We start from the raw sequence: 71,085 nt of genomic DNA, 5'->3' as shown, positions 1-71,085 counted from the left end.
ACACATTCATGACAGCAAAGTGAATCTGTGTGAACATCAGCTTTAAAGAGACTCAGATCTGCAGGTTTTATGGGACTGTGATAAAATAAAGGAGTAGTGGAGCTTGTTGTGGAAGTGGGGTGGGCACTTAGAGGTTTCCAGTGTATGTGCGTGTGTGTGTGTGTGCGTGTGTGTGTGTGTGTGTGTGTGTGTGTGTGTGTGTGTGTGTGTGTGTGTGTGTGTATGATCACATATTAAACACTTTCGTTTCTTTGACTTGAATAGTTCTGGATAAGTATCTTCATGGTGGTTTCTAGTTTGAACACTGAAAACTGGTCTGACGGGCCAGATTTCAAATGTTAATCTGTGATGGGATCATGCCCAAGTACATTTGCAATGAATTTGTAATGTAATGATGAACAGATAATGGGTAGAATAAGCATTAAAAACTACAGCATGTTTACTGACGCATGCTCCTTTTTTTTTACCCACTAAGCTGGACAGACATTTACGTGTGGGGAGTGGGGATATGTTGAAATAACAAAGCTTATCATATGTTTGTAACATTGGCTCACAGTCTATTATTACATACCAGAATCCCTATCTGGCAAAACTGATTTATTAGGTTGCTAATCAGCTTTATGTGCCTCTGGGTTTTGGGAGGTGATATTACTGTTGATCTGTCCTGAAAAAATTCGCTTCTGTGGTGTTCAGTGTCCGCTCTGAACCTCTGCCACTGCCCGTCACAGCTGAGGAGACATAAGCACTGATGGTACAGTATAGTGACATGAGGTTCCCTAAAGACACACATGACTGATGATTCAATCTGTACAAAAATATTCTCAAAATGTTTTGTTTTTTTTATGTTTTATACAGTGCATTGTCAATCTCTGTATTATTCAAAAGCATTTACTACAATTCTGGTTTATTTCTGGTTGCTATCATAATTAACAGTAGTTTAATGGCTTCTATTGATCACTATGGAGCCAAGACAAAGCAAAACTTGGACACTGTAAAGTATGTGCTAGTTTTGTCTTCGCAGTATCACCATATGCCCATGGAAGGAGCTGCGATGATAGCTTTTATATTAAACAGTAGTTACATTTTCATACAGCAAATAACCCAGCCTTTTGTTTAAATCCCCAACTCACTCTACATTTTTTGTCCCACTTAGTGAAAGGATGTAAGAACAGCAGAGTCTCCATATTTCATCCTTCCAGCTGCTCTGTTTTCTGGTGTGTAATGAGAATTACAGCCTCACAGGGCCACTAGCATGGTGACAGATTTTTGGTCTTGTTGTATTTTTCTTTTCAAACACTGTGAGAGCAAAGGAGATATAGTGAAGCTCCTCCTTGGTTCTCCTCCATCAACTGTGACCGTTAATGACACATACTGTAACTCTTAAAATTGCTCACTAGGGAAACTAAATACCAGACAAGACTGAAAACATTCTTTAATACCACAGGTGGGCGATTCAGTCTATGAAAACACAACGTGGAGGAACATTAACTCTTTGAAGCTGGAGCGCCTCCTTTCACAATGCCCTTGTGAGCTATGCTATATTCTTGCCAGGTGATTCAGAAGACTGGATCCTCTCTCTAGACTGTGTGTGTTGGTGTTTATGTGTGTGAATACAAGTGTATTTTGCTTGTCCATGCACGCACACACCTCCACTAGAGCTGTTAAATCAGCCTAGGGTATATTCAGCCTGCAACCTCACTGACAGCAGACATGGTCTCAGCCGGATGTCTGGGGAAGACACCGCTGCTCTGACATCATTGTCTCTTCCCATAAATACCAAATCCTCCATCACATCCGCTCCTGCACCTGACCCCCGACAGGCACTTAGCAAGGCAGGGCAATGTGCAATCAATACTGAAATTATTCACACAGCATGCAGAGGAAGTGTCTTTTCCAATTCAAAGTGAACTCATTTGTTATTGTAAAGAGGAGGTTACACCTTAGGCCATCCAGGCTGTTTATCTATAACTGCCTGTGAATGCTGCTTGGGTTCAATCCCATCTGCTCAGCATATGGGTTTGAGAAGAAAAGGCTCTTTAGTCTCTACAATGAGCAATTAAGAAAACATGTTTTTTCACCTGATACAATTTGTAATGGAAAACCCATCTACGCCTCGAGAAAACCCCTCATCCACTACTGTTGCCAGCCACCCACCTGGATGATACCACTGTATCCGCCGTACTATGCTCAGAAATGCAGCACACTAAATGAAAACAGACATCAGAGGATTTTTTTTCTCTATTTAAATCATCTTGCACAAGCTTGTTTTTAGGCTTCTGCTCCATTGGCACGACTGAGGGAGAAATAATGTTCATGCAAACTGCTGAATCCCCATAACCTCTCTTGTGTGGATGCCATAGCCTGCAGCTCTCTTGATTATTACTCTTCCAGTCAAAATGCAGGCATTCCAGACAGCAGAGATGACTGTGTTGTAAATAGACAAAACATGCTTCAACAAGCTTCCGACATGGTCTCCTATTTTTTGTGACAGTTTCTTTCTTTTACTTTCTGTCTCTATTTTGACTTTCTTTCTTGGCTTTTCCTCCTCCAACCACAGATATTCTGTGAGAACCGAGAGCTTGGTTCAGAAAAATGAAGTGCAATGAAAATGTCTTTTCATGATCGAGCCAAGGTCTGAGCAGTTAGAGTTTGAAGACTTGCTGCTGCTTTCCCATGAGTTCTTTCTGCATGACCTACGGTTATTTTATGCTAATGGCAGTTAAAGGCTTGGCTCTGTGGTTTGTCTGTCTGTGAGAGTCAGATGGATCCAAACGAAGCTTCAGAAACGGTAAAGGTAACCACAGAGCAGAATGACCCCATACCCAAATAACATACACACTGTGCTTTCTTGGCATGTAGCATAATGTGTATGTCTGTCAGTCTGTGTGTCCGTCCTCTGCATGCGTAAGCTCACATTGTGTTTTTTATGTCTCTGTGTGTGGCGGCATTCGATTGTGTGCACTCACAAGCACACACAAATACAATACGTGCCTGTCTGTGTGCGAGTCTGTTTAGTCTACAGGCAGAGGAAAGGAGCTTGTGGTTTGACAAAGACGAATAGCCGAGTTTGTTCCTCCTCTGTGAACGTGTATCAGCACATGATCTCATCACTTCCATTTTCATGCCATCGGCTGGCTGGCTGTTGGTCAGTGTGCTCCGGGCATGCTCAGGCACTCTTATGCATACTGCATGATAAGTAGGATGATCGAAAAAAAGAGAGACAGTGAGAAAAAGACAGAGTGAGGTCGGCTGCAGTGGGTGATTAGTTAGGCGGTATGCCATTGTCACAGGATAGAGCAAGCTACTTTGTGGTATTAGAGTGTTAACTACATGTGCTACATCAGCGCAAAAATATGCTGAGCAGCAGCAGCCCATTTCTTTTGTGGAGAGAAAATCATTATAATGAAATTATAACACACACTTGTAGGTAACAGGCAACAGCAACCAAAAGCTATGAATGCAAATGGAGTTAACGTATCAGTCAAAACCTCAAAGCTCAAAACTGCCAGTTGCCAGTAATATTAGTTTGAGGCTGAAGTTATTTGCTTTGCATAGCATAAATGGGTCGTGTACCTAATTATTTTGGTGGATTTTCTCTTTTTTAAGTAGAGGCAAAAATGTTTTAAGCATTTTAAAGCTGCAATAATGAACTTATTGGCCACCTGGGGCCAGCAGAAACAAGTTCCGTAATTACTCTCATTTACACTCTGTTTTTGGTCCTCAACTACTCTTGAGGGAAATCCTACGGCCGATAACTTGCTCAGCAGGTAGCCAACTGAAAACAGCTGCCAAAGAACATTTAAAAAACATGCCATAAGAGTTATGAGAGTGAATTAATGTTATGTGAAAAAAAAAAACAATGAGCTGAAATACACTAAAACGGTGGTGAACTGCAGAGTAGGGATGGGCGATGTTAAATTATGGATGATCTAACTTTGGAATACATACAGTAGGTTGTACTTTTCAGGTTGGTCGTACAGATCATGTCATTAGGAGATGCTATATAGAGATATCTAATTTCAATAGTTCAGTAGCTGCTAACCAGTCTACAGTAACTGTCCGACCACCATTGACCTGCTCTGCAGGCTCAGTGAACTTGGCGAATGTACCAGTTTTCCACCTGAGCAAAACAAGAACCACTATCACCAACTGTTGACCAAGAGTTAAAGTCTCTCTGCATGATGAGAGACCAACATGCAGGCAGGGAAACACAAAGCAGGATGAGACATGGCTAACCGGTTAAAAGCAACCACAAGAGTTTCAAATTAAAATACTTCCACTTCAGAAATAGTGCTTTATCCAGACAAATAATCTATATGAACTACGTAAAAATTGTGATTTGTTACGACAGAGTTTTAGCAGTGAGTAGACAAATATTTGAAAGAAGTGTCAAAGTGGCAGAAAAAAATCAAATGACAATTTCCAATCAGGACTTTCACAATAAAATCAGAGTAGAAACAAATTGTGAGTCAAGATTCATAGTAATTTGACCTATTGTTCTTATTAAAAAAAAAATAGATTACAAATACAGATTTGAATCAGGACAATTCACTTGTATCACAAATACTGCAACTACTTAAAAAGGATCTACAGCCTGTCCCTGTTTACAAGCTATTTTGTCTTTACTCCCACAATGTACAGCAGCTCATAAATGGCATTTAACACCACCATATGACCACGTTCCCAGTGGAGGTAAAATCAACTCTTGGCCTACAGTGCATTTGTTATTTGGCTCTGAAGTCATAATGTGTAATTTGTTACTGTCGTTTGAGTCTTATCACAGTTCCTGCAGTCCTGTTACTCCTTGCTCAGGCTCACTAACATTTCCCGCCATATTTCTTTGATTAGGAGCACATCTGAGTCCTATTAAAACTTCCACATGCAGATCCAGGGGCTGCAATGGAGCTGGATGGAAAAGTTATTTTTTTCCCTCCTTCCCTTCCCTTCTTTTCTTTTTTTTCTCAACCATCCACAGGCCAAACTGAGCAGCCAGAGACAGACAGCAGTATCTGTTTCATAGGGAGGATTTAGGGTGCAGGAATTGTAAGTGTCAGAGCAAGTGTTTCCTCATTAACACATTCCTGTTTTAGTGACACACACCACTCACAGTTTTAGCACTTGAAGTTGAGCTTATCATCAAATGAGCCACTAAATGTTTTTTCAATGGTTTAACCAACACCATACATGGCAATTGTTTTGAAAGATTGCTGGATATGTGCTGTCGGCCTTTGGCGACACAGTAAAGCCCCGCGCTAAATGTCAAATCCTGGTAAATATGTTAGAGTGGATGACAGTTCCATTGCACTCGTATTTCACAATTTAATTTTCCAGGAGTTAAATAGGAAAGGAAAAAAAATAAATACAGGGAAATAATCTTTTTGACAGTGCTGGACATGTGCTGACTGTTGCACAACCATAAGGCCATATAAGCAGTTGTGGACAATGGCAAGCTGCAGCCAAGTGGGCCGCTGCCCTGCAAGGACAATAGGAAGTGATATGACTAATCCATGGATTCCAGGGAGGAAATGACACACTGTGGAAAGCCTCAGAGGCCTTGAATCCCACAGAACATCAAGCAATGTGGAGTCCACCCCTGAAGGAGAGGAAGTTATTTCACAAAATGGGCACATCTTCCAATTCCTGCACAACCGTTCCTCTGGCCAACTTGTCACTGACAAGAGTGACAGTACAGTGTATGAGGCGAGAGATGAATTCTGATGGATGGAGAGACATGAAGTTGACACAACAATGGCTCAGCTCCTACCCTGCCTGCACAGTATGTGTATCTCTGCGCCCATCATGGCTCTGGGGATGACACTGTTTGTCTCTTTGCTGGTCGGTCCATCACTTTTATCCAGGCTGAGATATCTTGACAACATTTGAATGGATTGGAACAAAATTTCATGTGTGGTTCACATTTAATCCTACTGGCTTTGGTGATCCTCTGACTTTTCATCTAGTGCAATCATGAGGTTGACATGTGTGGTTTTAAGTGAAATATCTCCAAAGATATTGGAAGTATTGTCTTCAAATTCAAATTTGTCTCAGCCGTTGGTTAGTGACAATACTTCAGATACTAATGATGTTCCCATTAGCATAGGTTTTGTATTTTGCAAAATCCTATCTTTAACGAGCATTGCCACATGCTTGTCTGATGTTAGCAGTTTGCTTGGAGCACAAGGACAGCCACACGGAGCTGCTAGCATGGCTAGCAAATGGAGCCTTCATTATTACCCCACCTGAATTTCATTCCTGAGAATGTGGAAAAGGCTATACTATACATATTATATAAATGTGAAATGTACATAAAATATTATTCATCAGCTGAATGAAAGACACAATAAAAAAATCTGATAATCCTATAGACTGGTGTCTTTGGGGACAACAATGGAGTTGTAATGGAAGATTTGGTAACACTTTACAATAAGGGTCCCTTAATTAACATTAGTTAGTACATTATTAAGCATTAATTAACTGTTTACAGATATATTAACAATCATTATCATGTATTACTTAGGATTAGGAAACACATTATTTAATGTAGCCTATTGGTAAGCGGTTAATTCATGTTTACTACTCAAAGTAAGTTAATAAATTACGGTATTAAGTAATAATAAAAGTTAAACAATGTTAGTTATCATTATGTATGCATTACTCAGCATTAATTAACACATTAGTTTATATATTAATGCTTAATAATGTACTAACTAACGTTAATTAAGGGACCCTTATTGTAAAGTGTTACCGAAGATTTGGATCTCAAGTATTCTCTGCCCATAACACATGTGCTTGCAATACACAAGCCTGAGGTTATTCTGGGTTTGTCCTAATATGATCAGTTTAATACATCTGCACAGAGTCAGAAGTCAGAAACATTTTCATTTCTTTTGGATTGATCAAAGTTTTGAACACCATATGGGATATATTACCATTCATGCCCTGTTTCATATTGGCTACCAACCTCTCTATATCATAGCAGATTCATGGCTCTGACAAACCAGCTATTTCAGGTCATACACCCCTGCCACAACAACCCAAGCATGTTGTAATTTGAGCCAGTCACCAGGATTTAATTGTCCACTTTTTTGCCAGAAAACATAAATCAGTTGTCTGCATCCTCCCAGTGTCAGCTCCCTTCTGCATTGCGAGCATCTGCCAGGTCTGTCCACTCCTGACAATGACTGTACAACGCTGGGTTGGACCATAACCAACCTTGAAATCTGCAGTTGAGGAAGCTCAGGCAACTGGTACTAGGGTGGTAAAAGTGAAGTTCAAAACCTTGACCTTCTCCAATGGGAAATGGGACAGAACATGATGTCAACACAACAAGAGGCAGTAGAAACAAAAAAAACAAACTTATTTAGTTTTGAAATTACATTCCACAAGTTATCGATCCCTTTTGGTCGATTACATTTCATTTTAGTGTGCTCGAAATGAAAACACGATCTGATAACATCTGGGCACATAATCAATAGTAACATATTGCTAATGAATGAATTTGACATAATAATAAAGCTGGGCTGGTTGCTTGTTTTCATAAGTTCCTATTTCCTGCATGTCTGGCTCTTTTCTAGGATTAGCTAAGTGTTTGCAATGTCCAAGTAAAACAAAGATGACGTTGGTAGCTTGAGTTCTGCCCTAAACCACCATCCGATCCATCTGCTGATCTCAGCCTAGATCCTGTCCAGACAATACCCAGCTTCCCCCTGCTGCACCAATCAAAACACATGCCATTATATGTCAGCTGGGTGAGAGGCCTGGAGACGAAAACAAGGAGAAAGGAGAGGGAAGGTGACAGACAGAGAAAGGGAGGAGGAGGTATAGAGACAGAAAAGCCAGAGGAAGCTGTTACTGCTGAAAAGCCAAAGTCATCAAATGAAGAGAGGCGTTTGTGTCGTCTATTTCGACCACCCTCTCCGCCTTTGTTTAGTCTTTTGTAGTATTCCCATGCCCATAACTCTGCTAACTATGTCGCCTCTACTCTCCAGTGATCTCAAAGAAAACCCTTTCAGTGGGATGGAGAGTGGTCCTCAGTCACCATTGCTGTGCAGACCAGTGCTCTGATGAACTGAGGGGATTCGGGCTGCTGGTTGGGGGCGGTGAACTTGGTCCTCTGCTAGTACTCTCTGACAGTCTCTAATCCATTTAGGTTGAATCCTGGCAGAGAATCTGAGGTATGACAAAGCCCAGCTCTGTCTCTGCGATCCAGCCCACTGGGTTTTAAGCTTTTACAGATGTGTGGAGAAAGTGGGCATGGAGCAGGCAAAGGCTGGGTTGGCTGACTAACTGGACGGGTACTGAATCGGCCTTTTTAACAACAGCCTAATGACTCTTTTGTATCTGCTTCCGGTCTACAGAACAAGGTTGGAGCTAACCAACACGTAGAATAAACTCAGCAAACCAGGGCCTTGTGGGTATTACCAAAACTGATAAAGCAGAATTTGTTTTTTTGTTGTGTACAGGGCAGACAGCCAAGCGTCTTATCAGTACTGATGTTGTCTTTAGCTGATTTTTTGTCCTGATGCTCTTTGGAAGTAGGAGGGTCTGACAAGGGATGTAATTTCTTTTGACTCAACTTTCCGTTAAGATCACTCGTGAGCGATTGTCATGCTTTTGCCATCAAGTAAACCACTGGAAACTCTGGAAAAAATGTAACATCTCTCTCCGATCAGACAAGTCGTAGCAGCTGTTGTGCCAAAAATGATATGGAAGACATCAAAGCAGACAGAAGATGCTGACTTTGATGGCAAGCAATACATCTAGATTATGTCATGGCTGCCGAATACGAAAAGATTTATTCAATGTGATGCAGAAACAGATGTCAGCAGTATGTGATGCCATGTGACTGCCCTTTATTTCCTTTCCCAGTCAAGAAAATTAGTTGGGTGGAGGGCTGTCCTGGTGAAAACCACATCCAGCTACTCTCTGAATCAATTTAGATTTGGTCTGATCAAGGCCAACTGCAAACTTTGAGAGACACGGCACATCGGGAACCTATTAAAAGGTGAAGGAATGAAAACAGTATACTCTACTGTACTACGGTACAATCAGAGATACATGAGCTGGAGTAGCAAATAATCATTTTACTACACCCGTGAGCCAAGATACACTCCTACAGAATGGAGAGGTTAGTTGAATGTGAACGGTGTTCAAGGGTGAGATGAGGTGATGGATGCATGCATGACACACCAGACTGACTTGGACAGGAGAGGCACAGGGTGTGTAGTTAAACTGAGATGATAGATTGTGGGTGTGTGCGTGTGTGTGTGTTTGTGTGTGAGGAGAGATGGAGTGCATGAGGATGTGGTAGCTGGCAGAATAAAATAGGTGCGTGTTAGGTATGATAGCAGCACTTTCCATGTGTCACTTCCTGACCATCTCTTTGCCAGCTAGCATGAATAGGAAGGTACTGTGCCTCTTTCTGTTAGCATCCCCCGCAACACCCTTTCCTCCCCCTCCTCTTCCTCCTTTCGTCCACCTCCTCCTCCCTTCTGCTCAGAGCTGTCTAACACAGGCTAGATCAGACTCCATTTCAGGAAAACAGTAACCCACAATAGTCATTCTGCCAAACATTTGGAGCAAAGGTTTGAATGATGTGTGGGTCTTTATTTTCAGACTTTCGACTAGGTCCAGCATGTCTCATGACCCTAATGTTTCATGCAGACCATAAATAGTTGGGGGATTAATGTTGAAGAAGTTGCTTAAAGAGGAGGTGAAGTTTATCAAAAGTTCAGGAGCCAATAAAAAATCCCATCTGGACCACCAAACTGAAATGTTCTTGCTACACATGTTGGGGAAAAGCTTATGCAGTATCTTGCTGAGAGAAAGATGAGATGATCGGCGCTGAGCACTAACTGTCTGTTTGATGTTACACTACAGCTATCTGGTTAGCTTTGATTGGCATGGGCTGGAAACAGCTAGGCTAGCTTTGTCTGAGTTACAAAATCAACCACTTTGAAAACTAAAGTCTTTAACAACAAAAAAAGAACAACAACAACTGTAAAGACTGTAGTTTTATTACTGGAGGTATGCTCCAGACAATTTACTGGTTCTACAATTTGCTACACATTGTTTTTTGTACTGGTTAAACGAAGGAGATATAAATTATTAAGTGTTGAACACCTATAAAGTTGTGGTAGGCTGACTTTGTTACCTTCAGATGGAGCTGGGCTACCTGTGGTATCCCTCATACAAGGAACATCATACATGACAAACTATTTTACCGGACTAAATACGGGCAATGTGAGCAATTGAGTCAATAAAGACTCAACAATGAATGAAACACAACATATTGTCCACAGAATCAAAGAAAGAATAGAAACAATTCTTCTGGGATTTAATCCAAACCATCACTCCATTTGAGTCGGTAACCATCATGTGTGCTTTCCAATGGTAAGTCTTTATTACTGGCTACAACCAGGGTTAACTGACAGTTTGGTTTCTACCATATTTCCCCTCATAAACATTTAGTAACGGAAGGCAACACCACAGAAGTCATTAAAACAAGTGGCGAAAGAGTATGTGACAAATACCTCTTTTTGTAGAAACTGTACACCCATATGTTTTGGGTCGAAAATCATATTCCAAGAAGTTCAGCTCAGTTTATTTGACTGTAAAACTAAAACTCATATTGTCATAATACAAGAAATTGTAGCTGAATATAACACATTATTTCCTTTCCTGCTGGAGATGTACTAATGCCAGGATAGAAAACATTGGCTTGTAAGAAAAAGAGAGACTTCAGGATCTGAAAAAGTCCTCAAGTGCAGCATAAACAATCACACAATTACAAAAATGTATGTCAAAAATGACCTTAAATCTGATCTTTGGCACTGCAGTGTTGTTTGTAATCTCATCAGGTATTGACATAACAGCCATGTAGGTTATGAGAGTTTCCCTGGAGACACAACCAAATATAAACAGCCTGAAATACTGTACGTGCCTGTCAATCTAGCCAGCGGCAGCAATCTGGGCCTATCCAGTTACAGGGCTGAATAAGAAAATTAGAAAACAAATAGCCAGCAGTACCAAGTTCCTGCGCAGGCTGACTCAAGAAAACCGCCTTCTCCTGTTCCAGCCCACAGGTGATCAAGTCTGTGTAATTGCTTGTTAATAAATTCAGCACCACAGTCCCCGAGGTGTCTGGGATGTGGGCCCTGATTGAGGGGACATTTGACCCTCTGCTTGGGTCCTGGAGTTCTCTATCCTCCAAAGGGCTGTTTTAAGCACTAAAATGTTGCGCCTGGGTTTCAGTTTCGTGACCCACTTAAAGGCTATGTGCTGGCAAATGTGCCCGAAAGGTTTTCTCATCTGGCAGCAAAGCTGGTCTGCTCAACTCCTGGCCTGCCAAACTCACAAGCTTAGCAACTCCACTCTTATTTTTTACTCTCCTCTAATTAAGGGGCTGGATTGACCAGGGAGGAGAGAAAAGGGAGGTATGGGCAAATGAAAAGGTAGTCAAACAAATAAAGGGAAGAAGAAGACGGTGAAGAAAAATAGCTGTGAACCAGAGGGAGAAAGTGAGAGTAAAGTGGAGAGACATAGATGATTTTGTATTCTGCGCTGAAGGAAAAGGAATGCTTTGTTTAGATTTGAATGAGGTCATGTTATGATAACCCACAGCATGAAAATATTTAGGAACTCAGTGAAGTGAGGAAAAAAGGCCCTTAATAACAGATCATGTTGGACGATTGCTGGCACAAGTTCCTGCTAACGGTGTTGTGCAAGCCGCTCAAGAAATATGAGGTCAGTGCAGTCCTAAGGCTTACACCCACACTCAAAACCACCTCAGACGCATGTTGTTTTACTCATACCCTCAATTTTAAAGAGTTATCTCTACAGAAATGCAAAATTCTGTAATCTGTTTGAAACTTCACCCTGCAGGTGGTCCCGCTCTCAGCATTCAGGAAAAGTCTTCCAACACTGAACAGAGCGATGTTGATCCAGTGGGGAATGTGTTGCTCTTGCTACGGGGTGAACAAGGTCAAGAACTCAGGGGTCAAGCTCATCCATCCTCTGGCAAAATGGAAAGATGTCAGGGGTGTAGCCTATTACTACTGCAGCATGGGTTACTCTCCTGTAGCTGTAGCTGTGGGTGAGCAACAGTGTGCAGTTTGTACTCTGTCGTGACTTTCCATTTCGTAGCCCTGTTAATACGCTGACGTTGGTGTAGATGGGATGTTACCCACTGAATACCACATTAACACATTTAATGGTTAACAGCTGCTGACATGGAAAGACGACACACATGTAAGTCCCAGTGCGTGAATCTTCCTGCGAGGAGCCCTTACAGTGGAGTCTCAACCTTAATCAGAGGATGACAGGAAAGGAGAGACAGATGCATCAGATTTGTCTCAGACTAAAATATTCCTCTCCTTTGAAGACATACTCTCTTCCCTCAGGACCACTCGCTTCATTCCCGTCGTCTAATTTCATTATTCTTCAACCTTCCTCTACCCTGTGACCAGGCCATTTCTGCTGCACTGCAATTTACTTTGCAGTGACATACATGGACAAGAACATATTTTTATTAAGATGTTGTTGTCAGATGTAGGTTGTAAAAATTGCTTTATGTTATTATCAGACTTAAGTGATTTAAAGAAATGTTGTTGCTTCTACCAGGCCAGCGTTGATTCTGTTCCACATTTTGACTCTGTCCCACACCCGCTCTCCTACCATGTTTTCTCAAAACTAAATTATCAAATTACAAACAACAGATGTGAAAGATTTGTGAGGCCTGTCTTCCAACAGTGAAGGTGGTGGGGTTGGGGGTGGGTTAAGGGGGATCTTAGATAAAGTCATTGTGGCTTGCTGAAGTGAAATTCTCCCCCCGCCGAAGTCAGAGGGCTGTCAACAAGATTATCTTCCCCGCGTAGGCAGGAAATCAAATCTGTGAGCCCCATCAACAGGAAATTAAAGAGAACAACATAGTTTAGACAAAAGCCAACAACTCCAGTCAAACCATATCCTCCCAACAGGAACGTCAACCAGTGACAAGACCTGACACTGCTTAAGGATGTCTTCATAGAGAAACACTCCTTAGGTATGTCCAGTTTGTAGATAAACAGCAGCAAGAGCCCCCAGACACCAGACATCCTTCTGTAAATAATGTTAGGAAATTTGGACTTCAGACACCAGTGACTGTCGTCTCCAGTCCCTTGTCAGGCTTATCAGGCCTCATTTCATGTATATCTGTGTATGCTCTTTTGACACAGCCTCTTACATTATTATATAAGCTCAAAATGGAGGGAGTTTACCTGCCCAGATAACAATCTGTCCCACTGAGGGAAATGAATTCAGTTCAAACAATGTAAGAGCCAGCAGATCCCTATCACAGTGTAGAGGAGCATCTGCAATTCAGAGTACAAAACACACAAAACCTTCAACCTATTCAGTGTAAAGTGAAGTTACTGTAAATCCTGTGTGAATGAAACCTACTGAAAAGCAGCTTAAATTCGAATTGACAAACACCCTCTTTGACGACAGTTATGTTTCCCAAATCACACAAACTGATCTCATCTCAATGTCATACATGATCCTTGTTTTATTGTTTTAGCAGGGATAGCGAAGTACAATCTGTCTTAAATTCCACGGGCATGACGGCAATTCGTAAATTAGGCCTGTGTTGTCTGCCGACAGTCCTGAGGGATCTGGAGTCTGACTGTTTCCACAGCTGAGCCTGAGTATCTATAAAACTCTTTTACAGATGATGATCTCATTAATTTGGTGCATTGACAGGTGCAGCTAGAAATCCACATCACTTAGGACTTCAATCAATCAATCAATCAATCAATCAATCAATCAATCAATCAATCAATCAATCAATCAATCAATCAATCAATCAATCAATCAATCATGCATGAATGAATGACTAACTCAACCAACATCTATGGATCTGCATTAGTGGCGAGATAATTAATTATGCAGGATGTTGAATCTCTAAACTAGCCAGGAGAATAATAATTGTTACAAAAAAAATACCATGTCTGCATGCTGTCGGTAATAAAATTTTGAATTACATGCTTCATAATTTATGGGTTTTGTTGTAGCTACATGACTGTGGTCACTATCCAGAAGATTTTTTTTTTTTTTTTTTTTTTTACGATGTATGTGTTTAGCAAGTTAACTTTAGGAGAAGAAAAGGAGAGATAGAAATGAAAGCAAAAAGGGAGGTTTGGTTTTCATTTGCTTAAACAGCCTCCTACATATGGCATTTAAAACCACAACTGCCATGCAAGGGTGTTAGTAGGGGTTGCTATAGTAACACATCCTTCAAACAAACCAGCAAGAAGCTGCAGAGTAGGCAGCCACCAATACATCCATGGCTGCCACATGTAGCCTACAGTAGCTACGTGAATGGAAATAGCCCTACTTGTGTTTTAAATATGTGGTTCACCGACTCTTTGTTAACATGAATGAACCCACATCACAAGTTATGGTGTTAATGGTAGTTAATGCATATTTTGGTCATTGTTTTCTATTTTGTATTAGTCTCATTAAAGTAGGATTAAAGGGCCTGAAGTGGTGAATGTTTTGCTGATTGCTTACTTCATACGCATCGTATGAAGTCTGGGGGCGGTGTTTAGCTCAGTTGGTATGAAGTCATGATCTTGCAAGTAAAAACACACACTATACTATGTTGATATAAAAGCATCATCTGTATCAAAGCATTTTCTACTTTTCAGGCTTGTAAGTTCCATCTGTGTGGGACTTTTATTGTCCTGAATCATTTTAAGGGACCCTTCACCCTCACCCCTGTGAAACTTGCCACTGATAGAGTCCAAAGCAAATCCAAATCTACAGTTTGACATTTCATGTTCCTGCACTATAAATCCAATGAAGTCCTCATTGATTCTCTACATTGATTTAAGGTAGCCCCTCCTGGGTGAAATACCGTGCTGTTCAGTGATGGGAATTTGTGTGTGTATACTGGATGTGGATATACAGTATTTGTAGTGTGGTGTGGTGGGTCATGTTGGGCTGGGCTTCTGTGGATTTGGCTGCATGCCCTGGGACGTCTGTACAGCGAAAACCAGCCACCTCTGCCTTCAACATCTATCCACACGTTCTCAGTTGACAGCACACTTTCAGCAGGACTTAATGGGGCTTAGCTGCTCAAGAGGCCTCTGGCTATACCGTCCACAGTGAGACAACAATAGTGCTTCTATTACAAGTGTTTCCCTAATTGAAATCCTCTATTTATTGAACATTGTATTATTGCTGGTGTGTGGCTGAATTTCTGTGGGGCAAGTAATTCATTTTTGCAGTTAATGAACCTTGTTTTGGCGGATACTTGTAGACCACAGAGGATTATCCTGTGCCGGGTATCACTGAATTAAGATCTTAGTGTGGCAGGTGCAGAAATGTCTGACTCTTTTCAATAAATGTCAGGGGGAACTCAAGTTACGCTCTGTTTGCTATTATAAGCAAATAAATTAGTGTCATTTATCTTTCAGGGCAACGTGTCCTGTGCCTAGAATTATGTGTCTGTGCACAGATAAGTCTTTTGGAAAGTTCAGGCCAGGGCATGACTCAATATTGGCAGCTTTACTGCCCAAGGTGATCTTGGAACACTATGCACATGGTGTAAATGCTTGTGAAATCTGCTCTTGTTAAAAAAAGTTTTTTGGGGGGAATATGCTCATTCACTTATTAGCTTAGGGCGCTTACTTACTAAATACTAAATGAAAGTGCATGCTGGGCCTGCAGTCTGCATCTCTGTTGGACGGGGGCTCAGGGGAGGTGTCGAGGGTCAGTTACTTTCTCAGAGCGATCATTTCAACCCTGCGTCCAGAGTCAACATTCCACCCTATACCTACAGCTGTCTGCATGCAGACCGGGAGGGAGCGAAAGTGAGAGGAAATGAGAGAGAAATGGAAAGAAAATGACAGAAAGAACACTAGTGGAGTAAGAGTTTTTTTTCTCCACCTCCTGAAAAGCTAAGGTTTCACAGGTTTGGCTTCCCCAGCTTCGGAAGGCCCGAATGACTACTGTTATTCATTGCGGGTAGACATCATCAATTACCTCTAATTAACCAGATGATGGTCTGGTGAGCAGAAAATGAAGGAGGCAATTAATCACTCGGGGCACCTCCAGGCCTACTGTTCAACTTAAAGAAAGGGGGAATGTGAATCAAAAGAGTTCGTGGGTCTTTTGTACTTCTCCTCCTCGTGCCCAGGAGCAGGACACGTCCAAACCATTGTGGTCCATAAGCAGCGGAAAATGGAGACTCCTCTGAGGAGTGTATTGGCAGAATCTATCCACCTGACGAAACTAATGGAGAAAACACCCCTTCATCCTCATGCATGTACAGTACACACTGACAGTTGACCCATGAGAGAGGTAGTGTGTAGAGAGTTATTAGATTGGAGGGAATTTACTGCCTCTGTTGAGGTGCAGCTTTTCTCCTCTCTTCTTGCTTGCTTCTGTCAACTTCTGTGGGTGAGTTGTGGGTGGTTGGGAGATGACGTAATGGTGGAAAAGGTCCTGGGTGCAGTTAAACTTGTAATTCAGTGAGGAATCTTTCATCTGGTCAAGGCTGGCCGGCTCTGTCTTTATAAATAATGAGGTTAGTCTTCAAAAGAGGAAAACAGAGGAGGAGGGAAGGAGAGATGTGACACGAAGAAGTCCTTGAGTAACCTACTTACTTACTGAACGCAGCTGAAAAGCCCTCATATTAATTTCTCATACTCATAACATAGTCACAGGTCAGATTTCTCTGCTGTTTACAGTACTGTATAAGGTTCTGCAAGTAAGTCATTGCTGATGCTGAGCATGAAATAATTTGAGTCTTGATCCAGGAAAATATTATCCTGGCCAGAGGAATCCAGAATTTCACTTCCAGATACGGTTTTTGAGGGATCATTCAAGGTCTTTTCACGAGTCACTTATAAGGTTACTCCATAAATCTCCATATTCCGTATGAAATTTAGTCATCCTCAATCACTGTCTTCTCTGCTCATCTAAATTAAATTACAACCTTGAGTATAAGTTCAGAGTAGCAAATGTTAATCTTTTTTTAATAAAATGTGATATTCCCAGCAAGGCAGCAACACCCCCCTCCCCCCCCCAAAAAAGTAAGTGCATGTAGAGTACACCACTGGAAGTCAGCTACTGCTATCATCAGCTGTGCTTGAAGTGAGAGTCTGGGCTGTTTCACCGGTACAAACCCACCCCATGTGTGCTTTATTACCTCATCTTAAGGAATGATTTATGGCTCTCACACAAACCACTCTTCTGCACTGTTTATATCAGTGGAAGATAAAAGAAAATCATGGCTTTATTACCCAGACAGAGTGGGTCTGTTTACACTGCAGACGAGCCTCATTGGAGAGCTGCAACCGGCCTGCATCACACATATCTGATCTGCCTCTTCAGAGGCAATAAACTGTTGGCCGATGTGTGCAAGCCATCACTGAACAAAACTGATACGTGCTAAATACAAAATGGTGTCTTTCAGAGTACAAATTCCATTTCTGTCTACTCCTATTGTTGACAGACATTTTATCCTCATGACTCATCCTGATAAAAAAAGAAAAGAAAAAGAAAAGAGAAGATCCAGCTTTGCTTGGATTTCTGTTGAGATGGTTGTCTGGAGTCCCTTGTGCTTTAGCAGTCAAACACATTACTATTATCAGATGGACTGTTTCTGCTTGTAAATTTATTCAAGATCTCAATGGAAAGTGCATGCCCCTGTGTGCTCCTAGTATCAACCATCTAAAATCTGTTTGCCTATAGCGCCATCCTGTGGTCAGTATGAATATGACACAAAGCACACCAGCGCACACGTCATATAGTTCACATAACTACAACTCATGGCAAGCAAATCGTAACTCCTTCAAAAGTCATGTCAACTCCAGATAAAAGAAACAAACAAAACAAAACAGCAACAACCAAGCGGTGTGTTCCAGTATCACATTATTTTATTAGCCGGTACAGAAGATTAACTGTGTTGTAAGGCTCTGTTTTTACTAAGTTTACACACTTGAGACCAAACAGAACAGCAGCTTACGATACACACCGACCGAGAGGTCAGTGATGTCTACAAACCAAGAAGATACTTGTTTTTTTGTAATCAGAAAAGAATGATAGTGTCTCAACACATTAAACTGATAACACTTCATGTAATTTACAGAGCGTACTATACATCCTCTCTTTAGTGCCAGAAACAGTTACTGTGAGACTTCAGACAATAGTAAAATTAAAGGCTGGTATCACCTTCGACCCGAGGAAAACCTCTTTGATACGAAAACAGTACAGGATCAGTAACTGGGATGACAATGTCTAACGTGTGTGATATTTACTATAGTTGAAGCATGCGAGTTAATACCATACTATTGTCTGCAGAAAAGGATGTTGACGAGGATACACAAGCTAGAAGCGCAGAGGTGTGTGTGTGCTGCACAGCTGGGCGTTGTTTGGATTGTTCTCAGATATGGTTTCTGATTCTGCTCATGGACTCCACTCATTCCCAACCGTTTACATATCAACACATGACCATTCAATCTCACCTTTGAACATAACCCACTGATGCATTTAATATGAGAAAATGTAATCTTAAATGTGGAGATAGGCTGGGAGAAAACACTGTATGTAACATTGTGAAATATCCTTTCTCATGTTCCAGCAACAGCAAATGTGGTAATTGAATGACCTGTACATATCAGGTTTGGTTTCCTGTAAGTGCTTTTTACTGATAGATGGTACAGTGTCTCAGCTAAGGATGGTAATAATGCAGTGAGATACAGCATATTGTCATGTTTGCCACTGCATTTAGGAACACTGAAATAAAGTCAACATCACAAAGCCAAGTTATGTATCAGTTGGTCTGCAGTTAAACACGTCTTCACATAGTTTTATAAAGTGGGCAGCACAGGGGGCCATCATTCATTCACTGGATTTTTTTTACAATGTATTTAATGGTGCAACTTAAAGCAAAATCTAAACTCTCTGAAAACAGTTGTATGCCAAGAATATCTCTAATCATTCTCACATCAATAAGCAGAATCAGAAATCATTTTAAAATTAAATAAATCCCACACTTGAGAGAAATTACTTCAAAGAACCCAACGCTAGGACTCTGGGACTGTCTGAAAGTAGCTGGAGTACTCATGATCAGGGAGCGAGGGGTCCCAGCCTCAGCTCCACGTGGTGGGTGAGCCAGATGGGCTCAGCAGTGTTGTCGCCTCCCTCCTCGCTCTGCCTGACGGGAGCCGCAAGGTTGCGGAAATCATGTTTGATCTTAACTGAAACAGTGACGTCTGCATCCTCTTCTTTCTGAGGGATCACCTTGATGAAGAAACCAATCTTGTTGGATTTCCGGAAGGCAACAACACTGGAGGGAGGACAGAAATCAGGTAAGGAGTTCCTCCACACTCACCATTGATTTTGTGTGTGTGTGTGTACCGTATATGTGTGTGTGTGTACTTACTCTGGGTCATCCTGGAAGTCCTGAGGTTCAGCCAGTTCATCATATTCAGCAGCAGCATCTTTTCCTGCCAAGACTAGTTCCTTGCTGGGTACTATGACCTGAGCACAAATATGGTTTGAACATTTAGTGATTTTCCAGACTTTGTGAGTAGGGATGCACATTTTGATTTTTTTTCCCCTGACCAATAACCGACGCTCGTTAACTGATTATTAACCGTTAACCGATAAGATTAAGACGCTAGCGGCGCATGGCCAAAAAAAGAAAAAGAAAAAAGATTGCTCCAATTTTTTTCTTTGCCGTTAAATACACACGCGCGCTGCGGCGGCTGATCAGCGCCACATGTCACATCCACTATGCTGTCTCAGCTGATCGTGCTCAGATCTTTCAATGTAGAACTGTTTTATACAAAGTGCAGCCAAACACCAGACTGAAGGAACAGCAGAGCTCCTCTGACAGCTGCAGGAGAGCTGCAGGTGAACAGGCTGGAGAGCAGCGACGTCCTCTTTTTTTTCAGCGCCATAGTAACAGGTGATGCACATCTACAGTATGTCCGTGTAGCTACATTTATTGTCTGACCTTCCTTCAGGGGGCTGATGCACATACTGTCAGTCCTCCTGTGTAACTTTTTGCTGCGAAATATGACTGAAGGCACGTGAAATCTGCACGGGTCGACACACCCCCATGAGTTGATGACCTAAGGAGCTAATAATATAATTGAAAAAAAAAAGAAGATAGTATTAATCGGTCAAAGTTCTTGTTATCGGTTAACGGTTAAACGGTTAATCGGTTAATCACGTGCATCCCTAGTGAGAAGGGGGATTTTTCTGATTATTATCAGCCGATTTTCACTCAAATATGTGATTGGTAGCACCTCGTCACCAATCACCTATGGTTATGGCTGTGTGCTGTATTACATATACCAATGTGCAAAAGAACATGTCAGCCTTTTGAACAATGTGTGGGATTGATACAAAATACTGTACAACATCTGCAAATTAAGCATGCAAAAAAAATACTGTTATCAGACAATCTCACTTACAGGTAATCAATATTGGTATCTGTGGTAGGTAAAGAAAGAAAAAACCTTGATTGGGGCATCCCTAAAACATACAGACTGTTGAAATGAAATGCATAATACATGTGTAGTGGGTGCGTGAACCCAGCCGTGGGTACAGCAGGTCGATGAAGTCAACAGTGCGTGGCTCAATGCAGTTCACTTTGCCCTCCAGGTGTTTGAATATCAGGTCAAGCAGAATGACAGGACTGCACATTTTGGTTGGCCATAACGTGAATGGAAATGGGTCATGAAGATGCTCTGTTTTGGCCAGGAGCATTTCCTTGCCCAGCCTGGCCCATGACTTCATCACTAAAGAGGCCAAGACACACAGCCCGTAGTCACTGAGGTCCTCGCAGCAGCTGCTGGCAACACCGCGTACATTTTTTTCCACAGGAACATGGCACTCTGTGCGTGCGACAGCTGACAGATGGAGGTAAAAAAACCCAACTGTTATGCATATGAGACGATGTGAAGGCTAATTATTCCTTAAGTAACTGATGGAGCTGACCACCCTGTACTCTCTGAAGCTCACTGGTTGGACTGTAGCAATACTGTTCAATATGACAGGCTAATATTTGAGAACAGGCAGGTTGTGAGCAACTGCCACAATCTGTAATTGTGGCAGTTTGTGCCACGTTACTGAAGAGGAAAGAAATTATGCTCTCTCCAGTAGTTCTGGCTCCATTCATTGACATCTGGCCATCCTGTGGGGCAGATGGACTCCCACCTGTGCTGACAGACCTACAGTCATGACAGGTGACTGAAACTAGAGACAAGTACCTTGGCAGTGCTGTTGATGTCATCGGGATCTTCCTCCTCACAAGCAGCCAGTGTGACGTGGGTGATGTTCTCCACTGGGTTGGTCAGAGTCAACAGCACTTGGCTCTCCTAAGTAGAGTAGAAAAGACAAGTTGAACCCTTTCAACTCTGGCTGAATTCACTTTAAAAGGCTATGGCAGTGCTTAAAGCAACACTCGGCTCTTCCTTTGACCGCTGACAAAAGGCAGCCTTTCTACCTCTGCAAATGCCTGGGGACCAGAGGATTCATGGAGGGAGGAATGGGTAGCAGCGTTTTGTCCTGATCAGGGATGTTTTTTAACAAACAGCTTCTTAAGAAGGTTAAATGCTTCCCAGACTGTCTGCAGTACATCAGTCTCTCGGCATCACACTTGCTCATAACATGTATTAATAGATGCAATCTCTCACATCCGATTCACATCCCAGTCTTAGGGACTCTCACCTACATGCACTGCACCACTGGTCTCGCAAATTTGTGTATAAGCACTTTTATAATCTTGTTCTTGGAATAATTTTGATATTGTGAACTGCTTGTGTATTCTTTTAGTGTTGTTTTGTATAGGTACATTGTGTTTAAATGGCCCTTTATACAGCAGTTCACACAGGCATAGGCTCATACTTAATTAATTTTACAGTAGGACAGTAAAAATTGAGACAGTATGACAGTATGTCACAGACTCAGTGAGGTTAATGGTTAAGATTATTAATATAATGAGTAAAACATGTAAAAGAAATGTCCCCTATAGCAGAGCACACACTGACCTTCATGTACCGGAGATTCGGAATGGACATAATTCTCACTTCAGGGATATAACTCCTGTGGACATAGGCAGAGGGCCAATCAATACACCGTAACACTCAAAACATATTCACAGCACTCAGCGTGTACATTCACACTACATTCATCAAAAGCTCAAATAAAAACAGCTTTGTCTTTACTTTAACAAAAAACTCAAGTCAATGTAGAATGAGGCAAATTCATCATAGCAGAGGAAAAGAAAAACAGATAAATTATTAAGTACACTTCATGTACAGTGGAAACTCACATTTACAGGAAAAAGAAATGAAAAACTCTTGACCTTTGAATGTAGGCTATATGCAGTGAGGCAATTTTTGCTAGTGCTGGTTGAAAAGCATCTCTTCCAAATATTGCCAGGCATGTGATGGTTTATTTATCAAAATAAATTAGAGTTCAAGTAAAAACCATTTATAATTACTAAATGTCTTTAATATTAAAATATATGTGAACATTTTCCTGAGCATATGCTAATCTAATTAAACTACATCAGCCTTGAGGCAGGATTAGACTTTTAATTAAATGAAAAAAAGTGTTCAATAACATAATGGAAGCACATAATGTAGACGTGATGACCAATACTCACACAGCCACCAGCTGAATTTTAAACTTGATTGAAGTCGGATTAAACTCTGGCTTGCTCAAGTTGTGCTCACATTTCTGAAAGAGTAAATTAAAAACATTATTATCTAAATGTGATCTACATAAAAGCAAAAACCTTTGACTGATGCAGAGGAGTAAAAACCCTGAAGTGGTACTGACCCTGCAGCGGAGCGAGCGCTTCATCAGAAGGTGTTTGTGTCTCGGGTGGAGTTGAGACGCCCCCGCTGGCTGGAAGTCAGGCTGCAGAAGCCGCTGGCGCAGTGTGGTCACTGAAGGGGCAGGGATACAACTTAACCTCAATTAGAGCGACATAAGTTTGAATTACTGTGTAACAAGCTCTGAACAGAGAACTTACCCTCTGGTAAACTGATGGGCCTGGTGTAACAATCTTCAGGAAGGGGCTCCACTTCATCAAGAGCCTGGGCAGGTTCAATAGTGATCTCCTTCTGGTCCTCACCCTCTTTAAGGCTAGTGGACAGATACACAAATAGTGCTGTCAACAGTGGTTATGTCTTATATAGATGATATTAAAGGTAAACTAAATGCTGACCACACTGCAATGCCGTGAGACTCACATTTTCAACACTAAGATCACAAACATATCCCAATTCATGGTACAGGTTGTTTTAGGCTTAGGGGTTATAACACATTGACTCACTCTCATTAATTTAACCTATATCTTATAGTACATTATGACTCAGCATTTTCAAAAGAGAGATTTGAAACACATCTGAGGTAGGAAATCCACTTTACAGTTTACTAGTGATGATATTCTTTTTTGGTCAAATAAACATTAAAGTTACATGGTTGTGCAGCTGTGAAGAGTCTCTGACCTCTGAGATTTTAGACCTGACCACTCAACATCAACCTCTAAAACCAAAAGACAACAGTATTTACTGTATTGTTTTCATGGTGTTTTTGCCAGATTTACACTCATCTCCTGGATTTGACAGCGAACACCATGCCAATTATCAATTTTCATATGTTGAGGATACCTGAATGCATTCCAGTATAGATTTAAAAATGATCCCTGCTATCAACCATATTACTAAAAGGAGGTGATGAAAACTCTGAGGGGAGAAAAAAAGGGTGATGAACTGTTCACTATGATGGATTACCCATATATTCCAAGCCAAGTTTCAAGGCTCTGCAAATTGATTTTCCTGACACTCTGAAATTAATGAAACAATGGGTGCTGGAAGGTTAGAAGTCAATTTATCTCAGTCACCGATAATATATACACATACACAATGTGTAGTTAATGAGTTGAAACACGCAAACCCAGGGGAGTTATCCTTTAAATTTACAGAAGTTTTACCCAGGAAAAAAAAATAGTTGTGTGTGCGCCGTTTAAGCACTAGTGATTCCCATTATAAGACAAAATAGCACTCACGAAAGGCCTGCCAGGCTTGATATGGGAGCTCCAGGTCTCTGTCTCTGCAGTCTGGTTCCAAGGCCATATTTTTCCTGAGTGAATTTGGGGGGGGAAACTGATCAGACATCAAAATTATGGAGGACTAAAACCATTTATGAAATTACCTAATCTGTAGCTACAGCTATTTGTCTACATGACTACATTTAACACAAAGTCTTGACCTGAAAGGATAACTTCTACACACAAAAATGGAAAGAAACAATACTTCAGACATAACAAAAACAACAACAATATATATCATCTGTCTTGTGGTAACAGACGGTAACAGGAGCCTTTCTGCCCAGGACAGTGAGAAAGAATCAACTATGTGAGATTGAGGGTTTAGGCCTTAATGAGTATGACAAATATTTTGGTCTGGTTACACAATCTTGTATTTCTTTTCACCCTCTAACTAACATGAAGGCTCCCATTGTGTGGATCTTGGTCTCATTTACCCAAAGAAACATTCATGTGATCTGTGGGGTCACTTAGTAACATATTAGACAGGAAATAAAGAGATGACAGTGCTACAGTACAGTGTAAAGATGAGACTACCCAAGGTGTGAAAAATACAACTCACCACCACATGAATAGTGTGTTGCTGGGGGGTAAAAACCAAAATATCAGAGTGCATAAGCAAAGAAAAAAAGAGAGAATTAAGAAACAGGTGAAACCAAAGCAATTTAGCAAACATTAGTGGCATTTGGTGACATGCAACAGCAACAGAATTGCATAGCTTGTGGAAAACAACAGCAGAAATCACAGCTTAGGTGTTTAAATTGTATTGAGATATAAGGGAAACCAGTTTGCATTACTGAATCTTAATAATTGTGAAAGCAGAATGCAATAAGGTGAAAACATGCCAACAAGCTTAAGAACCATGTCCACACCAGGGTGTTTTGACTTTTTTTTGGAAAATAGCAGGGAAAATAAGTATTGAACGCATCAACATTTTTCTCAGAAAATATATTTGTAATAGAGCTATTGACATGACATTTTCACCAGATGTCAGCAATAACCCAAGTCATGAAAGTAAGTGAAATGACACAGGGAATAAGTATTGAACACATGAAGAGGTGCAAAAAGGTATGAAAAGCCAAGAAAGCAACTGGAGTCTGTCAGTATTTAGAAAGTAATCCTGTCCCCTATCAGTGCAAAGTAAGTTGACGCCTATAACAACGTTTCTCATCACCAATGTATCACACAAGAGGCATCTCATGATGGGGGAAAAGCAAAGAGCTTCTCAAGACATTCAGAAACTTATGTTGCAGAACATACTGATGGCATCAGTTACAGAGGTGTCTGAATGCACCGTTTTATCCCTTAGTGCCGTTATCCGGAACTAAGAAGAACAAAATTTTAGCATAAACTGGCCACAAACAGATGCTCCTCACAAGACTTCTGACAGAGTCAAAAGAAAACTAAGAACAGTTGTCCAAGAGCCAAGGAGCCCTGACAGAGAGCTGTAGAGACCTGCAATTAGCAGGTACAGTTATAAAAAATCAAAACAATGAGTAATGCATTTAACCGCCATGGGCTCTATGCATGCTCACCATGCAAGTCTATTGACGTGTTCAATGCTTATTTTCCCTGCTGATACACAAGTAACTTGAAAATGTCCATTTGTTTAATAAACGAACAGCATGTTCACATTAATCCACCAAAGTATAGACATGGTGTGAAAATTGCACTTCAACCAAAATTACCGCAGCTGATACAGCTAATTATTTTATCCTGTTTGAGTTACAGGTGTGCTAATTATATCCTTAATGGTTCACACATTCTCAACGATGGAGAACCCTCAGTTAGGAACATATCTGTATCAAATTTATCTTGAAAGATTGTTGATCTGTGCTTTCCAAAAGTACAGACACCTTTTTATAACAAATAACAGACAGACAACAGACGTTAAGGGTTAGGAAGAAGATATGGATGTTTGAATTGGAGCAGAGTACCGAAAATGCCAGAGGCATGCACTGTCGTCTCCTGGCCAACTTCTTCCTGTCTCTCTCTTGCCTCTCTCTGTGGGCCAGTTGCTGGTAATACTCAATCAGCTTGTTGATCTGTGGGGGGCAAAAATTCAATTCAGAAACTGGCAATCAATTATTAAAGCATTTTTTATAAGATAAGAAACATGACAAGTTGGGCAAGGGTAAGCCAAGAAAGTAACACAATAATCCAAGAGGACATTACTGCAAAGCAATTTGCTTGCAGATTATAACTTAAAGGGACAACGAGGAGTTTTGGAAAAGCGAAGCATTTTCACACTACATTTATGAGCCTCCACCACGCGCACCGTGAAATTCTTTGACCGGCGCAAGACAGACTCATGTTTTCATTCATCAAGAATTAAAGTCAGAGGTTCGAAGACGATAACATACCGTTGTAGTTCCGACCATAAACGGCGATTCGCCGGAGTTATTCTCATGACTCGCCACGAAACCGAAAGTAAAGAAACGCTGGTCGGCTCGACCAGCATTTCCGCCACCACTAATAATAACAAAATAACGATAGAGACAAAACGATATATTTATCGAAAATGGGCCCATTAACAAGTGTGGGTAACGTAGATTCATCCACATTAACGTGAGACTTTTTTATAACCAAATAGAAACTCCTTGTTGTCCCTTTAACTTCTGCAATATGGAAAACTGAACCATGTTGATCAGCTATAATCACAAAATCATTGAAAGACTTGGTACAATTATAGGCATTTGGAGTAATTTGTTTAACAACCACTTGGAAAAGTTGCAAAAATCGAAATGGGACTTGTTTGTGCCACATTTGTGTCCTAAGCAGCCACTTTGTTTGCACAGTTTACTTTTGCTATCTGTGGGTTGCTTATTCTGAGACACATCTATTCAAAAAGAAGCAATGCATGATCAGGAAACATGTGAGCAACTCGAGAGATGACCAGAGGGGAAAACCTACCCGCTGAGTATGAGGGGTCTCTGGTTCCTGCCATCCTCCACTGGCTGTAGTTAAAGTACAACAGACCAAAGCATTAGACTTGAGACAGTCATAGTGAAAGAGTAGCTCCTGGGTTACAACAAAACTTTAACATAATAAAGCATTTTAACACTGATGCCTAAGTTAATAATTCAGACCACATCAGTATGTTAACAAAATATGAGCACGCACCAACTGATTTGTCAGCCATGCCCACATCCCTGGAGGTCCAGCGACAGAAGCCACAGGCCAAATAATAGGCCTTCTTCATGGCCGTCTTGGTAGGATCATCGGGCAGAGGAGATGGGATGTTGGTGGCCCGCGTGGACAGTGTGTGCATGCAACATGGGCAGTCGAAACAGTTTGCACACCTACAGAGGAGCACAAAGAAAGCCAGGGAGGAAAGGAGGATATCATTGACATAAACAAGATATACAATGCCACTTGATAAATACAAAGTGACCAAGATGGGTGCTGAACAGGTAACCAGCCTTCTCAATGTATTAGCACAAAAGTCTCACCTGTTCTTTTTAAGTTTAGCCTCTGCAGACGGCATGTTCTCCAGACAGCTTGGACAATAGTGGGAGTCCACCTGTTCACCAGAAACGGGGGTGCGAGGAAGAAGTCAGCCAAATTCCACCTCATCTTACACTTCATTTTTGACTGGCTTCATAATTGTTAAATTGTCAAAGAGCTTACTACAACATAAACAAAACAAGATGAGGGAGGGGGACTGAATATATATATATTTCCCCACTGTGTTTCATACAAAGCGTTACATGAGAAGGAAAAACTTCAGACTATTAATGTTTAGTTGCTATTGAATAAATATCTGTATCACTCTGGGTGTGGTGTCCATAACTGTGAGCCACGTTAACAGGCGGTTATTGACGATGAAGACATTAGCTGGGGTCGACCAAAGTAAAAACATAATGTTGTACTTCTCGGATAAACCGCTAAGAGTCTTTATATGTGAACTAACCAGGTTGTTTTACGCTAAACTCGAAAGATTGCAAGTGCTAACTAGCGTTTAGCCTGTTCTATGGATAACGCTAACCCCCAACGGAAGTTAGATCGTCGCAGCCAATGAGATGAGCGGACCGCCGTGATTGACAGGCAGCCTATCCAATAGAATGCACAAGAAACTTCCGCTAATCCCGCCTACCTGTCAAAGCTACCAGCTAGCCGGCTAACAACAATGTAGCCGCCGACCAGATGAAGCTAACAGCTAGCTCGTCAACACCGGAGCGCAGTAAAGGAAAACGTTAACGTACCTCGTGAGACACACATTCCAGAGACCGCAGCTCGCTACAGTAGCGACAGAAATAGAGCTGAGATATAGGTGCTCTGATCTTTTTCTCTCCACGGACCAGATAGACAACTCTATCCGGCTGCAGAAGGGACGCCATCTCTGAGCCGTACAGCTGAGTCCGGAGGCCAGCAGCACTGACTGTCTGCCGCTGTTTATGTCACCGCTGGTCGCTATGGCCGCCCGGTGCTCCCTGTCGACCCCCTGTGGTCAACATCAGAACTGCATGGTGACAGTGAGGCGGCACCATAGACTACTATAGAGCCGCTGTCTGAACTAGTGAAAGAAAAACAGTGACAGAAAGACATCAAGGACAGGGGTGATGATGACCATACATTTTGATAGCAGCAGTAGAGCGACGTTTCATGAAGCACCTTTACCACAGCTTATGGCAAAGTAAGTAGATCCACTCTCCTGTGATGTTTTGTAAAGAAGTGGAGAGGGGACTTGAGTTGAAGCAAGCAAGCAACTTTTGAAAGTAATTCAATTTCAATGTGGTCATAATTTAGGCTGTCAATGCATGCAATAAAAAATGACAAAGAAAAAAAAAGATCATTACATTTGCACATAGGTCTTCCTGTATAATAAATATTTTTTTAGCATTGTACAAAAACTGTGAATGTTTTCCATCAAAATGTTAAGTTACCTTGTTAAAAAAAGAAAAGAAAAATAATATGCAAATACTGCCCATTTCAAACCTCAAGGTGTTTCCTAAATTCAAATAAATAGCCTAAATAAAGACATAAATTTACAGTTACACTTGGATCTAAGGTTACTTCTAAATAGATAGGCCTACCCATATTTTATTAAATTTATAATACCCTGAAAATCCTTGTCATAGAGTTCCAGGGCCTGTGACTAAGTGTCTGAAAATTCACATTTTAAACTGAACACAAGTATTAGCTATTACAACAATAAAAGTACTGATTTCCATTTCTGCAGGCTGCAGTGATGCATGTGAACCAGTTTGTGTAACCCAGAGGTTACTACCAGTCAGCTTACCACATGACTTGCATTAGAAGTGAAGTGATATAAAAGTAGCTTCAAATTGAGCTCATAAACAGACACTGTGTTTCTGAAGAAAGTATAGTAGCCTAACTATATGCATATGCTCCACTGTGAAACACATTGACAAAATCCAGATGCTTTAATTTAGATTCACTGGCTTGCACAGCCTAACATAGGCTACTAACACACCCCCTTTTCATTTTTATATTACCTAGGCTATAGCAGAAAAAACGGAACCTTATGAGACAATATAGATCTTGGCACTGTAAAATATAGTCAACGAGGTGGTCTAATAGGAGTGAAAAGAGGCCTGTCAGCCACCCACAGGGCATATGGCCAAGTTCCAGCTCACCATGGCAACAGTGGATCTCAGAGGGGTGAAATGATCCATGAATAAAAATTAAACCAACAGTATTCCTCTTCTTTACGGGGAAGGTGGTGCACAGCATCTTGTAGCTATTCATCCCAGCTCAGCCAAACTCGGCTGAATGCTGTTTATGAATGTTCACAGTAGGTTAAACACCAGGTATGCTCAGAGTGACAGACACACACAGACATAGACTCAATTATTTCATTTTTGGCAGATTGTCTTAATTAGGGAGGGTGAATGAGGGAGAAAATTTTTGTCATAGGCTACCTACATAATAAAATCATTATTAGTCTGCAAAAAAAAAAAGGCAACATCCATTATTGGGAAAAGATCTGGTGCACAATTAAACTTTGTTTATTTCTAATGTGACTGCTGTGACACTAGGAGAAAAGTCGTGATGATGTGGCGACAGCTAGGGTCTATTCTTTCACTCACTCTTTCACTCCCTCACTCATTAACTAACGTGTAGCCTACGTGGTTTACGTCAGCAGAGGGCGTCATCTCAGCCAGCTGTGTTGATCATCACCCCGCCCCCGGCCAGATGACTTTATTTATCCCGAGGGAGAAGCGGTCGGACGGACATCCAGAGAGAGCAGTCGCTGTTGTCGGTGGAGGTCGGCACGATGTGGTCCTTCTTACCGCTCCTGCTGCTGGGTCTGCTGCAGCCCTGGCCAGCCGAGTCCATGTTAACTCAGGTAGTACCTGTTGATACCTACACACACCTACAGACACACACACACACACACTCTTTGAAGCCTACGTGTTGAGATAGATACTGTAGAAGCGACGTGTCATCATCCGACGCACCGTTCACACAGGTGTCATGTTAAACCTAATGAGCTTTCAGGGTGGAGGGTGCAACTAACCTGTGTAGCTATAACTTGACTTAAAACAAAATTATGGTTATATTATAGGCTACTGTAGCCTATAGGTTAACACAGCGGTACATGGCAGCTGTCACAACACCTCCTGCACTAAATCCACGGTTTTCGAGATCGGTTCCTCGTCACAGCTGAAATAATTAGGCAAATTAGCACATAAAAATCCTTACAGCTCTTTTGTTTCCTATGTCCATGTTTCTCCAGTCAACCAAAATGGTCATTAGGCTACACACCTCTTTCATCGCTTAAAGACAATATTGATTGGTGTTTAAACACATCCTCTCACTCCCAAGGATGTGATGAAGCCTATATGTAGCTATAAAATATTGTAGTAGTAGGCTACTGTTATCATTGTATTTTATGACAGTTAGTTACTTTTTTGTTCAAGCACTTCCTCCATGTAGGCTTTTGTTGCCATTGTGTTAAAACTAGGAGTAGGCTAGTTAATCCATGTTTATGTGTTCCTAACACTGCATTATCACCTAGTAGCCTATGTCAACTACTTGTTTTCAGTAGTGGAAAAGTTTTGCCTGTAATGCCTTGAGGTGAACTTGTGCTTCAAGCAATCCTTATAATCATCAGGACCTTGATGTTAGACAGCTTTAGACAATTCTCATAACGCACTCTGAACAAATTAATTGAGACCTGGCATGGTTTGTGAGTGTGAATTTAACTAAGTGCCTTCGGCTCATCAAACACAATGTTCTCCTGCTCTGTTGACACTGGGCTTGTGTCATGCAGTGGGGCAGATGTCAGTGGTTTAACTGCATAACAACAAGTGTATGAGAAGCAAGACAGGGGAAGTGTTGCACCTGTCCCTAAAGTTTAGGGATGCATTTGATGAATAAGTTCCTGATATTTGCATTAGGAACTGGATGGATGACATTAACTGTGTGTGGTTGACCTCAAGAGCCTTAACAGCACATTGCAATTATTTGTCTAAGGAAAAACTGGATAATAAGCTTTCATTGTGTAAGGATGTTATCTCAATTGCCATTTTTTTCCCTCGTATATCAAATATATTTGACTTCTGTATAGCTGTAAACATGCGTTATTTCAGAATAACGTGCCAGTACATTAGATTAACTGTGTAAAATGTCTCAAATTACCCAATCATATGTCTTGTTTTGCCGAAGTAGGCTAATACAGCAAAACCCAAAGACATTCAGTTCATCATGTGAGAAGTAAAAAAAACATGACATTTTCATTCAGGGGATGACTATAATAATCAAATATTATATAGTTGCAGATTAATTTTATTTTAATTATTTGACTAGACAGATTACTGACAGGTCATAATAATTAGGCTACTTCATGAGTTTTTTTTTTCTTTTTACATCTCCTTTGAATTATTTGTCACTTTGACTTATTTGTCATTTGTGACAGTGAATCAAATGGTGAGTGTTATTTGTATTATCCATTATGCATGCCTATTTGTTGACACAAAGCAGCACATGAAACAATAACTTAGGCTGTGAATTTGACATTTTTCCAAATCCTTTTGATAATATCCATCACGCACAGGTGATGTGACACAAGATGTCCCTCATCCCATCACTGTTTGTTAAAGTAGCACTGGTCAAGCTGACTGGTGTAGGCTGACAAAATGACCATCAGGCCATCCAGGAAATATTCTGGTCAAACAAGTGTGTGGCAAATGTTTGTTGAACAGCATTTTTTTTTATTTACCAAAAACTACTCGGATGAAATCAATCATTAAAAGTAGCGGATGACTCAAATGTTACAAACACGTCATAATGTCAAAACAGTTGTTACTATAAGCAGAGATACCATAAATAAATCTAATAAAATTGAATAACAGGCCAATAATCTCCTGGAAAATAAGTTTGTTTGGTTTTTGGAGTTCTTCTTGTACACACATCTTTCTAGAAAACCAGTGATTATTGGCAAAAATACTACACTAAAGACACACGGGGTAACTGTGTAAGCAGATGACCAATTAAAACAAATATAACCTGCTTTGACCTGTGTTTGTTTCCCCAGCGGTGTTACCCATCCAAAGATGACACAATTTACAAATACCAGGCAAAGACCCTGAATGGGAGTCACACCGTGAACTTCAGCGACTACATGGGCAAGAGTGTCCTCGTTGTCAATGTTGCTACATACTGAGGATACACCTTTCAGTATGTGGGTAAGGAATGGCACCACAGGTTTCTAAATTGTCTGAGGAAAATGCTTCTCCATCTTAACACTTCTTACTTCTTTTTCTGTAAACAGAATTGAATGCACTACATGATGAGATGAGAGCACTTGGACTTACTGTTCTTGGTTTCCCCTGCAACCAGTTTGGCAAACAGGAACCAGGGCAAAATAGTGAAATCATGCCAGGCTTAAAGTAAGCAATCTTTCTTTTTCTGTGCCAGTTCTTACCTCCTCTTACGTTTTTACCAAAAAAAAAAAAAAAACTTGTTTCATCAAATACTAGCTCTTTTAGAAACTTAAAAGTGTCTACTATTGGAAGCTGAAAGAATATGTGAAAACAGGAGAGTCACCTTAATGTGATTCACAGGCTTCTCACAAGACAGCACATATTGTAAGGTGTTGTAACATAAGAAGCTCCATAGGTGAATGTAGAGAGGAATGTGTAATATTGCAATAAATCCTCTCTCAATCAACAAAGCTTCATTTAATGAAGGCAAACATCCTTTGGCAATAAGATCAGTTTCTCTTAGTGGCCTCTCACACACAGAATGTATGTCTCAGGTTCCATCAGTCATCTTACATCCATAGCAAAGCCTCTGTAATACTGTAGGTTTGTCCAGCTTGTAGTGAATTTAGGGCAGCTGCCAGGCCATGAAGTGCTCAGAGGCACGTCCAATGATAAGCTGCCCTCTTTCTGGATTCCAGGCATGTCAGACCAGGCAAGGGCTTTGTTCCAAACTTCCTGCTGTTTGAGAAAGGTGATGTGAATGGAAAAGGGGAGCAAGAGGTTTTCACCTTCCTTAAGGTAAGTTATGGTCTGCTAACAAAGGGTGTGATCTAAAAGAGAAAATGTACACTGTTATTAGAGGTAGACTGTTTAATATACCGTGTTTCCCTAATGGTGTGTACAGATGTTTGTTTTCAGTTGTTTTTAAATTAACCTGGGTGTTGTTTGACATACTAATCGGATTACCTTTGAGAAAGAGAATTTAATAGATTACACTAGAGCAGCTTCCGTTTACTCAACAATAAATAAATACGTTCACACCCCATGAACAAGCATACGCCCAGAATGAGACCTTTCCATGTATAAACAGGCATCTGACTATTTTTGAGCCACTGAAAATTACTCACTTGCTGGTGGTACTGTATTTAGACTAGATCATTATCTTCATGTTAAAGAAAGCACAGTCACTTTCTGCCACACAGAGTTCCTGCCCGCCAGTAGGAGACAACTTCGGTGACCCTACCTACAGATTGTTCTGGGAGCCTTTGAGGATCAGCGACATCAAGTGGAACTTTGAGAAGTTCTTGGTGGGTCCTAACGGGAAGGCCGTGATGAGGTGGCACCCAAGCATCAACATTTCTGAGGTCCGAGCTGACATTCGCAAATTCCTGCTCCAACGTTACACACAGGATATTTTTAATTAATTCAGATTAATCAAAGAGAATTGTCAATGCAGAGGATAAGTAGAGTAACGGTAGAAATGTAAAAGGAAGTAATGTTAACAGGTTCTGACACATGAAGATGGCATGTTGAATGAAGGGGAGGCTTGAAAACAGAAACTCTGTGGTGCCTCTTCAGAGTGTGGGACTCGGGCCAGCTCTTCAGTGCATTCAGGCTGTCCTGCAATCCCACAGAGTCATGTCATCTTCTCATCCCAGGACCTGTTAGCAATTACAGCCTCAATATTAATTACTGCCAATAAATCATGGAGAACACCACACTGATGTGCAGACCTTCATTTGTGAGAAGCTGTTGTTGATACTGTGTGTGTTATATCACAGGGAGGCTAACATGACCTAGCAAATTTGTGGTTGTCTGGCCTGGTTGTCCTGCAATCAAAAAATAGACAATATGAAAATGAATGAGCAGGGTAAGATATTAAGACACTTAGAATAGATTTATTAAGCCAGTCAAATACAAAAAGTCTCACATGTGCTTTTGCCTACAGCAAATAAAGAGAAGGGGCTACAAACCAAAATAATAAAAAAAATAAAAATAAAATAAAACTGCCAGTAATTACAGCGTACCTTTCAAAGTGCACTTCTGCTAATGTCTCATTTCAGCTCTGGTCCATCAGGATTAAGTTCACTGTAATGTAATTTGTTTGATAAAATGGAGCCTTTTTCAAATTCATCTGCAAACATTTTAAAGCCCTTCACCTGACCATCTGATATTATTCACTATACAAAGGAAATCTGGATAGGTATTCAGTTGAAGTGGTTTGAGATAAGATACACTCTTTCAAAATGGCAACATAGACAGAATATCTCGAGGCATGGACAGTGTGTCTGCGATCGGGACTCTTCGACTCTCTCGACAGGGAGCAAAGCCATATATGGTGGCAGAGGTTGTCCTCTGAGAAGTGGCTGTACTACGTACATTGGCTCTTGGACCACCAAACACTAGTGAAAATCTTCCCCTTTCTGCCATTGAGGCAGAATTTGAATGTTTGAACTCATTTAGTTATTAGGAAATATCAGGTATTTGACAATGAAGAAGAAAATGGTCATCGCTGCTGCCTAAGAAAGGTTTGAGGTGCTATAACCTAGATGCTGTATGTTGAGGCTAAACTGTGGGCAAAGATACAGGATGCAGCAAGACGAGTATGAATATCAGAATGAGTGATCAAATCAATTGCGGTCAAGTACAAGTGTTGTGTTTAATGAGATTAGGTCCATCATCATGGGGAAAAAAAGGTTGTGTATGTATTGTGCATTGTGTATTGTGTCTGATACAAACATACAATGTCAATAGCTACAATATATTGGGATTACACTAACAACATAGAAAGAACAGCATTACTAAAGACAATGATTTACACTTAGTCAATGCAACTATCAAAACAGCAGGATATAAATAAATTATCAATAATCACAATCATGTATTTGGTATAATACCATCAAAGTTCATTTCCCAAATTTTTTGTATTTCAACAACCACTTTTGAACAGCTACACATATGGGACAGTTCTATAACATTGATGATACTGAAGAAATCTTCATAAATCAATCAACATTCACATTGTTAATTTCTATGAGTCAATGTACCTATATCATTCATTGTTGGAATGAGTATATGTAGTCTTAGTCATATTGGGGAATGGCTTCCTGTAACCCTACGAGTAACAAACTAAGTGTCAAAGTTGTTACATATTTGCAGAGAGACAATCACATAGGTATTTTCTGGAAAAAAGAACAATGTTAATTATTCCAACCTATTTAACAAATGACTTCAGTTCCTGATAAAAAAAATCAAAATAATATTTCATGTATATATTCAGAATAGCGAAGTGTTTCACAAATAGGCTTATAAAACGCAAGTATAAACAACATTACAATAGGATATCTACAGTTCAGTAGGAAAATTATAGATCAAATCACACCTTGTCAACTCAAAAACAAACTGATTTCATGCTACTACCCAGACTCCATTAGGTGGGTACGGTGATGCTTTAGTGCTTTCCAGGGTCAATGTTCTGTCGCTCCCTTTTACCAAATCCTGTGCCTGCAGCTGCGGCTGCTGCAGCAGCTGCGGACTGATCTGCACGTAAAGAAACAAAAAAGACAGTATTTAAATTTACTTAATTATGTAATGATCCAAAAATCAAGAACATTTAATTAGCACCACTTCCGACATGGAGGCTAATCTGAACCTCACTAAGAGAAAAGGGAAACCCAGGGACACCACACTCTTGTTATAGCATTGTAGTTATCCATGTTAGCACCAATGACATGAGGATGAAACCGTCACAGATCACCGAAGATAGCTTAGCCAAGACGTTTGAGTTAGCCAGGAAGATGAGTCAGCACAGCATCGGCTAACTGTCTTTGGTCCCTTACCCATGTGAGATAATGATGATATGTACAGTAGGCTCTGAACCACTGGCTGGCTCATCAATGTATTGCGCAGGGATTCAGTGTTGTCGATAGATGGCCGTCTGTCCAGGGGCTGCCCTGACCTTGTTACGGCAGATGGCTGGAAGTATCCTACTGGAGGAAGCTTTGCTATTTTATCTAGAAATGTAAACGGGTCTTCAGAGCAGGTCAGACATTTAGAAACTAAGTCTACCCAGGAAAATCCCAGATGGCAGACTGACAGCCGGATGTATACCATCAAGACCGTCTCCCTCCCCCACAATATTACTCAGAAGTTTCCAACATTTGTAAATCACCATGAACTAACCGCCATTCTTACCACATTCCCCACAATTTCTCACGTCTAAATTTGTCACTAAGAATAGAGGATGTCTAAACATTACTGAGCCTTCATCTGCCAGTGGCTTTACTGAGCAGCCCACTACTGACAACTCTACCCTTTAACTCTATTTCCTGGGGCCTCATTTATAAAACTGTGCGTAGGATTGTTACTAAAAGTGTATCAAAAAGCCAAAAGCCAAAGTTTGCGTGCGCCAAAAAAATATTCAGATTTATAAACCCTGCGTACGCATGCTTGAAAGCACACTTCCCTTTATAAATCACAGAGTGGCTACAAGTGTGCACAGCTGAATCGGCTTCACGCCCCACCCTGTACACGCTGTTTTTTAACCATAGATGGTCAATGCAAAAAACGCCTCATGAATGTGATCTGCATATAAATGAGCCTGGCGTGCTCTTGTTTTGTCGGTGTTGTGAATTGGCTGCAGGTGTGAAAGTGGCACAGAGCGCACTGTGGCGTGGTTTCGGTGCGCTGCCCTCTCAAATGCTGGACCCGGTTCGGCACATAGTTACAACAATCACAACAGTTCTAGGAAATCTGAAACAAGTTATTAACCAGTCATCATCATGGGCTGAAAAGCTGCCGGTCCCTGAAGACCGTCTCCCTCCTTAATCTCCTCCAGCAGCGCCATGGTGCAGCATTAGCTCCCCGCTGTATTTATACATTTACAGTAATTAGACTGATCATTAAAACTATACAATATGACGGAGAGACGGTGCTGATTAAATATATAGAAGGAATTTTGATTTTGAATTTTCAGTTAGATTCTAAGAAGATGTTTCCAAAATATCAGTCCAATGCAAAATAACGCCATTGAATTAAATCACCGTGGCAATATGGACCTAATGCATGATACGGGTTGAAATTCAATGTGTGACGGGCGATAATAAAAACATAATCGTTCTTCTCACTCTACATTTCTTCTGACTTCAATTCACCACCACACCGTCTGTTGCCAATTCTCCTTTTCCTCCAAACTATGCACACACGCATGGGTCAGAGTTTGCTTAGGGCTGCGCACATTCTCCCGCCAAGTTTGCTTTTTATAGATGACAACCTTTGCGTGGAAAGTGATGTACGCCACGTTTATAAATGAAGTTCTAAATGGGCTTACAGCTTCATATCCGTCTGATCTCTTTAAACCTTATCATCCAGGGCTCTGTGTTCGCAGACTTCAGGCCTGCTGTCTGGTTTCACACAAAAAGATGTCTGCTGGCTGCAGAGCCTTTTCCCTGGAACAACCTCCCTGCAGACATCAGACTGTCTGACTCGCTGACAGCTCCGAATCCAAACCTAACACACATCTTTACCTCTTGACTTTCAGCTAACTCCCTGTTCTTTCCCAACTTTAGGCTATTCTAATTTATATATTCCCCCATTCTCTCTCTCTCTGTCTCTCTCTCTCTCTCTCTCTCCTTTCTGCCTTTCCATTTTGCTGTTTTTTTTTCATGACATAATTTTGTGGACAATAAGGTGAAATATAGTAACACAAGCTTTATCCTTTAGCAATAATGCTGTGTATAAAAATGCAACTTAAAGAGAAAATGTAAGGATCAAATATTGTGCTCGGGTTGCTATACTGTACCTGCGTTTTCTGGTGGTGGTCTTGAACTCTCTCCAACTGCTCTGGCCCCTCTGGGCTGTGGGAATGATGACTGCCAAGGAAAACCCTGATGAAAGAGAAAGCACTTGGTTCAATCCACAACACACTCTGGTTCATTATTAGAAGCAGCCCTAAACTTTGCTGTAACCTAGCAGTTGTGTTGGCTGTAAGCGTGCTTTGGATGTGCTGCAGTTACTGTAGACCTAATTACATCTGCTTGTTCCTCCCGACAGGTAAGGGGAGTGGAGATGAGAGAGAGAAAAAAGAGACTTGTTCTCTCAGTAAGCCAGAGTCACTCCAGAGACAGAGACAGAGGGGCCTTGGAGGTCCCTTACCGGGGTAACAGGTTGGAAGTCTCGCACAGGGGGCGGTGCTGCGGCGGCTGCGGCTGCTGCTGCGCCTGCTGCATTGGGCATCCGGGGAGGGAAGTGTACGGGCCAGCCCTCAAGGCCCTGCGGTCCCACCTGCACAAAGGGACCACAGTAGGGAGGGCTCAGCGGGCCGTTCACTGAGCCTGACGTGGGGTCTGAGGTACGTCTTTCCTGCTGCTGCCCCTACGAGGGATCACAAGTAACACACGTGATCCCCAATCAGTGCACGGCTGCTACTCTCAGCGAGTGCGGTGGCCCCGTCATGGCACGGGCCACTGCTGAACTTCAAACCTACCGCCGCTGCCTCCCACTGAGGAGCATAAATGTTCCACCTGCTGATCCCGAATGCACTGACAAAACATGCTAGCTGGAGTGAGGCTCTTGTCCAGGAGTATTGATTTGTTCACTGTGAACTTTTTACAGTCAACATCTGAGTGACCACATTCTGTCACTAGGTGGTGCTAGTCGGCCACGTTTACTGCTACTCGTATCCTGCTGCCTTTATTTATCCCAAGGGCTTTAAGAGCATCTTTCAGTGAATGCCTTGGCCCTGATTGGATGTGCCTGTGTGGCCCAAAATGACCAAATACGTCACCTATCCAGACTGACAGCACCAGTTCATTCACCATTTCAGTTTCTCTGCAACACTATCAGGCTCAGACCTGAGCTGCAGCCAGTACCTGTTTGTGATGCATCTGCAGTCTCTCCAGTTTACATCTCTCAGTTCGTTCTCGCTGACACTCGTTCTGTGCCTGATGAAGCTGAACAAACAACACCCAAACACACACAAAAAGAGAAAAATACACCCCACATTAGGGCAGTTCAGTTATAAAGCATACCCATTGCAAGACACAAAAACAAAATCTCTATCAATCATGTTACATTCAGGAAAATACACACAAAGAAAACGTTTACCTGATTGGTCAAATTAGTTATCTGACCCTGGAGTCTCTCAACTTGCCGCCTCAAGTCTTCTTTTTCCTCATTCATTCGCTCTCTGTCACTCCTCTCTTTCCTGAAGTCTTCTTCAAAGATTTTCACCTGAAGTACAAAAAAGTGATAAAAAACATACTAAGGAAGCATTTAGGAAACAACAAAAGAGCTGTATATTTATGTGCGTGTGTGATTTGTTGCTTGTCTGACCTGTTCTTTTAGTACAGCAATTTGAGTTAGCAATTCCTGTTTTTTCAGGTTATTGGCTGCGTCTGCAAAGTTACCCTGGCCAGGTGGTTGTTGAGAGGTTGAAGGGGTGTGCAGATTTAAGGCTTCTTCCAAAGCCTGATGTGAAAAGAGGACAATTATTAAACAATCTCCCCGTCCCTCATCGTTCTTTTTTCGCATCTATTCCACACTCACCCGGTTGAGGCGCTGGATCTCCTTCTCCTGGTACTCCCTCTGTTTGCTGAGGAGCAGCACCTGATCCTGCAGGTAGCGAATCTTCTGTTTCTGCTCAGTGGTCTCAGAGTTGAGACACTCCTTTTCCCCCTGAAACACAACCAAAACACTTTCTTAAACTATTCTGCAACCTTTTTGTCTTCCATGTTTTCTTCCATGCATCCTCATATTCTCACCTGTACATTTTCAATTTTGGACTTGGCCAGCAGCAGCTTCTTGTCATAGTCGCGCTGCCTCTGCTCTCGCTCTGCCTCCAGCTCCAGCACAGTTTTCTGGGACTCTGCCAGCCGTTGTCTGAGGTCTGTGATCTTAAGAATAATGTAAACCATTTAGCCGAGGGCAGCATTCACTGATTCCACCACTCTCGGTTGTAAGGTGCAACTCTCAAAAGCACAAAGCAAAAAAAAAGAAAAGAAAAAGTGATTCAGTGATAACAACAATCTGGTGAAGATAAATGTCAACTGGTGCGTATGTTGAGGTACATGCCATGGAAATGTGTGTTGTGAAATTTTAAACCAAGCCACAGCAACAAGGACGTATTTGCAAACATATGCTGTTCTGTTTTTGTATAAAATATGAACGAATCTAGTGACGCAAATGGATATATCTAGGGTTCTGCGGTTAAACCCCAGGCTACATGGTGTCCCCGTCTCAACAAAGTATGAATGTAGGTTTGTTCATGATTGCGGGCGTGCACAAGCGGAGGTGTGTGAGTATGAGAGTGTGAGATTGTGTACATTTGTGTGTCTCTACTGCCCTCTGACTGCACCATAGCAGGAAGTCAGTGGGTACCAGAGAGGTAAGGGGAATTCTTGCTGTGTGACAGGCCTTGTGGTAAGTGTGTTCAGATAGCAAGCTATTGCAAGATTGCACCTTTCCACTGGACAAACACACAGAAATGAAAAAAAAAAAAAAGGCACACAACTCACAGCTGCTTCACTGATGCACAACTTGTGTAATTTTACTGGCTTAAACATCTTCCAATTTTCACAGTGGAAAATAATTATTATCGATATTCCATTGACAGCAGGCATTTTCTGACTGTACAAGGCATCTATTGTATGGCCTAAATTATTGTTGTCTGGAAAAAATGGTGGCACAGAAACTTTAAATCCAATGTAATATTTTTTGTGTGTTGCTTCTGCTAACAGTAGAAACAGTAATTCATGAAACTAACTGACACTGACGCATTTAAAACTAACCTTAAATGGGTTTAGTGAAAGACACAATTTCACTTAGTTAATTTTGAACCTTGACAAATAGGTAAAGCGATCAATTGTGAGCATACACATCATGTACATTTATTTAATGGCTGACTGGTTTGTTTAAATGCTGGATAAAAGGAGCCTTAATGTGTAGAAGAAGTCTGTACCAGGAACACAGGTATAGCATACACTTTTAAAAATATGGTACAGGAAAATGAAACAAGAGTACTAGGTGGGTTGGACCAAACATATGTGATTTCACATAATGGAACAAACTTGTTAACCTTCTTAAAGTGCGCTCTGGCAAATGTTCAAGGGAATTTGGAGAGAATTAGGTATTTGTTCTCCTTCAACAACGTTATACCAGTCAAAGACACTTGTGGGTCTTCCCACACCCTTCATAAAAGCTGTAAAGTCATTACTGTACCTTCTGTTCAAACTGTGACTTCATGGAGTTCCATTGAATGTCCCACTGCTTGTTCACCTCCAGTACCTGTAAGCAGCGCCAGAAAGTGAAACAAATGACACTCAACATATAGGAAACTAAATACACAGAGACTTTCCCCAATGGCAAAAGAGGATGAGCACTAAGTGCAAAAAAGACTCACATCCTTTCTCTGCTTCTCCAAAAGCTTGATCTTCTTTTCATACACCTCAACATCACAAGGTTTAGTGGGGGTTTTCTCTGCAGCCTTTCCACTCTGGTGGCAACAACAAAATATTCCTAAATCCACAACATTCCTCCATTACACACCCACTTGTAATGAGTTTACAAGAAAAGAAGTGTTAAGTCACAAATTATCAAGAAACTGAATGTATTTTTAAAATACAAAAAAAACAAACAAAGATTGATATAAAATATACATTTGCTGTGTAAATTAGCAAAAGTATTATTGATATGGAGCAACATTTTGGTGTGTGTGTGTGTGCATACAGGTAGAAAATGAATACTTTGCTATGTAACTTAAACTACCTTCTGCGGTGTGGTGGCCTCCATCTTAGGTCGGACGGCAGCAGATTCCTCCTTAACCGGCTCCTCTTTGGCCTCTGGGACTTCGGAGTCAGACGGGACTACAGATGCAGCTGCCGGTGCCGTTCCTCCCGTGACGAGCTCCTTAAGTTTCAGGTTCTCCTGTCTGATAAGCAAGAAAATGAAAATGATAGCTTATGGACAATGTCCCTTTATTTCCAGAGGCGGCTAAAGTTTTCAAACAGCTTCAGGATGTACTTTGGGAATAACCTACATTACCCGCTGAGTGTAATGACAACAAATGAAAGCACTGGAGTAACCCCCCACAATCAAAAGCAAAAGCACTTTTACCATCAACAGCCCCAACTACATAAAGATGATAAAGATACGGCCTTTATGCATGACATAGTCAAAAAAATAAGTACGGTAACTGTAAAAGTCTTGCAGTTTAGAAAGACACCCAGAGAAATAATAATAAAATGCAAGTGTCCGAATTTTGTTACTTGCAGGTAATATACTGCAAATCACACCATTTGCTCTTTATGACCTCACTGACAACAAGGTTTCTGCTCTAGCAGAAGCAACACAAAAGCAAGTCAAATAAAAAGAGAAGGTGAAACATTACCTCAGCTGTTCTAAGTCTCGATTCCTGATGTGATGGTCCTCTTCCATTTTCTTTCGAAGCTCATTGTTCTCCTGTCTGAGCTGCTCACAGAGAGTCTATAACACCAAAATACACAATTATCAGCATATCTAACTTTATTCTGTAGAAATCACAACCTCCTTTTTCCTACATACCCACACAGATACTGCCTTTCACACAGTTGTACAGCACAAAAGGAACTTAGACTGGAATGCTGCTCATCTACATACACAGGATTCATGAGGAAATAGTTCCCACTTTTATGACTCAAACTTTCTGACACGTGTTCCTATTTTTATTACCACAAACCATAAACAACTATGAATTTCTTATATGATAAGAGTTAAAAGGAAAAACAATTCTGTAAAAAGGGAAGATATGACCCCCTTTACTTACATTTGTAAAGCTTTTGAAATGTGTGTGATGAATTATTATTGCCTATGTGCTCCCACTGACACCTGTAATTACAAATAAACAGCCTACTTTTTATGGGCTTTAAAATCTATGCAGTATTTTATTTGGTTACCCTGTTTTTATTGTCAAGAACTTTGAACTTAATTTAGAAATATGCAAATCAAATACAACTAGAAAAAGCATTTCCAAGAATGGAAATGGTGTGACTGCTGATAGCAACTGAACGCTGTTGCAGAATTAGCAAATAGTGCAAGCAGTGATCACCATACAAATTTTTTACCAAGGTCGGAATCGAACCCACAACCTCATGGTCATTAGACTTCCACTCTGCCTCTAGGCCACGGTGCACACACAGTTAACACCAAGAAAGCTTGAGAGTCAAGCTTGAATGACTTAGAATGAAAATTTCTGTGAATTTCAGGCTGAGAGCAGCAGTTTCAACATGAAGCAAGTTATCAGAAGTCAACAGAGGACAACTGGGAAAATAATTCACTATAATTGTTGTTGAGGCAAGATTTGAACCAGCAACCTTCAGGTCTCCAGACCAGCAAGCTAACCACTAGGCTACAGACAGAGACAGTATGTGAGGGGTAAAGAAAACCTTTGATAAGAGGATCACTGGCTTCTGCTTTAAAAAAGAAGTAAGGAATCGTGGCAGAAAAAGTTAAATATTTTAAAAAGTATAAATAGTTAAAAAGAGAAAAGTAATGCCGATAAAGTTAAAAAAAAAGCTGCACGTTTTGATATATGAATTGTTGAAATAGCACAACACCTAACACACTAACCATATGGCCACAGAGAACCTGAGTTACAATGAGCTTTATACTATGAGGAATCAAAGACTGTCCAATGACAGCTGAATAATTGGAATCAGAAGTCAAGCAATGATGTGAAATGACTGAGGCAGGAATCGAACCCATGACCATATGATCACTAAACCTTTACTCTGCCACTCAGCTACAGAGAGCACACTGCTTTCAAGACTGTTGTCATTCATTGTAATGTGATGATGTGCTGCAAACTGGTATGAGTAATCAAGGAGATAACAAACACCTGTAACCAATTGAAGGCGGTGGAGGAGAGCAGAATTCAACATAACATAACAAGAGTTCTTCCCTTGGATTCGAACTAGTGACCTTGGGGTTGGGAAGCAGCCACCCTACCCCCTACACTACAGTGGAGTTGTGATGAAGAGAGGTTGAGACTTTGATGAATGTGAGATTTTTCAATGATTCTTAAAATAAAGAGAAATTTGTATAAATAAAGAGTTGAAAAGAGAAAAGTAATGCCAATAAAGTCCAGAAAAAGCTGCACGTTTTGATATATGAATTGTTGAAATAGCACAAAGTATGAAGGACTAGAAGAAGACCGTAAAAAGGCGGAAGAAAATGGCCAAACAGAAGAACAATAGTGTGACTGCTCAGCAGTCACACTAATTAAGTAACTTTATAACATGTCCAAAAAAGAAAAGTATGACATCAAGTTCAACCTAAATAAAAAGTTGTTTTCAAGTGTTGTGCACCTGTATCGTACTGTAGTTCTCTATTATTGTCCACATACAAGTGTTAAGCCCACTGTATAAGCAACAACTCATCACACATACCATTACATTACATACAGAGAACTTTATTCTTCCTCCATGGCCTGCAAGTAAAATCTTTTTTGAGTCAGCAAAGACGAGGGCCATTTCCCTATAAAGTCTTGCTATTAAATTATCATATCTAGTGACTCAGGAAGGTCACACTGTAGATTTTAGAGCACACCAGCTAGTGAATAGTTTCCAGTTAAAACATTTCATTTAAAAAAGAAAAGGGTGGAATTCAGCAAAACAAATCACTGTATGTTTACACATCTTTCCACTTTATGATACAGATTAAAAATGTAAGGCCAGATGGTTGGTTTGGCCCTTTTTATTTTTGTCATTCAGTTGTTTTGTTTCATACCTGTAGGAGGGAGGTCCTCTGTTCATTCTTTTGGACCTTAGAGGAAAGATGGTGAAACTCCACAGCCATACGACCGAGGTGAGCCAACAGCTGGTTGGGGTTGGACTCCTCAGCGAATATGCTGAAGGAGCTCTCTAGTCTCTTCAGCTGGCTGGCCAGCTCGATGTTCTCCTGAGGCAGGAGGGGGGTGACTCCTGCCGCTGACCCAGCCTGGAGATACCCACACAGGTAAACAGTCAGTCAGTGCTTCCTTCCTTGCTGACTCAGAGAGTGATTAACAATTACATAGGCGCTTGCTGTTAAGAGCAGCAGCTAAAAAAGTCAAACCAGTTTGTCCTGCTGGATTAAAATTTAGTTCACTGACAAAAGACCAATGGTAACCCCAAATGCAGAGGTTCTGGTAACTGGGATACCTAAATATATGGAAACTGTGTCAACTTAAGCTACACAATTTCAATTTGTTTGAACAACATGCGTGCCTGACATATTCTGGCATTCTGTCCCATTGACACATCCCCTTGGATATAGTGTGTGAATGAATCAGCTGTGTAATTCTACTTAGTAACAATCCTGGACTTTCCCCAGGCTGAGTCAGGCTGGAGCTACCAGTATTGAGTTTCTTAGTGAGTCACCACATCAAGGATATGTTCCTAATATTGACGGAATAGCCATAAAGCGGAAAGGTTGAATTAAGGTTAAAATAAATCACAGAAAACAATTAGCTTTAGGAGTCAGCGGCAGGAGTATTGATACTCTAAATATGGTAAATTGTTTGTTAAAATAAAATATTCTTCAAAATTTTTTTTAAAAATAACAATAAAGTGAGTTTCTATGACAGCTGGAAAATTATTTATCATACTTTGTGTCACAACAAGTCTGGTGGTACGTACAGTCAAGGCATCTGGAGTCTTGCCCTCAATATTCACAACTTCAAACTCTGATAAGGCCTCCTGTAAAAAGCAAAAGGAAAAGTGAACCATAGTGCGTGCAGTATCAACAATGCAGATATCCATTTGAGAGCTGCCAAATGCCAAGCTCCAGGCTCTTATACAGTATTTTCTCAGTCTAGTGTTATTTACAGTTGTTGCTGCCAAAAACAAAAGCTCTCATGCACAGTTCAAAAATACTTACAGTGGGCTTCTCAGGCTGCAGGGTCTTCCCTAAACAGCTAGCTTGCTCCTCCTTCTGTTCTGCAGTTGAGTGTAAACAGGGTTTAACTGCAATGAGCCATACAAACATCAAGCTTAATCCAAGTATACTACACGGTTACAACACTGTAACCATACAACGTAATAATACACCAATATCAAAATATGAAAGCGGAATTAATCATCAACATCTTAGTCTGTGAGACCTACTTTGAGTCTCAGTCTGAGCGGGCCCTCCCATACACAGACTGGCAGCAAAGCTGGAGGACTTCAGGGCCTCGTTGTCTCTAACAAGTTCTTCCACCCTCTGCCGAAGCCTTGATGCCTCTGATTGAGACTCTTCCAGCAGATCACCTGTAAGTTTCAGAGAGAGCTCGTCTGCGTCCATCACTTCAATTCAGTTTTGCTTGAGCAAACTTTGAACTATCTTTTAACAATTGTTTTTTCAGCACACATCAGCAAGACTAGACCTATCAGAACAAGCAAACATCAAAAACAGTGTGATAAAAGTGCAGTGACAAACTGCCTGCAAGTAGTGCTCCCTTGGTGAGTAACAGAAGGAGCAATTAGGGCGAACACACTGAACCACACTGATGAAGATCATCAGGTTTTTCTACATTCCACGTTATTTTCAGCTCAGCACGAGTATGTTTTGATGAGAAAGTCAGTCATGTGTTCTGTACTATTATGTTACCGTATATAAACATTTCTAAGATGCCTCTGTGGGTGTATAGGGTAAACTAACATTAAACTGTCTATTTGGTGCTGCTTGAAAACGCAGACTGAACATAGCTTTCTCTTATAGATTTTACACAATAACAATGATGAAATGAATGTCTCTGTACAAAACACAATCCTTACGAGTAAAGACACACAATAAATGTGCCAGGCTAAAGAGCAGCTGCCATTAAGGCCTCGGTCCACAACCTTAATGATGACGATGCTGTCTTTAGGAACCCACCTAAGCTCTTAAGTCCCTTCATACGCTCCCTCAGTATGCTGTTCTCCTCCAAAAGCTGCCGATAGCTGCTTCCCCCTCCGGCCTCATCTCTGGCCTTGACCTCACTCCCACCTGGATCATAGATGCGGTACGGGCCTTTCCCTTCCATCGCCGTCTCTTACTTCCTAGACATGGTCCTCTAAACTGTGGGAAGAAGACACAGCATTATGATTATTGACTTGATTTAAAAAACACACATCATTAAGCACTGGAAACTACTCAGAGGAAGATTGAAGACAATGTGAAAAAACAGGCAGCAGCTGACCTTCACGGAAAACTAAAAACTGCTGATTGTCAAGTCTGTTGAAGATAGACGACTTAGTCCCTACAACCCTTCATATAAGGGTGGTGAGAAGGAACTATGGAAACAACTTTTTTCCATTGCAAACTGTCACATTTAAATCCTATAATAAAAATACACTGCCCATAGACGCAATGTGAAAGTACCAGCAACCACCATTCAATTTTGACACGCAAATGTTCATGCAAAGGAAGGCAACAGCTACACAGCAGAATTGGCTGTACGGTATGAAGAAAAATAACCTGAACATTACCTTTTGGTTCTCATAATATAAAAAAAAAAGAAATCCCCATAATTTCCTACAAATGCAAATGGAGTTTGTGATAGCTCTTGCCTGCAGATGAAATGAAGATAGGCTACTCTCAGACACCCAACTGTCTCAGCTTACAGTCTCCAGTAGGACAAGTGTGAACTATCGGTGGAGCCCGGTGGAGAAATTAAACACCAACCGGCAGTTTTTGACTGAGAGACAGGCAAAAAACCAGCACCATCACCACAGTGCTACGTTGCCAGGGATAACATAACGTTATAGCAGCAATGTGCTAACGTTTGTGTAGGCTAAATATGACAACTACACCGTTCATATCCGAAAGAAAGGGGGGAGGAGGAAGAGGACAAAAGCAGCGGAAAGAAAAGTACATGTTACGTGAATGCTGCTAATAGACATCTACCCGACAGACGAGATTCAAATACAGCACAATCTAGCTTAATGATAGCTACCTTGATTGGCTGAAGAAGGCTAATATTAGTTTTCGCTGTTGTCATGCAAATTGCTAGCAACATCCTCGTTAGCTGTCGGCTACGGCTAACACTAGATGACAGTGCGGGACAGGAAGCCGCCAGCTCTTCTTATTTACCCATTACTTTTATCGAAGCAGTAAGTCAACCTGAAACCGGAGTTAAACGATAGACCAAAAGAACAAAAGAGGTGTCTTTTTCGTGCCTAGATACCTTTCAGCTCGCAGTGGCCTCGTCTCTGCTCAGACATCCATTGCGGAAGTGGTCTACTGGTCTATGCTGTAAGCAGGGAAATTCCACATCGCGACATTACCTACTGCGATGTAAACAGCGATGGCTGTGACTGACGCTGCTGCGGACCAATCACAGCGCAGAGCTCAGTCAGCAGGGCAGCAGCGGGAGCCACTGGCCGTAATGTAAACACTGGAGCGAGATTCACACTACAGGCTCCTCATTTTAGCAGAAATTATCAAGCCTGCCTGCTCACATCGTGGACTTTTAAATATGTAAATGGCTGTATGTAAATGCGTCAAGCAGGGGGCTCATATGACAAGGGGTGAGTAATTACTGGTCAGTCCAAAAGAAAAAGAAAAGGGGGGGGGGGGGGGGGAAGCCCGATTTACTGTAGACAGTAGTCTATCTCTTGAGTTGTTATGACTTTGATTCAACTATTTCTCATTATTATGTTGAGACACATCCTCTATTAGTTCTGGGACAAACCCGACCATTTTCTCTGAATTACTTTTTTCCTTCATTGATAAATTTAGAGAAGGGGCTGTTGGGGGTTTCTGTTATTGCATCACATATTTCCTCTGAACTAGCAGGGCAATAAGGCCCAGTTCAAGTTACACTGTGAGTTTTTAAAATCCACACTATAGGTTAATAGTCCAGGCAAAATAGCGTTTTACGACAGACTAATTGTCACAGAAGGTTTTTCACCATACATCATTTCTATGAGGTGTCTAGAACAACATACTAAAAGTCCTAAGAAATCCTAGTTGGGGAAATATGTTTAATTCGCATCATTATTTACTGTATAAAGTCTATGGTGCTGACAACAATACACCCCAATGGGGCTATTTTTTCCCTTTACTCCTATCACAATGAAACTTTACACAATGAAAGTATCCATGAAATGTAAAATTTTTTGTATTACAAGTTTCTTTGAAAATGAATTTGAATATGCAAATGAGCCTTACACTAATCAAATATGCCCAAAATACACCCGAATAGGCTTCTTTTTTTCCTTTACTCCTACCACAATGAAACTTTACACAATGAAAATAGACATTTAAAGTAACATTTTTTGTATTACAAGTTTCTTGGAAAATGAATTTGAATATGCAAATGAGCAATACACTAATGGAATATGCCCCAAATACACCCGAATAGGCTTATTTTCTTCCTTTACTCCTACCACAATCACACTTCACACAATAAAAGTATACATGAAAAGTAACATTTCTGTATTTCAAGTTTCTTGGAAAATTAATTTTAAATATGTAAATGAGCTCAACACTAATTGACTTATGGTCAAGAAGCCATAAAGCCACAAGCAGCAACAGGGGCCAAATAACTAACACATTCATGTCCATTCAATAAGTCACTTGCCACACTTGACTTATGCATACACACATGTCACTTGCCACACTTAAAAGACCTATATTGACCTTAAGAATTAATTGCACAGTCTTGTCTCCAGTTGCTTTCTAAATTCTTTTTTTTATTATTAGCGAACAAGCCTTACCTAACGACTTTCCTCCCAGTTCGCAGAGAGCATCAGAAGAAAGTCAGAATTCATCAAAGTCGTTTCAACGACTGTGTGTGATGTTATATTATATATGACATTTATGATGTTATATATATGTTCAACAACATATGAGCGGGACTAAGAACTAAGTTATTTGGCCCCTGTTTTTGCTGCTTGCAGCTTTATGGCTTCTTGACCATAAGTCAATTAGTGTTGAGCTCATTTACATATTTAAAATTAATTTTCCAAGAAACTTGAAATACAGAAATGTTACTTTTCATGTATACTTTTATTGTGTGAAGGGTGATTGTGGTAGGAGTAAAGGAAGAAAAGAAGCCTATTTGGGTGTATTTTGGGCATATTCCATTAGTGTATTGCTCATTTGCATATTCAAATTCATTTTCCAAGAAACTTGTAATACAAAAAATGTTACTTTTAATGTCTACTTTCATTGTGCAAAGTTTCATTGTGGTAGGAGTAAAGGAAAAAAAGGAAGCCTATTCGGGTGTATTTTGGGCATAAGTGATTAGTGTAAGGCTCATTTGCATATTCAAATAAATTTTCAAAGAAACTTGTAATACAAAAAATGTTACATTTCATGGATACTTTCATCATGTAAAGTTTCATTGTGATAGGAGTAAAGGAAAAAAATAGCCCCATTGGGGTGTATTGTTGTCGGCACCATAGACTTTATACAGTAAATAATGATGCAAATTAAACATATTTCCCCAACTAGGATTTCTTAGGACTTTTAGTATGTTGTTCTAGACACCTCATAGAAATGATAGATGGTGAAAAACCTTCTGTGACAATTAGTTCTATTTTTGGGTCCAAAATGAGCTAAATTGCCTGGACTATAACAGGAAATAGCCTATGTGATGATTGAGTAACCAAAAAACAGTATTTAAATAGTTTTTGTTGGTTAAGTGTCAGAAAATAGTAATCACTGTCCCATTAGACGATTCAATGCTCCTGGCTTACATCTAATAGGCCTACAAAATATTTTTAGTTTTATCCAACAAAAAGCACAAAAACCAATGGTAACCAGTGTAATTACTAATACCACAGAAGACAAAAAAGTATTTTAGAAGGTTTCCATTAAAAATGATTTTAGGTGATTAATAGATTATCAGTTAACAGATTATAGTTTCAAAAAATAATTTTCTGTTGATTGACTGATTCACTAATCATTTCAGATCTCTGGATGTTTTTCTGTTCTTGAATACTGCGAAAGGCACACAAAACATGGTAAGGCATGTTAACAATTCTCATACTGTATCTAACAACCCACTATTAATTTGGATTAAAAAAAAGAGGTGGCCACACTATGATTGATCATATCTATCCATCTTTATATATCACAGACATATTCTGTTCTATCAGCCAGGATCAGTTTATTTAGGATCACTATGTCACATACAGTTCAGTAATAACAGTTTAGTTGAATTAATTAATAGAACTTTTTGATAGACCCCGACTGACCAAACATGACTGATTTAGAGCAATAGTGACATCTTGTGGGAAATAACAAACAGGTAATCTGTGGCTATGTTTTCTTCCTCTGGTAGGTATTTCTTTCTTCAATTAACTGGGTGTTTGACGTTTTTCTGATGTAATTCATCTTGTGACCATGTACCATTAGAATGAACCACTCAAGACTTCTTGATGATACTACTAAATGGATTATCTATCTAGTATATGCATGTTCCTGTAATGAGTACAATTTATTAATTTACACACTCAAACATCTTACATGACTCACAAGGAGGAGCACATCACTGCTTATCAACAGAGGCAAACAAAAATCCACCAAAATGATTTCAGTTTCAGAGCATCAGCCTTGGAGGATTTATCACAAAACATGCTGTGTTAACACAGGAAGCACAATGTTTGTAAATTGTTTCAGACTCTACATTTCGTGATTTACAGTAAACCTGGACTAATTTGAATCACACCTTTGTTTTTCTCTTTATGTAGCTTCCATTGCTACTTCCTGTAATGCAAAAAGAGAGCACAGAGAGGGTAAATGCCAGTAATACTGAATTACTGCGGTACAACTCATGTCAAAACTTCTGTAATAGAGAAACCAGTTTAGTAATACCTTTAAGAATTTAAAAACACAGCACTACTAATTTGTTTCATTGACGTAATCTAATGACTGAATACAAATCTTACTGTAAAAAAAAGTCAACAAGTGAGAAAACAGTTGAGTGGGTAGACAGCTTGTGATGTCTGTACTGGCTGTGTCATGGCTGTGTGTGCTTTAATAACAATAAAACCTGTGACACTGACAGTCCTCATAAATTAAAATGTTGCTTTAATTGATTTACATGTTATGTAATTAGTCACATGCATGAAATAAATCTACATAGCTATAAAAACTTGTACTATTTGGACCATTTCACACTGGTTAAGTTTTCCCCAGAGAGTCGTCAGCGACAGGAAAAAGCAAACGCAAAGCTCATGTGGCTCTCTCTCTCTCTCTCTCTCTCTCTCTCTCTCTCTCTCTCTCTCTCTCTCTCTCTCACACACACACACTCACACACACACACACACACACACACACACACACACACACACACACACACACACACACACACACACACACACACACACACACACACACACACACACACACACACACACACACACACACACTCACACACTCTCACACACACAGGTTGTTTCCTCAGTCCTTTGTCACCAAACACCTTGGCCCTGTTTATTAGTGCACCATGTGTCCATGTCAGACTAAAATAATAATCAGGCTGGTGAGTCTGAGCCTGCCAGCAGAAAAACAAAGGCCAGAGGATACAGGAAATGCCGCTCATCATTTAGTCCTGCTGACCCGCAAACTGAACACTTTGTTTTCTTCCCATTCCTCCTTATTCAGAAATGTTTTAAAGCATTCGTCTCATTGCACCAAGGCAGGAAAGTGAGCATATGACATGTGAGAGAGGATAATCATCAGACTGAAGCCCACAGTGTCACAAGTATGTACCTCATTTTGCTGAGACACAAGGACAGTCCAGTCTCCCATCTCTAGAAGCACAAATCAGCAGCTGATAGTCATTAGCTCTGTGCTACGTACTAAACAAAATGTTCTTTTGTTAGTGACTCTGGCTGTCGTCTTGAGGCCTTAAACCAGGGACATCCTTGCTCTCTAATGCTATGCAAAACATGTGCACTGGTAGCCCATGCAGGCCATTGTATCTTATTCAACAGCAAATGTAAAATCTACGCTTTATGACACACAGAAAGAAAGCAGTGTGCTTCATTGTCAAGTATTTTCTCTCAGTCTTATTTATGATTTATTATAGTGATAGAGTAAACACATTTTTAAACCACAGTTTGTGTTACTTAATCTTCAATTTCTTTTGTCTAAATAAGTTAAAATCTTTTTGTAAACATGTCTGAAGTGTTGACATGTTATAATCAATTACAAAATCAAAATTTAAAATTACATTTCAATAATCATAAAACATAAACAGTAATTTCCCTTTTAAGACGATTTTCCTATGGTTAAATAGTACAGTAGTTGCCTCCTATAGCTAGTAAATACCAAACAATTACAGGCCTAATGGCATTTTCTTCTAGCAGAAGTCAACATCACATTTACCTTCCATGTTATGTTTGAAGCAGAGGACGCAAACACTCACCTCAGTGACAACACAAAAATTATTTTAGCCCGCTGTAAATATTCTGTTACTACTTAAAACAAATAAACAACAACTCACCCACACATTCAGCTTGTATCGGAGAGGCACTTTTTAAGGAAACTGGTGAATAGGGGGGGAAGCAATTTCACTGTGAGACTTGGGGAATTCCCATAACCCAGTAAAATGGCCTGCACTGTACGCCCAGCCTAAACAGAACCTGGCGTGTCCAGCTGTGTGGTGCCTTACTGAGTGACACCACACATGAAAAACACCAAAATGAAAAAAAAGAACAAATGTGATTAATTTTTGCACAGTAACTTGCAGCACGTACATCACACCACTCGCATCAATGCATCAACAAAACCGAACAAACAGAGAAGGCCACAAAAATATATCACATGACGTGACGAGAGCAGCAGTCAACAAAAATGTAAAAATAACCTCTGGTATATAATATCTAATGTAATATAACATAACTTGTTTACACAGTGAAGTACGTGCAGTACAGTGCATGGCATGTTTGCACAATCACATCATGTTGCCACCATCATCGTGCAGGCTGGAGATAAAAACGACTGAAGCAACACCCATAACTCTCTCTGAGGACATAACAGCTTTGAAATATGTAAACTACACTCTGTTTAATTCATGCTGCGCATGCTGTTCTGAACAACACCACGGAGCAAAGTTCCCCCGACCATTAGAGGGGAAATTCAAAGAAGTGTATATTTTGACATCAACTGCATATTAACAATGTGCTATTGAAGTAATCACTTAATCTTTTATAATTATCAGCAAATGGAGCAATTTCAGGTTGGGTGTGCCATTAAAACCAGTGTGTGGCTGACTTGCTGCAGACTCTATTTGTTGCCTAGGATTTTGGCGTGCAGCAGGGGATTTCCTCGCCACATACATCTTTTTTCTTCTTTCCTCTTTTAACTCAAAGATGGCCTGACAACAGCTGCGCTCACACATACGCAATGAACTGAGACCCTGACAAGAACAGACAGCTGTCTTGTACTTTTTCTTCTGCTAACAGATATACGACTGAACTGGCACACAAGCTGAAGTGTAATGTTAATACAGTGAGGTGTGAACAACATGTTTTATCTTTGCTCATTTAAATGCGTAGGTGTAGATGTTTGTTCAGTGAGTGGTAGGTAGACAGGTGGTTAAGGAAGTCATGCTATATCGCTGCAGTGTGTTTGGATATAAAGAAGCAGAATGGTATAGAGGTCTAAAAAGAGCCTACTTACATTCACATGTAAAGAAAGAGAAAAGATATCACTTTTTAATTCAATTTATTTAATTCAGGCATATCTGATATCGTAAAATCACAGTAATAATTGGACGGCCAACAATCTAAAGGCACTGCTTGAGCACTTAACAGAACTAGTCTCAAATGTGCTGTACATGTGAAGCTCCTTCCTTCCTACACAAATGTGGACATCTTAGTGTTGCATATTATGACTCTGTAAAAAAAAAAAAAAAAAAACCCTCATCATCCGGATAGGCAGGATGATCAGACGTGGGAGCAGAAGACTGGCTTGGCAGGCTGGGAGGTCACAGGTCACTTGGTTTGGCTGAGTGGAGTGGCAGCAATTAGGAACACTAACAATAGAGACTGACGTTAACCACTGCAGTTTCACTCTGCGATCGTTCTTTGTCTCGTGGTTTCTTAGTTAAGTCTGTGAACGACGCTGCAGGGACGTGACAGGTTTAATCTTCTCCTCCGCAGAGCATCAGCAGAGTTTTACGGTAGTCTCCTGAGGTGTCACCCTGAACAGTGATGAGAAAGCAGACACAAACACACTCAGTTTGGATCTTGAACTTGTGAAAAATACAGCGCTCATCATGTTTATGTCTGCTGACATTTGATCATCATGGTGCATAATCTGGACAGCAGGGTTTACTTCCCTCTCTTCTAACTTACACAGCAGCACAACCCTGTTCATCTTGCATTAATGCTGAATGAATGTGAGACACAGAAGCAGTACTCTGCTAAATATTTGTGCAAAAGTCAGAAAATGAACTAAAACAACAAGTGGGTTAAAAGTGGAATTACCCTATGCAGCTGAAACTGATGGACTGACAGAGATTTCTATCTTTATAATCATCATCAAAATGATATAGGATTGTCTCTGTTTAAAGGAATACTTCCTCATTTTGAGAATCAGGCTTATTGAAAGTTGCAGTAGATGAGAAGATTGATACCGTTCTCATGTATATCTGGTAAATTGGAAACTATGCACGGCAGCTGGTTAGCTTAGCAAAATGGCTGGATCTAAAGGAAGAGGCAAATAAGTGTATTTTTCCAAAATGTCAATATTTAAATGCATCTTTTCTGAGGTGTCAAAGGTTTTTATGTACATCGGTTGAAGTTGACAACCTTAAAAGATGCTTTTAAAAGTACTGTCTTGCTTAAGAGAACTACACTAATGTACGAAACACTGTAATTGTCCTTTGAATCCACACTTCAGAATAAACATTATATAGCAATCCACAGTGTTGCATAATCTGATAAACTTTCTGGTAAAGTCAATCCAGGGTACCCTACTTGCTTGTGTTGTATTGGTGTCAGGGTGATTTCATTTGTAAATTATTATAGAACAGTTTCTGGGTACTTCCTGTCTCTGTGGCTGTCAGCCAATCACACAGGATATACAGAGGAAGTTGAAGCATACTCGGGAAATTCCTAAACAGCTGTGTAGTGGTCACAGACCCATAGTCCACCGCAGGAAGCTATAGATTACAGTACACCACCAGCCCACCACAGCAGCAGCAGCAGTAGAAGGATGTGCAGAAGCGCATTCACACACAGTGGCAGAAGCCATGTGACAAAAACTCCACAGAGACAAAAACACAATGAGATGAGAGCACCACAAACCAGGCAGGCGTGTTAGTTGAAAGGCTCAGACTTACAATCATAGTTTCTACCTGGATGAATTCATGGAGGGAGGCGTCATGTGTTTCCTTGAACTCTTTACGAATGTTGAAGAGGTCTTTCTCGCTACGTGACACCATGATGCGAATCAGCGCTCTGTCGTCTGTGCCAAGACCCTGTGGGACAGTTTGACAGATAGGCCTACTTTATTTATTCTGGAATTTCTACATCACCAACTATGGCCTTATCACTGACTTCATCTGGGATCCAAGGCCCTGGCCATGTATTACAGGCCCTCGACCACAATGTACAATGGCATAAAGTTATTTAAAGCATGATGAAAAAATACCTTCATGGCTTTGTATAAACGGTCTGCAAAGTAAGAGGGCTGGTTCTTTACACTGCGAACTGCAAAGCAAAGAGAGAGCAAGCAGAGAGTGAGGAGGAGTCACATAACAGACACTGTCAGCAGTCTAAACTGTGATGCACCAAGAACTGAAACTTTAATGTCAAAGTTGATCATTACCTATTGCATAGAATGCATTTTTCACATCTCCCGACATTTCTTTTTTGATAATTTGCTCTATGTCCTTGTTGCTGCATCTGACAAACTCCTGGAAGACTGTGAATTAAAAAAAGAGCATAGTAAGTTCTACAGCTACATTTTTTTTATTCAATTCATAGATAACTGTGATGCTTTGATCTTTATTTACCTTTCCGGAGATGGGGGAAGCTCCTGGTGCACAGAATACTCATAAACTTCATTTCCATGTCATCAGACTCTGCGTTGCATGCATCAGCTAGTTCCTAAAAGAGGTAAGAAGTAACAAGAGGAACAAACATTATAACCCATTCTTCTGTTTAACCATTTGACAATAAAATGTTCCAGAAGTGCCAGACAATAAAGCACCTGAGCATCCTCATTTGCTCTTTCCACATCAGCAGGTCCTTCCTCTCTTGCACCCTGAACCGAGCAAAGAGGGTGAGATGGTAAATCTTTAATAATGCACAACTTTTATCCGTTGTCATCATATTAGTGTATCGTATGTTATTATTAGGTCACTGAGAATAGTTTCTTTTTTCATCAGTAAGTAATTGTGAAAGAAAGAGGTGATTACGATGACCTTTTTGTTCTCTGCAACCAGTGAGTGGGTGTGGAAATTAAACACAGTCTGAGTTCTCATGGTGATAAACATTACCTGCACTAGAGAAACAAGGATGCGGCAAAAGTGGCCTGATGTGTCTGACTGAATTGCTTCCTCCAGAGATTTCTTGTAGCCTGTGAAATGATGTGTTGTCATTGCATGTAGAAGCTTTTTGTAAATGACAAAATGACTTTAAAGCCTTTTGGTGTCACACTCACCCGCTTGATAGGCCTCATTCATGGCAAGGATCTCCTCGTTGCTCCTGGTGACCAGGATCTCGATCAGAGAGTGTTCATCTGTCCCAGCCCCCTGTTTGTTTTCACAGTGAGTTTTCACCACAAAAAATACCAAAGCAGTTTCATAAAAGCAATTAAAAATAAACAACCATATGAACAAGTTGCACTGCTGCAAGGAAAGTGAATGTGATCTGGGCCACTTCATATGTACTGACATAATTCATGTTGTTGTTTTTTTTTTACTTTTTCCTACCCCTGTTTGTATTTTAATGAGAGATGCCCTTGATTCAGTGAGGAAATGTCTAAACTTCAAGAAATGCAGCGAATAGATGTTGATTTGTAAGCAAAATATCAAATCCCTTAGCACTTGGCTCTTGTCTGTTTAGTTAACAGGAGGAGTCAGGTGTCGACATAAGGAAATAAGGACAGAGGGAAATTTGATTCCTTAGTACTTCCTGGGTTAGATGTTTTGGATCAGCCATACCTCCATTGCCTTCCTCATCATTTTGGCATCAAACTCTGCAGGGTTCAACATGAGCGCGATGATCAGCCGCTCTAGGTTCTTTGACAGTTCAGACTTCAGGTCCTTCATCAGATCCTGAAATTAGATCAAACATACCAAGTTGTTACAACAGGAAACACTTTGAAGCAAATAATGAGATTTCTGTTCCTGGGTTTTACAGATGTGCGTGTGCATCGAAATTTTTATTTATTTTTTATTTCCAATTATTCATCTCTCTCACCCTTCCCAGTAGGGATTTAAAGGCCTGTCTGATCTCTTGCCTCTGGGCATTGCTTCTCTGTGCAACAATGTCAATGATGGCATCTTCATCTGTTCCTGTGGTCAAGAAAGACGTAACAGTAGTTGAAAAATGTGATTTGGAAAATTCTTGTGAACAACTGTGCTGTAGTTTTCAGGGTTACCTACCGAACCCCTTCATAGCTTTCCTCAGTGCTTGTGCGTCAGCAGCAGGGTCGAAATCGGATGCAGGGCGGACTGTTGGCCTTAGCTGGATTAATGGACATGACAAAATTAGAAGAATGCAATCCACTATTTACAAATACACACAGACAGACACAACTATTTACTTAAATTACACTGGATCTGATAGCCTACAGCAATATATAAGCAAAGCATGCAAAATGGAGATTTTCACATGAAGGTTTTAGATCAAAACAATTGTGTAACAGCAGACTACGGTTTGTGATAATATTCACTTGACATTTTAGGGGTGTGTGCCCGATTGAGGTCAGAAGCCATGACACCACCAACAAAGAAAAGGTTGGTGGGCTGAAACACAACTCAGTCATTTAAAGCGTTAGTGAGAAGCCTTTTGTTGTCAAAAATGCTGAGATCTTTTTGACATTCACCGGCTCCTGGGATGGAGCGAAGCAAATGATGGCTTTGGGAGCACATTATAACAATAACTATTTGTATTTCAGTGAACAGCGATATGATCCTATCGACTACTGGACAAAGCCTTCACTGTGCATTCATTGCAGCAGTGTTTTTACACAAGTTTGTGGAAGAGGGAGACGTAGACCATTGCGGGGCCAGCGGGTAATTAAGATGCAAGCCGAGGCCAAGTCAAACATGCAATGACACATCTAAAGTGAGAGCAAATAGGGGCCCAAACCTGGACTTTGGTCATGGAACTTAATTCCCACATCTTGTAGGCTATCTGAGCAGCTTCAGGGAAGAACTCTCCAGCTAAGCTGTAATGATCAGTTTGAAACAACACAGCACACTCAGCAAAGCCAAAACCTCAAGCTGTCAATGGTGGGTACATTTCTACGAAGAGGAATTACTTTCAACATCACCAAACTATACTTCTGTCAATTGACATCAAAGTTCTCCTTTTAACATTTTTTTGGTGTCATGCTATTCCAGGAAACAGTAACTGCTGAAGGTGGGGCTCTGGCTCCCTCATCTGGTTGCTACTGTTAACTGCAGTCATACATCTACTCACTCATCATCTCCTCCACACAGATTAAGCAGAGTCCTCTTGTAATCCCCTGACGTGTCATCCTGTTAGGGTTAAACATACACAAAATTATGTTAATCACAAATAATATTTAATTTCAAGAGCAAATTCTCGCATTTGTTTTCTAACCTTAATCATGTTATAAAGTGACTTCTCGTATCTGAGGCGGAAACACTCTCGGATGTCCAACATGTCTATTTCAGAGCGAGAAATCATGATCCTAATCAGGGTGTTGTCAGCTGTTCCCATACCCTGGAAATGGAGAACAGAGGAAGTGTTGAGGGGCAGGAATAAGCAGTCCTGAATCATTTTAAAAACAGAAGAGCAATGGCATATGACTGTGTTGCTGAGGCACATCTGTCTACAAATAGGTCTGACCCAGACAGAATGGCTATTTGTACCGTACTTAGTGTGTTTACCTTCATTGACTTGTAAAGGCGCTTGGCAAAGAACATGGGAACGCTTCTTATGCACTGGACTGTAACACAGTATCGGAGGAGAGTCCTGCATTAATTGTCATCTTGACATTTCCCAAACAAGAGTCATGCAGTAATAGTTGCACTGAAAAAGTGTTGTGTGTTGTGTAGTTCTCACCAACAGCCAACATCAACCTCTCAAAGTCTCCTGACAGCTCGTTCTTGATGCTGTCCTCGATGGTTAACTCGTTCTTCTCGTACGCCTCAAAAACTACCAGACAGACAAGAGGGCAACATGACATGTCATCTTGTTGGTTGCAAATTAATGTTACCAGGAAATAAGGCTCATTTCAGTCATGTGAAAGTACGTAGCTCATGTATTTACAAAAACTGGCCAGCCTGTGTTGAAGCAAATCAATCAAAAGTTACATTTCCTTCCTTCTTCTGCCATTTTTCTTCCTGCCTTTTCCTAAAACAAGCTCTCAAACAGTTTGTGACATTGCTTTTGACCCTGTAGTGTTTATTATCTATTATCTCTTTTACTCACATATTGAAACATATCATTGAACAGCAGGCCCCAGTGAGGCACAGTAGTGGAAGAGTGTTGAACTCATTATTTAACAATGTTATTCTCACAACAACTTTTACTGTGTCATTAACCCCTGGGGGACAAGAGGTCACAGAACATGTTGGATGCCTCACTAGTGTGTTAATTTCCCTGAAAGCTGATCTCACCCATTTGAAGGTGGGTTACACTGCGGTTTCCCAGGATCATAATGAATTTGGCCTCATCTGTCCCCCACTGCTCTTCTCCTGCGGCATACAGGTCCTACACAGAGGCGAGAAAATACAGGATGACATAACCATAGCAAGCAGTGCAGATCTACCCTGAATTAGTGACCATATCTTACACTGCAAGTTAAACTCATGAGTGTTTTTGGCCATGCACTTGTGTTACGTTCAAAAAAAAATTACTACCTCACTCCACTGGACCTTTAAATTATCCAAAGTCACTGCACATGTTGAAAAGTTCAGTGATTGTATTATGTTAAAAGCTCAAGCATGTTGCACTCACTTGTGCATCCTCCTCCACCAAGTCTGCATCCACCACTCCCGTCTCATCTCTGGTCCCCTGAAACCCATGAGAGCACAATCAGTCAGTGGTTAAAGGTGCAGTTGTAAGACAAGTCACTGCATGGCTGACTGGACATTTCACTGGTGATCACATCAACTCCTGGGTGAACTGACCTGAAGTAAAACAACCAGCATCTTCTTAAAGTGACCTGAAGTGTCACTGATTACGTCTTCCTCCATGTCACTGCCGTAGGCTTAATACAATGTGAAATGTCAACAGATGCTTAACAAGTAATTCTCTTTTGTCAAATGATGTTTTCTTTGATGGGGCTCACCATCCTTGTATGCTGCAGCCATGTCATGCATCTGCTGGTTGTTTCTAGATGCAAGGACTTCAATCAGGCACCCCTCGTTTGTCCCTGCTCCCTTAAGGCAGAGCGTGAAGTTAAATACAAAGCAGCTTCTGTTTCATTTGATGTGACTGAAGTATTGCAAAGAATCAGACAAAGCGGTAAATGTCTTACTTTTAATGCATCGTGGATTTCTTTGGCGTCATGTTGGGCTGGAGTCCTCATCAGACTGACGATGAGACGCTCAAATTTGCCTGTCAGCTCATACTTCAGATCATCAATCAGATCCTAATTTAAGAAATATTATTACATGGATTTATATTGTGGACACTTACTTCTAAGAAAATTATGTTTATATTATCTCAAAGGGGATAAAAGTGATGTACTCTTGTACCTTTCCAAAGCTGCACTTGTATGCTGCAATAACCTCCTGCCTCTGTGCATTGCTCCTTGCAGTGACCAGGTCCAAGATTGCCTCTTTGTCGCTGCCTGAGAAACACAAGGCAACATGTTGAACAAGTGCCATGTCATTCACATATCACAATCTGATCTGCAGCTGTATTGTTGTCACTTCTGCCGGGTCACATTCTTTGCTTGATCATTCAACCAACAAGGGGATAGGTTGAAAGACGACCTTTGCGCCTCTGTGGCCAAACATCACGGAGGAGTGAGGCACTGACTCACCAATGCCTTTCATAGCATTGTAAAGGGCCTCAGCATCAGCAGTGGGATCAAAGTCCGGAGCATCTGTTATTGTGCCTCTGAACACCTGCAAGAAGAATAGTAAAAAAAAAAAAAAAAAAAAATTAAGAGGTGAGACTTTTGTAAGAGCATGGAAGAAAAGAAAGAAAAAGTAGCTACACAGTGTAGAATGTTTGGGACTCACAATACAAAGAAATGAAGAACTCATAGATAAAGAATTTATAAAATATATGGTCATTTGTGGTCACTCTGACCTGTGCAGTGCATTGGAAGCAGGATTTCTAATTATGTTTGGGATGTTTTTGGGGAGTGAGTCTAAACACTGGTGATGTATCATGTTGTTTACGGCAGACAACTGGGCTGTGGTTACTGAGGTGTTTTCATACCAACCACAGCTAAAAGTCAGGGCAACAACAACTGTGGCAGAAATACAAAGAAAATGCATTGCTTTGCAAAGTTTGTAGTTCTTAGTAAATGATTAAAAATATAACATGTCTCTAACTGCCATGAAATTTTGCACAAAAATTCCTGGTCCCCTGAGGATGAAGCTTAATTAGTCAAAGACACACTGAACAAGAGAAAAGCTAGCACTAATTGCTAAGTTAGCTTAGCAAGCTCTTCTGATTAGCATGTGAACAACATCTGAATTAGTGAAAGTCACTAAAAACAGCAGAAAGTTCTGGGTGCTAGAACAGGTAGGCTATAGTACAGCAGGTAGTTGTGACGCTGTGAAGATGATGTCCATTCCCACTATTGAAACTAATGAATCTCTATCTGTCTGTTTGTGTCTGTGTCCAACTCCCTCATCAGTCCCTCAGTTTCTTCACAGTGGGTGTATTATTGACAACCTGAGGAAACACTTTGCTGACAGCAAAGTTTTTTGGATGAGACTGTTGAGACTGTAACTCTGATCCTAATTCTCCAGTAAAAAAAAAAAAACAAAAAAAAAAAACACTGTAACCATGTTTTCCGGCGATCATGTCATTAGAGCTCTGATGTCATCAAGAATTCTGATGTCATATTCTAATCCCTGATTATAGATTATGTCATCAAGAGCTATGATGTCATCAAGAACTCTGATGTCACACTACTTTTTGATATGGAACACTCATCAAAAGACTCATATGATGTCATCAGCTGCCTGCCAAGCTGATGACATCATTAAATGGGCAAGATAAAAGCGCAGATCAAAGCACATTGTAGCACACTGTTCTACAACAGAGCACATTGTAGCACAACAGCGTTACACAGCACTTTGTCTTACAACGTAGCGTTACACAGCACTTTGTAGCACATTGTCGCACAACGTAGCGTTACACAGCACTTTGTCCTACAACGTAGCGTTACACAGCACTTTGTCCTACAACATAGCGTTACACAGCACTTTGTAGCACATTGTCGCACAACGTAGCGCTACACAGCACATTGTCGCACAACGTAGTGTTACACAGCACATTGTAGCACAGCGTTACACAGCACTTTGTCGCACAACGTAGCATAACGTACTACACACGCTAAATAATTTTGATAAAATTATTTTAGCAGATTTTATCATGGCTCCACCACAAAACACTGTGACCAAGGCTGACTGGCAAAGAATTCAGTCTTCCATAAGCCAGCCCTGGACCAAACCTCCCACCAGGCAGGAAATGGTCGAGAAAAATCTGTATCGGTTTGCCTTGGCTCAGGAGACACGTGAGAAAGCCCATCTTAGAGAGATGCTTAAAGAAAGAAAACTTCAAAACCAAGCAAAGGAAGAACATCTGAATATGGTTGCTGCAGAAGAGAGAGAATTAAAGAAAAAGGCCATTCAGCAAGCTGTTGACAATGCTAATATGAAAAGGTTTCACCAGGACGGCCGTGTCAGAAAATTGAACCGAGTCATCCTGCTGTCGCAAGTGCAAAAGGACAATGAGGCACTGATGGAACTTATGAAAGACAAGAAGAGAATTGCTGCAGAGTGCAAAAGGCAGTCTGTGGAGGACATGAAGTCCAGACTTACAGAAGCTTTGAGACAAGAGAAAGAGAAAGCCCATCAGAGACGCCTGAACAGCAAGTCCTTTGTTGCTTATAACAGTGAGACGAGCAAGGTGAAGCAACAACTGAGAGAGAAACAGAAGCAGCAAGAGAAGGAAGAGCGAGATGAACTCAGGCACCTTGATGTACTTGATGCTCAGGAGCAAAGAGATCTGGCTGTCAAAATAGGGGAGTCAAAGAAAAGCCACCTGAAATATCGATTGGAGGAAATCGCCAGTAGAAACCTCCACAGACAAAAGGAGGTAGAGACACTCAACACCATGGAGAAGGAATGGAAACGTGTTGAGTCTGAAGATGAACAAAAGCGGCAGCAGAGAAAAGTTTACCATGCCGAAAAGTTCAGAAAGCGCCAGATACCAATACAAACTGCAACCAACAAGCTTGCAGTCACAATGAAGGAGAAAGTTGCCACAGCTCTGAAAGAAGAGGAAACATTTTCAAAGGAGCTGGCTAAGTCTGATGCTAAAATGGAAAAGCAGCAGAGGGAGAAGGGAGAGACAAATGCTGCTGCGCTCAAGTCTATCGCTGCTCACAGAGAGGCAAAGATCGAGGATAAAAAGCTGAAGGAAGAGGAGGAGCAAAAGAGCAACCAGGACTGCCTTCAGGCTCAAAGAAAGTCTGGCAGGTTGTTTGTAGAGAAAGAGAAAGAAGCAGCAGAGAAGATTCGCCAGGACTGCATTAAACATCAGAACTTCAATGCCACCATGATCACTGAAAAACGTGCCCGAGCTGAGCAGCTGAAGATACAGGACCATGAAGCCACGCTGAAAGAAGCTAAACAAGCTGCTGAGGCGGATGAGAAATTCCAGCAGTACTTCCAGAGTGAAGTTCGCACGGCAGAAAAGGATAACCGAAATGTTTCACTTCTTTTAGCTGCAAATACAGGAAAGCATGGAGTGCTTTTACATGGTGAGCAGCACGGCCCTCACTGCAAAAACCCAGTGGAGCGTTTGCCTAGACTTACTACAGACAGAACCCGTCTTATCAAAAGGATGCAGGAGTACAGTGGTCCGCACCTCACAACGGTGGGAATGAAGCCGAGGTTCCTACCACCAATTGCTGGCGGAGGTGTGGAGAGATCCATATCCAGTGCTAAACCTGTAGTACACTCAAATGAGATGTATGGAGTGCTTTTACCTGGTGAGAGGCCCGGCCCTCACTGCAAAAGCACAGTGGAGCCTTTGCCTAGATTGGCCACAGACCAAACGCGTCTTATCAGAAGGAAGCAGGAGCTCAGTGGCCAGCACCTCATGGAGGGAATGAAGCCGGGGTTCCTACGACCAGTTGCTAGAACAGTGCGACTGAACTTGCCCACAGAGGGCGGAGGTGTGGAGAGATCCATCTACAGTGCTAAACCTGTAGTACACTCACATAAGATGTCCCTCACATCAAGAACAGACTTTCCACCCATTGTATAGTTAGGCCTATATTTATTTGTATTTACTTAATTAGATCTATTTTTATTTCATATTTATATTTTTTGTTTTCATTTATATTTATCTTTTACATCATATTTATCTTTATAATTTATATTTTATTCAATACACTTATTTTTAAATTAGATTTTTTTTATAATTCTTTATATTATATTTATTTTCATATTTTATTTATTTTTATATAATATTTAGCTTTATATCATCTTTTTTAAATATCAGATTTATTTTTATACCATATTTATCTTTATTTTCATATTATATTTAAATTTAGATTATATTTATTTTTATATGATATTTACTTTTATATTATATTTATTTTTTTAATTATATTTTTTTACCTCTCCGGGAACCATCACCTTATCGTGGTGGAGAGGTTTGCGTGTCCCTGCGAACCTGAGGGCTATGTTGTCTGGATGTGATCCTGGTAGGGTCTCCCATAGCAAATTGGTCTCAGGGGAGGGGCCAGACCAAGAATGGTTCAAGAAGACCCCACTAATGCATTGAGGCGAGAAATGGTCACTGTGTCCTATACAACGCCTCGAACCTGTATCGTTTTATAGGTACAGTCTGTCTGTGCTCTGAACAAGTACATCCATAGCTGTGTCCCAATTCAGGGGCTGCATCTTTCAGAGGACGCATTTGAAGGCCGATTACGTCACAGCCTCGCGACCAGGCCTGTCCCAATTCAAAGGCTCCTCCAAAGGTGGCCTACCAATCTGGCCTTCTCTTGCCTGTTTAAGGAGGACACAATGCACCTTTTCTTTGTGGCCTCCCGTATCCCATGATTCCTTACATGGCATTAATTATTGCCCACCTAGCATGCTAGCTATCAGAATATTGAGCATAGTGCGATGTGAGGAGCTGAGTAGTCTTTGGAGGAGTAAAAAAGCCTTCAAAAGCTTTCAAATGTTTGACGTTGGTCCTCTTAAGGACGCAACCCCTGTGGATTTGCCATAATGTGTGGTACAGAGAGTTATGTGTCATTCAAAAATAATGGCAATGATTGCTTTGCCGTTTGATTGAAAAAAAAAGAGAAAAACATAAGAAGTAAAATCAAAAAGGACTTGGAAACCAGTGCACATAAGAGATCAATGAAATAATTACATATGAACGCTCACAATTGACTTTGCTTTTTCAGGGTCTCAGGTTTGCACTGCACAGCCCACAGCACGGCGTCTTGCACAGTGTGAGTAGGGGACTAAGTAAAAGTGGCGGTGGCAGGACGCTGTGACAAGAGGCAAAGCCAAGTCTGCCATTACAGTACAACAGCTGACTTCTTGCACCTGTCCCATCCTCAGCAGACCAGAGGAAAACCTGCTGCTGTGTGTGTGTGTGTGGCCTGTACATGGGTGTAAGCATGGGACAGTGGGTGTGTACGAGTGATATGGAGTCAGGTTGCACAGAGAGCACACCTCTCTTTGCAGGGGTCTTATATACAATGGAGAGTACACAAACAAACTTCATCAAGCATGTATGTTAAGAAATGTGAAGCTCTACATACAGTATAAACGTTACTGTCACACTTAAGAGAATGACCGTGCCCCATCATTCTCCTCCTATGACGTGGCGTTATAAACTCATTCACAGTGGCAAATAAAAACATTTGGCCTATGCTCTGGACACTCAAACTGCAGCTGCTGCCGTAGAGATTCCTGCTGCATTGAGGCAATCAGCCAAATGTTTACTCCACCCTGCTGAAGGGCCACTGCACATGCTCCGATCCTCGGCCTCACTACAGCCACCATCACTCTTCACGACAGCTGGTGAGCTTCACCCACATAGCAACAGGACCACAAATACTACTAGCCCCTAGCAACGGATTTTTCACAAAACTTATTACATTTCTCACAATAAGTCTTGTGCGGAAAAACACTAATACATATTTTACATTATGAGCAAAATTTCTCCCCCTACGTAGGTGCTGTTTACCTCTTCTATTGACAAGGCCTCAGCTGTGCAGGGTTTAATTATGAGCAATTGTGTTTCACCACAGGATGGACAAGAATGGCAGGACACTGACTTACAGCTCGGACAATAAAGCTGGATAAATGATCCTCCTATTGACTTTGCAGAGATGCTGCTGCCAGGTGTATCTATCAGATGTGCCGGGGCCACAGGTAAAACTGACACCTTATACTGCTGTCTTTATGGTGGGGGAGGACTCAACACATGGTGGCAGGTGACAGAAAAATGACCTCACTGTGTCCACACCTCATTCAGTGGTACACAAAACCATCCATGTAGCATATAGGACATAGGATCCAGGTCAACTGTACCTCGGATCACACTTACATAACACCAACTGAGAAAGTCCAGTCTACTTACCATTTCTATATTTGGTCGTCTGTGTCAACACTGTGCAGGAATCAGTAGTTTCAGGAGGCCTACAGAGAGGGAGAGAGAAAGAGAGAGAGGGGGGGAGACAGAAATGCTGATGTAAGAGTTAGCAGCAATACTGCAGAAGAGCTGTGCCCTAGCAAAGGTGTCAGTCCTCTTCAGTTATGTGTGCAGTGAGACATGATGATGATGATGATCCCTCCTTCCTGAGTAAATTCAATGAGTTGGTCTGTCTAGTGTCTCTGGCCTGAGAGCTGCTTGAAACCGATTAGTAAACACAGTAATTCAGAGGAAGCATACCAGGTCTGACCAGAGAGACTATTTTCTATAAGACTTGACCTCACCCTCACCTAAGAGGACCATTGGTGGATGGAATTTGCATTAAACCAACTGGCAGGGAAACTATTCAGTCACATTCTGACTAACTCTAATAATGCAGCCATTCAGACAAGTTGAGCATATGGAGGCAAAGGGAGCTCAGCTAACTTTTACTAGAATTTAGCATAATGCAATTAAGTTACAATGGATTCATGATTGAGATCCAGCTTATATCAATTCAAAGGCACAAATATTTGACTTTGTTAAGGTTTTATAACAAACAAACCAAAACTCTAAATCAATGCTTGGTTTAAATGCTGCACTGTTTGTTTAAGACAGAGTATAGCTCTCCAAAAATAGCATGCAGTTTAACCTGATGTCAGAACCAAGGTCTGGTCTGGGGAGACTGGGGCTCTTTATACTGAGCCACGCCCTACTTCTGTACCCCACACTGTAGAATAAGCCTGGGAGGCCTGTAACAGACTATAAGACTTTATCCTCTAACTTGAGTCATTTGCTCTGGGCCAAAAACAAAGTTAAGTTTACTGAACCATCATTTTTTCATATTCACTATCTAACTACAAAAGAGGTACACTGGTGGTTACTGCAATTCATTCGCACATTAAATAATGACGCATCAGCAAACTTCTTCAGTGATAATGCAGTTGGCTATATCGTCTCCGAAGAAGCAGATCTGGGATCAGAATCACAACGATTGATCACAACTTACCTTCTCTGTGCAGGAAGTGAGGGTGCTAGCTGAGAGCGGTCCTGCTGTCTCGGTTCTGTCCCCGCTAACCCGGTCTGTCTGTCTGTCTGCCTGCCTGTCCCAGCAGTCCCGTTGCGTGTAGTCTGTGACGCAAGACTGCAGCGCTCTCTCGCGCAGCACCTCTACAGTGTGTGTGTGTGTGTGTGTGTGTGTGTGTGTGTGTGTGTGTGTGTGTGTGTGTGTGTGTGTGCGTGCGTGCGTGCGTGCGTGCGTGCGTGCGTGCGAGGGAGAGAGAGAAAGAGAGGGTGGATATATTCAAGTCCTACGGTAAAGCTAATACTATTTAAAACCCGAGTGTCCGGAATCTTCGAGTCAGAGACTCTGCGCCTGGTTTACGCACACTTTTACGCACACCTTTTTCTGCAACTGCTTCAGCGTCTAAAAATGCAGACACCAGCAGCGTGTAGCTACTTACTCCTGTAGACAAATAGTCGAACTCTTCTCCTTAAATATTTTTAATATGTGGAGCAGGAGGAAAAACCTAAGTTTTATCTTGGAGAAAGACCACTTTCACTTTAGTGTGGGAATTGATCTTGTGAACTTTGTCACAAGACAAACATAAAATGCGATTTAACAGAGGGGAGGTTGCTGGCACTGATGGGTGTTGGAGTTGATCTGCTCTATTTTTGGCCTGTCAGGCGGCTATTCCAGTAAATGGGGGAGAGACACCAGCACAGTTAGGGGGGGAGGGAAGAGGGGGAGGGAGGAGGAGGGGTGTTGGGGTTGTCTCAGGATTGGTTACTGAAGGCAAAATTGCCAACAAAATATGGAAGAAATAGTATCACTCTCAACATCCCATATACTGGCTCTAGTTCTGGGCAACTGGTACTGATAGTGGGAGATGGGAGAGGAAGAGGAGGCTCCAGTCTCACACTTCATAGCAGAGGCATGACTCACGACTTTCTGACTGGAGGTTAACCCCAGCTTTGCCCTGTGGTCACAGTGTTTGCCTCACATGACTTGCATTTACAACATGATGCTTTTTTAAGCCTTCCTCTATCCGATGGGCTGTGTGGCTGTTTGGCCTGATTCCTTTTATTCTTTCACCTTCATATCTTATCTCTCATCTCAGTGCAACTTTAACTTTCCCTCTGTAATAATGTGTATTCTTATTTATGTATGTAAGCACATGGAGACCAGACTTGGTTGCAATAACTTCTGTTTACATCCTGATTCTTCTTCTATGACACTCCTAGCAGGTTAACCACAACACTGGTAACATACTCCACCTAGTGGTAGGAGTCATACATGCAC

General features: G+C 41.0%; 4 protein-coding genes across 10 annotated transcripts; 1 reads left to right on the top strand and 3 right to left on the bottom strand.

Moving 5' to 3' along the window:
• Window positions 1-17,899: 17,899 nt before the first annotated feature.
• On the bottom strand, window positions 17,900-28,506 carry dctn4 (dynactin 4). The gene is made up of 13 exons (XM_083980927.1): window positions 28,321-28,506; window positions 27,568-27,638; window positions 27,239-27,417; window positions 27,029-27,072; window positions 26,053-26,160; window positions 24,077-24,150; window positions 23,039-23,151; window positions 22,843-22,952; window positions 22,667-22,740; window positions 22,047-22,101; window positions 21,267-21,374; window positions 19,430-19,527; window positions 17,900-19,333 (listed from the first exon to the last, which is right to left on the bottom strand). Exons 1-13 carry the CDS (start codon window positions 28,453-28,455, stop codon window positions 19,114-19,116), a joined length of 1,389 nt encoding a protein of 462 aa, XP_083837053.1. The 5' UTR covers window positions 28,456-28,506; the 3' UTR covers window positions 17,900-19,113.
• A 1,783-nt stretch (window positions 28,507-30,289) lies between these two features.
• On the top strand, window positions 30,290-34,505 carry gpx3 (glutathione peroxidase 3). Its single transcript, XM_083980924.1, has 5 exons — window positions 30,290-30,428; window positions 32,619-32,769; window positions 32,856-32,973; window positions 33,486-33,585; window positions 33,990-34,505. The coding sequence occupies exons 1-5, from the start codon at window positions 30,357-30,359 to the stop codon at window positions 34,209-34,211; spliced, it is 663 nt and encodes a 220-aa protein (XP_083837050.1). The 5' UTR covers window positions 30,290-30,356; the 3' UTR covers window positions 34,212-34,505.
• A 162-nt stretch (window positions 34,506-34,667) lies between these two features.
• On the bottom strand, window positions 34,668-54,267 carry tnip1 (TNFAIP3 interacting protein 1). Of its 5 annotated transcripts, none has more exons than XM_083980918.1 (18): window positions 54,221-54,267; window positions 47,656-47,838; window positions 46,905-47,048; window positions 46,678-46,763; window positions 46,437-46,496; window positions 45,547-45,756; window positions 43,172-43,266; window positions 42,550-42,712; window positions 42,185-42,277; window positions 42,004-42,069; window positions 40,548-40,679; window positions 40,333-40,461; window positions 40,120-40,254; window positions 39,892-40,017; window positions 39,657-39,737; window positions 38,941-39,159; window positions 38,588-38,672; window positions 34,668-36,327 (listed from the first exon to the last, which is right to left on the bottom strand). In XM_083980918.1, the coding sequence occupies exons 2-18, from the start codon at window positions 47,801-47,803 to the stop codon at window positions 36,239-36,241; spliced, it is 2,061 nt and encodes a 686-aa protein (XP_083837044.1). In that variant the 5' UTR covers window positions 47,804-47,838; window positions 54,221-54,267; the 3' UTR covers window positions 34,668-36,238. The 5 variants fall into 5 exon arrangements, with proteins under 5 accessions (XP_083837044.1, XP_083837043.1, XP_083837045.1 ...); XM_083980917.1 differs by lacking the exon at window positions 54,221-54,267 and adding an exon at window positions 48,947-49,063 and having other exon boundaries at window positions 34,669-36,327; XM_083980919.1 differs by lacking the exon at window positions 54,221-54,267 and adding an exon at window positions 48,947-49,063 and having other exon boundaries at window positions 34,669-36,327; window positions 46,678-46,736.
• A 1,530-nt stretch (window positions 54,268-55,797) lies between these two features.
• On the bottom strand, window positions 55,798-69,893 carry anxa6 (annexin A6). Of its 3 annotated transcripts, none has more exons than XM_083980793.1 (25): window positions 69,786-69,893; window positions 68,733-68,791; window positions 62,917-63,001; window positions 62,627-62,721; window positions 62,407-62,520; window positions 62,218-62,308; window positions 62,057-62,136; window positions 61,884-61,940; window positions 61,544-61,637; window positions 60,987-61,079; window positions 60,812-60,870; window positions 60,522-60,644; window positions 60,378-60,436; window positions 60,045-60,123; window positions 59,336-59,417; window positions 59,151-59,245; window positions 58,892-59,005; window positions 58,390-58,480; window positions 58,226-58,305; window positions 57,937-57,990; window positions 57,740-57,833; window positions 57,553-57,648; window positions 57,376-57,434; window positions 57,065-57,202; window positions 55,798-55,921 (listed from the first exon to the last, which is right to left on the bottom strand). In XM_083980793.1, the coding sequence occupies exons 2-25, from the start codon at window positions 68,733-68,735 to the stop codon at window positions 55,862-55,864; spliced, it is 1,995 nt and encodes a 664-aa protein (XP_083836919.1). In that variant the 5' UTR covers window positions 68,736-68,791; window positions 69,786-69,893; the 3' UTR covers window positions 55,798-55,861. The 3 variants fall into 3 exon arrangements, with proteins under 3 accessions (XP_083836919.1, XP_083836921.1, XP_083836920.1); XM_083980795.1 differs by having other exon boundaries at window positions 57,080-57,202; XM_083980794.1 differs by having other exon boundaries at window positions 69,793-69,893.
• Window positions 69,894-71,085: the final 1,192 nt, after the last annotated feature.

This window comes from Trachurus trachurus, assembly GCF_905171665.1.
Source record: "Trachurus trachurus genome assembly, chromosome: 10".
NCBI classification, from domain to species: domain Eukaryota; kingdom Metazoa; phylum Chordata; class Actinopteri; order Carangiformes; family Carangidae; genus Trachurus; species Trachurus trachurus.
Note: the sequence above shows the minus strand (reverse complement) of the source record. Positions and strands in the feature narration are given on the sequence as shown.

What these genes read in the sequence shown, in the direction of transcription:
- dctn4 (XM_083980927.1), bottom strand. Translation starts at nt 28,455, where the DNA reads ATGGCGTCCCTTCTGCAGCCGGATAGAGTTGTCTATCTGGTCCGTGGA. An exon ending in AGACCCCTCATACTCAGCGG is followed by an intron (nt 26,161 to 27,028) that starts GTAGGTTTTCCC and finishes TGCCCCCCACAG; the next exon opens with ATCAACAAGCTGATTGAGTA. An exon ending in ACATCAACAGCACTGCCAAG is followed by an intron (nt 19,528 to 21,266) that starts GTACTTGTCTCT and finishes ATTTGTGCTCAG; the next exon opens with GTCATAGTACCCAGCAAGGA.
- tnip1 (XM_083980918.1), bottom strand. Translation starts at nt 47,803, where the DNA reads ATGGAAGGGAAAGGCCCGTACCGCATCTATGATCCAGGTGGGAGTGAG. An exon ending in TTGCTGTACTAAAAGAACAG is followed by an intron (nt 40,018 to 40,119) that starts GTCAGACAAGCA and finishes TTTGTACTTCAG; the next exon opens with GTGAAAATCTTTGAAGAAGA. An exon ending in TAACTAATTTGACCAATCAG is followed by an intron (nt 39,738 to 39,891) that starts GTAAACGTTTTC and finishes TTGTTTGTTCAG; the next exon opens with CTTCATCAGGCACAGAACGA.
- anxa6 (XM_083980793.1), bottom strand. An exon ending in GCCTTTACAAGTCAATGAAG is followed by an intron (nt 60,645 to 60,811) that starts GTAAACACACTA and finishes CTCCATTTCCAG; the next exon opens with GGTATGGGAACAGCTGACAA. An exon ending in CACTTTATAACATGATTAAG is followed by an intron (nt 60,437 to 60,521) that starts GTTAGAAAACAA and finishes TAACCCTAACAG; the next exon opens with GATGACACGTCAGGGGATTA.